This window comes from Pinus tabuliformis, chromosome J (genome assembly GCF_031772625.1).
Source record: "Pinus tabuliformis cultivar Carrire ecotype Pingquan chromosome J, CPIR1, whole genome shotgun sequence".
NCBI classification, from domain to species: domain Eukaryota; kingdom Viridiplantae; phylum Streptophyta; class Pinopsida; order Pinales; family Pinaceae; genus Pinus; species Pinus tabuliformis.
Genome location: NC_142295.1, coordinates 1,635,026,035 through 1,635,098,123, shown reverse-complemented (window position 1 = coordinate 1,635,098,123; position 72,089 = coordinate 1,635,026,035). Strand labels below are relative to the sequence as shown.

The following is a 72,089-nucleotide window of genomic DNA, read 5'->3' as shown; positions in this document are numbered from 1 at the left end:
ATGGTTTTTGCTCGTGGTATTGAGCAAGGCCTAAGGCTATATAAGGAGAAGAAGATCATTAGGCAAATGCATCTGAAATGTCTTGAATATCTGATGAAGTATTAGATCCAGTATGCAGGTTATTGGTTGATGGTGTATTGCTTGATCTGAGCTAAGGAGAGATCTCATCGGTTGATGGAGAACAAGATCTAAGGAGAGATCGAGATCAAATGGTTTGAAATGAACTATCTTTATATGGTTGATTATGCGAATTTCTAGATCTGCATACTGACGCAATGTTATGTTCTGGGTATAACTGAAATCTGGTACAGCTGCAAGTTATGAAAAATTATTTTTAGATCTGTACGCAAGTTGTCTTCGGTAAAACTGCGTGTATACGCGGGTTGCCTTCATAGTAGTAGCGTATATCTTTTGGAGCTTGATTTTTGGGTTGCAGCTGGATCTGACTGTTATTGCAGAGTTCTGTAGTCTGCTCTGTGTTCTGGTGACTGGGTTTGACAGGGTTTCAGTGGTTCAGTGATTCAAAGATTGATGATGCTAGTATTGGTTGTTTTATATGATTTGTGAATGAAACATGGTCTTCAGATTGTAATGTTGTGCTTCAGGAGTATCCAGTCTGAAAATTGATGAAAAGTGGTACCTGAAGGAAAGAAGATTGTAGGCCAGCACCTACATACTAGTATCTTAGCTAGTACAAGAGCAAAGGGGGTTGGAGCTCCCTTCCAAGGAAGTTTGGAGAACGAGAGAAGGTTGAAGCCTTCTGCAGGTTGTAGCCTGCGTACTGGTATAAGGCTGCACCAGTACAAAAGATTGTAAACTGAAATTCTTATTAAAGAAAGATAGAGACGACTTGCAGCAGGTGGTTTTCACCCACATTGGGTTTCCACCTTATATCATGGTGTTCATGTGTGTGGCTTTTGTGTGATGATCTGTTCTATTATACTGCATCTGTTTACTCTTAATATGGTGAATGATGACCTGATGCACTTAACTGAAGATAAACTAACTGAATTATAAGTTTTCTGGTTATACGCTGTTTTCCTTAGACACAGTAGCGTGTACACGCTGGTTCACTTAACTGAAGTAGCGTATATGTTTCTGAGCATTGAAAAAGTTTTATTGATCTGATAATACTGATTCACCCCCCCCCCCCCCCCCCTCTCAGTATTATTTCCAACATATCCACCACAGAATTCGTGAAATAGAACAGTATGCAAATCAACTAGAATGGGTGGTGAACACTTTAGTAGACCGAGATAGAAGAGAAGTTGCTATCAATAATGTGTTGATTGATCTAGAAATAAGACTTAATGAAGATTCCTTTGTACAGGTTCCAGGAGAATCCCAAACCCAAAGGGAAACACAGGAACACAGTGAGCAACTAGCAGAAGAAGGACCTCAAGAGAAAGAAGAATCAGAGAAACCAGACATATCAGAAGCACTGGCTCAGCTAGAACACATCATGAGTAATCCTCCCATTGTATAGACTCCTCTAAATGAGGATAAGAATCCCAAAATAGATAGAGAGGAGGCCACCCCTTCTAGCAGACCTGTTGCACAGACTTATGTCAAGAGGCAAAGGTTAAATCCTTTTTTAGAACAAGAGTTCACAAAGGAAACAGCTGGAACTACAGGTACAGAAAGAGCAGAAAGCAGGCAGACCACTCCCTCTGTAAGTACACAAGAACCTTCCACTTCACAAGCTCAAATGCTAGAGAGACAACAGAGCGTGGAAGTATCCTCATTCAAGGCTCCAAATGGCCAAAACCAGGACATTAGAGAGAAATACAAAGAAATAAAGGCCAGAAATGAAAGATTGAAAGTCCAAAGCTATGGACAATACCTTAAAGTGGCTCCCACTAATCAAACAAGGCTAATGTCAGCCTTTGATGTAAAAGAAGGTAAGATGCAAATGAATTTCATGAAGCCTACCACACAACAGCCCAGATCTATAGCAGATTACTTAAAGACAGATTTCGAGGTGTTGGCAAAGGATATACATCCTATCGACCAAATAGAATTACACAAGCAGACTGGGGAAATGGTTTATTCCACATTGACCAGCAAGGCCATTGCAGCACATCAACTTCAAAATTCGCTGAATAATATATCACTACAATTCCAATTAGAGAAGGCCTCTTCACAGGTCAAATACCAAGATAAAGTCCTTAGAAGACTTAATCATAGAGGTGGGGTATGATCCCAAGGATGTAAAGGCTACAAAAAAGCTAGTCAAAAAGAAAAATGATGACATAGTTGCATTGAAAAAGAAACTCAAAAGTCCTCCTCTGCATCATCCACAAACAGCTGAAGTATTGGAAACTCGGAAGGAAGAAGAGCTTATGGACTTAGTCCTTAAGTTGAATGATCAATTGAAAGAAATAGAGAAAGAGTTGAATAACTTGATACAATCTAGACAGAGTGAGTTGGCCACCACTCCACAGACTGTCATTCCTACAGTCTCTACAACAGTTCCCTCCACATTGGCTGCTTCCTTAGCACCAATTGTTCCACTAGCTACATCTCTGCTAGTCACAGGTACATCTACAAGCGTAGGTACATCCACAGAAAAGACAGCTAAATTAGTAAAATCCATGGAGGAAATGACCATCCAGGCTACTGAGCTCAAAAATCTTAGAGAAAAAGTGTCAAGTTTGGAAACTGATTGCAAACTTGCACAAATACAATAGAAGGAAGAAGCTCAGAAGAATCAAAGAATGGGAGAAAGGATAAAAGTCCTTGAAAAGGACTTTACATTGCAACAACCACTAGGAGATATAAATGAAATACTCTAGGCCAACACCATTGACTCTGTCAATGATGTTTGGCCATCTATTCAAGTAATTTTTGAGTAAACGGAACTGGTAAAAGTGGCCACAGAAGCAATTCACAAGACAATGGAAGAGTTGGGAGACAAGCCTGAAGAGGCCAACCAATTGATAGTACTCTTGAACAGCAAAAACAGGTATCAGCTGGATGAACTAGGCATAAAAGATAGGACAGGGACCATCATAGAAATCAAGAAGATTCTTACCAAAAGGAACCTTATGCTCAATCTTGATAAAAAATGCCAAAGCATCCAAGCTGATATTGATAGATTTATGAAAAAGTTTGGTATTTTAAGGGAAAAAGGACTCCCCGGTCCTATGGTAATCCATGACAAGCTTATGACCCAAGATGACTATGTTGAAAGACTAAACAAGTTGGCCAGAACTAAAGCTAGTACTTCAGGAGTAAAAGCTCTGCTCACAGGAAAGGTATTATATGATAATCTGGAAAATCTATTTTTTCTAGAGCATGAGGTAAAGCACCTGTTCGTCAACAAGCCAATTTTTCCAAGTACACGGAAGCTGATGAGATATATAGAAAGATGATAAAGATGAAATTACCTAAAGGTGAATGGTGGATGAAATTGACAGATTTACTATAAAGTTACTACAGTAAATCTATATGATAGCCAAGTAAAACAAATAAAATAGAGTCAAAGTGTAACAGGTAAAGAGTATCAATAGATTGAAGATATAAAGGGATTCCAGCACATAGGTATCAAGCAATTGAAAGAGCCAAATCCGAATTACAACAACCAACACAGTCACAATAAAAGGGACAGCAAGAAGACAATTCTCCATCTGTCTCTATCTTCATGATTGAAGATATTTTTGGTTTCCTAGAATAATTCTCATATTGTTATGAGATATTTTGTAACATTTTTTGTATAAATACTTCACAATTTTAAGTAATTAGAGTGGATTAAAATACATTTCTGTAGAAATTTTATATCAAGCTAAGGAGCTATTGTATTCAAGACTGGATTGGTTTTTCTGGGTCATGAAATAAAGCTAAATATATTTCATTGGATTCTTGTGCACAATTAGAACCAAATAAGTATTATCTCTTCATGTTTAATTATTGTTTTCTCGTCATGCAATAAATATTCTCATGTTTTCTCTATGAAATCTGAATAGTAAATAAGGAATGATATCTCAAAATTAGCTTTAATGCTCTCTGTTTTGACTGTTTACTTTCTCATTATTTTTTGCTAAACTATCTTGGTCTAGGAATTCTTAATTGCTCCCTTACTTCCGTAGTTTCCCCCATTAGGTCCACAATAAAGGATTCTTAGTTGCCCTTTGCTACTGATCTCCTTTTGTTCTTCATCTTGATCCCAGTTTAAGGATTCTTCATTGCCCTTTTACCCTATTTAGGACTACCTCATCCATTTGAACCTGCAGATTTGATTTTTGCAGTGCTAGCCTGCACTGTGAACTCTTCCTTTAGTAATTAATCTGATCCAGTTAAACTACTCTTTGATTGACTCCATAGCCCAATGGCCTGAATACTTGTTCTGCCCATTTGTTTTCTTAGGTCCACCACCCAGTCAAAACCAAAACATCATGAGCACTAAGAACTAGCTTGAAATCCTATTCAAAACAAAGTTAAATTATAAAGAGATAGCCCTCTTTGGACTTAGGTTGGCTAGAACCCAAGTCTAAAAGATTAGGTTTGTGGTTACCTTGGATTATTCCTTCTTTTATAACTTCTATGGAAGACTTCTGAGTGATAAAATAGTGGCGACCATACTGGGGAATCAAACCCCCAGTCTTAATAAACCTTTGAAAAATTCAAATTTTTATTCTCAAGCCTCTTAAAGGGTTTCTTAGAAGTTATTTCAAAAATTCATAAGAAAAAACAAAATAATTAGAAAAAACTTGAAATCTGGCTTCAAGGAGAACTCACTATACAAGTGCCAACCCTGATCCAAATCCTCCCCCTGTATTTGACAATCCTAACCTTATTTCAAGAATAATCAAAAGACAAGAAAGTTCAGTAAGCCCAAGACCTTTATTTAGATCCAATTCCTACCCTAATGAGTGGTTGTTCATAGAAGACCTCCCTTTTGACGAGTATTTTTACCTTTCCCTATTTAGAACCAAGTCTAAGAGTGCACTTGAGGACATAGTTCTAGATCCAGAATTTACAGCAGAACTTGAAGTCCAAAGGGAAAACTTGTCAATTGATCAGTACCTTCTGAATTCCCCTCAGTCATCCCTTACTACTGATAGAATCCCTGAACTTTCTAAAACAGCTTCAACTTCTTTTAGTTCACCATCATTTCCTCACACTTCTGAAGTTCATTCCTCATCTCCATTCATACCTTCGCTTCCCCATCAGCCTATCACTACCCATCAAATACCCATTACCCCTGTTACCCCAAATCCCCCTGTTGTCCCAAATCCTCCTATTACCCCAACTCTTGTTCTCAATCCTGTCCAACTTAGAGCTATGGCACTCAGATATGCCCCTCTTGTGATGCCTGCTCCTCAAGGTGTCTTACCACCAGACTATCAGAGTAAAATTGTCCTATTTGATGGCACTGGATCTTACACAGCACAACAGCACACAAGAAAAATGACAGATTATTTTGAATTGCATGAAATTGACATAGGAGATATTCAAATGAGAATTTTTGCCCAAACTCTACCTGGAGAAGTGAGAACATGGTTTAGATCTCTGCCTAATAATAGTATAGATAGTTTAGATGTTTTTTACCAGCAATTTTTTAATAGGTGGGAGAAGAAAAAGAACCCTCTTCAAATTATTTCTGAATATGAAAACCTAAAGAGGGGACCAAACGAAACCGTTCAAGACTATTGTACTAGATTTAACAATGTATATAATGCAATACCACTTGACCTTAATCCCCCACTAGCTTAGCCCTGATAAAGTTTCCAAACAGATTTGACACTGACATGGCTTTTCAATTTAGAGAAAGGAATCCCCCTACACTAGAAGATATGCAAAGTGTAGCAGTTAGCGTAGAAGCTAATCTGCTATCCAAGAGAGGTTAGAAATGAAAGGAGAGCACCCTTGAAAGATGAAACTTCACCCTTTGATCAAAAAATGGATGCTTTAGCTAAAGGAATGGAAAAATTGATGGATATGATAGAAATCATCGAAAGGAAACCTCACTGGGATAATCAACAGGCACATTCAGGAAGAAATCCAAACTTCAGGAAGAACCAGAACACAAATACTGGTAAAAATGGGCCTGATCAAAACATTAGACCTCCTTTCGAAGAAAACTATGCTGAAACTTCCCATCAAGAAGACCTTGAGCTAGACACTCAAATTAACTTAATGGGGTTAGATGATGAAGAAATGATCTTTTTGACTCAGGATGACCAAGAATTATACATGCTTCAGCAGTTACAGACCCAAACTGGAGAATCTTTCAACTACAAGCAAGGGTATGATTCTATTATCTTCAAAGTGCATAAACAGTACAATTTGAGGAGCAAAAAGAACTTTGATGTTTCGGACCAAAACAAGAAAGCAGTACCTAATCAGCCTAAGAAAGTGAAAGATGCTCTAGTTAAAAAAACTCTACAAATCCTTTCTAGATCAAATCAGAACCCTCCCAGTCCCACCATTGAAGATGTAACCAATGAACAACCTTCTAATGAGCAACCTTCCACTTCAGTCCCCCTCAAGGGAACAGTGGAACAGTCTCCAGAAATTATATTAGAAAATCCAATAAAAAAGACTCCAAACACTAAAAGGGACAAACAAACTACTCCTAACCCTATTGTTAAGGTTTCAAATGTTCAAACAGAAAAATCCCCTTTGCCTTTCAATTTGGGGGTGGAGGTGGCCAAACTTAAAATCTCAGTTCCTTTAACAGAACTGGTTAAACATGAAACTTACATATCTCAAATAAGCAAATCTTTAAACTTCGTTGAAAATGAAGACTCTGTTAACTTATTTGATGATCAGCTTGAGTTAATTTTCGGTCCTTATGTTAATGGAAAACGAATGGAAGGAGGGATACCACCCTTCTACATTAGCCTTAACATCCACGATAAAATTCTACATAATGCCATGCTAGACTTTGGGGCTTCACACAATCTTATCCCTAAATCTGTTATGGAGAAGCTAAACTTGGATATCACTAGGCCTTACAAGGACTTGTTTTCATTTGATTCAAGCCAAGTTAAGTTCCCAGGACTTATAAAAGACCTGTGTGTTTCCCTAGTGTAGTACCCTGCTAAGACCATCCTTATGGACATAGTTGTTGCTAATATACCACCTAAATATGGCATGCTATTGTCTAGATCGTGGGGTGCCAAAATCCAGGGATATCTACAACTTGACATTTCGTATGCTACCATATCAGTCTTTGTACATCCTAAAAAACTGTATAGACAGACTCTTATGAAGTATGTAGTGAGTACCCACGCGAGACCTCAAAACTTTCCTATATATTCAATGCATTCTAATATTGATTCTTTCATTATTTATAATGTTCAATCTAACCAAGAAAACACTTTAGATAGCATTATTGATGAACCAAAAGAAATTACAGTAGCAGAAGACAATCAAAGTATCCAAATTCAAGAGATTTCAAATAATAATTGTTGGTCAGGTAAATCACCTCTGCGGACAGAGGCGATCCCACTAGCCTATAACAGAACTAGCCACAAACAAACCACGCTGCTACGCAAGTTCCTAGTTATTCATCAAAGGTGAATCAAGAATACCAACCTGGAGTCCAACGCTATGATTGAAGCAGAGTTGATATCCCCGCTCCCTCGCTCCAACAGATCATAAACGAACACCTGCACATGCAAAAGGAAGAGAGAAATACCAACATAAAAACTACCAAGGCACAACTATATTTCAGTCAGAAAGGAAATAAATCAACACATCACCATGATAGATAATGAGATTGGAACTATAATAGCAGTCGCTCATCAATTAATAATAAACAGGAAAAGTTACAACCATTGTTCTGACGTTGACCCTTCTCCTGGCTGGGCGAATAACTATATGTGTCTTGCGATGCATCTCCTCTCCGGCAGCATAACCTCTCTAGCACTCACTAGCATTCCTCCAAGAGCTCAACATCTAACACTCCATGACTAACGATCATCACTACCAACACTCAATCACTAAATCACTAGCACTTCGGAACTAGCTTGTCTAATGCATAATGACAAGCTTATATAGATGAAGAAGGGAGGAGGATGCGATGAATCGGGACACCTTTCGAGGATTAGCAAAAAGCCTCAAAAGCCATAAAGATGGATAAAGCTCGACAAAAGACTGATTTTTTATCCTCAGAAAAGCTCCATGTAATGAAGGAAACAACAGTCGGACGTGCATTAAGGCAAAAAGCACGAATAAATTTGGTTGGCGCGACTGTTGCTCTAAGAAAGAGCGCCAATGGTCGTGCCCTCTTTTGAGGATCTCCATCATTGGCGCGGGTAGGATACTGTGGGCTTGCGCCAATGGAAAAAGAGCACTTTTCAGGGATGATCTGCAGAAGGTGTCTTCAGGGAACATTGAGTACATACTCAGGGGAACATAATGCAAGTGTTTTTAGACTTTGTCACTTCTTATAACTCCCGGGATGACTCCTCCAAGGTACGACAAGAGGAGTAACAGGGATGGTGACAAATTACTGTGTAACAATAATGATGACCTAGATACCTCAGTCAAAGAAGATTTTGTTCCCCCATACAATAATAATGAAGAACATGAAATTCTATGGCATTTTGAATTCGATGGGTCAATAAACAAACTAGGTGCAGGAGTAGGAGTATGGATTTACAACTTAAAAAATGGTCATTCAAAGGGCCATGCCTACATATTAAACTTTAAATGTACAAAAAACATGGCCGAGTACGAAACACTTCTGTTAGGTCTCAAATTGGTCAAAAGGTTAAGAGTCATAAGAGTTTCTATTATGGGAGATTCTGAGTTGGTAATAAAACAAATTAATGTTTTTTATATGACTAGGGATCCTAGGTTAGGATTTTATAGACGAACAGTTGTAGAAATACTAAATACATTTTTAGAAACCAAGCTTGTTGTTATTCCAAGAAAACACAATATGCAAGCTCACAGTTTAGCTATGTTTCCTAGTACTTGCAAGTTGCCATTTCAGCCCAACCATCAGTACACTGCTGAGGTTAGGCATAGACCTGCTATTCCTGACAACTTAAAGAATTGGAAAGTGTTCAATAATGGTCAAAAAATTAACAATTTTCTAGCTTTAGATGATGAATTTATAAATAGCAACATAGAAATAGACATAACATTAGATTTTGATGACACTCATAAAGTAGAAATTAACAAAGTAGAAGATGAAAGGATAGATAGATTCCATCCCACAAAGTTTACAAAATCAGATATTCGAAACCTAAAACAAATTGAAAATGATGAAGCAATTGACGAAGAATCTGAAGTCATCAATATTAAAGACAATTGTTTGCCCAAAGGGTTAACTCCTATGGAGGACTTGTTTGACTCAAACGATGTCCCTAAAAGGTTGAAAATAGAACCCTTAAAATCAGACATTGAGGAGTGTAACATAGGTTCTGAAGAAGATCCAAAAATGATAAAACTTTCAAAGTTTTTACCTCCCAACGAAAAAGTGAAATACATAGAATAGTTAAAGGAATTCCAAGACGTTTTTGCTTGGAATTATGAGGACCTCAAGTCCTGTGATACCAACATAATACAACACATCATTCCCTTAAAAGAAAACTAGAAACCTTTTAGACAGAATCTTAGAAGGATTAACCCCATTTTATTGCCTTCTATTGAGAAAGAGATCAAAAGAATGTACGAAGCTAAGATCATTGCACTAATTAGATTCTAAGATTGGGTTTCTAATTTGGTTCCTACAAGAAAGAAAACTGGCGAAATTATACTGTGTGTTGACCTTAGGAATCTAAATAAAGTTTCACTCAATGATAACTACCCTCTTCCTAAAATGAATCACATATTACAGAGGGTAGTAGGTTCAACCAGAATCTCAGTGCTAGATGGGTTTTCTGATTATAACCAGATTTTATTCCACCCAGTTGATTAGGCAAAAACTGCATTCACTACACCATGGGGCACTTTCATGTATGTGAAAATTCCTTTTGGGTTAAAAAACGTAGGGGTCACCTTCGAAAGAGCAATGGACATAGCCTTTGCTAAGGAAATCCATGACTTCTTGGTAATATACCTAGATGATATCACAGTATTCTCTAAATCAGATCAGCAACACCTGGATCATCTAAGGCAGGTCTTCACCAAGTGTAGGAAGTATGGAATTTCTCTGAATCCTAAAAAATCTTTATTGGGTTGGAAGAGGGAAAATAACTAGGCCACATAATTTCCAAAGATGGTATCCGGATCAACCCAACAAGAATTGAAGCCATTTTACAGTTACCACATCCTAGGAACATCAGAGAACTACAAGCATTTTTAGGTAAAATAAACTTTTTGAGAAGATTTATCTCTAACTTAGCTGAACTAATCAGATTATTAAAAAAAACGATAAAGAAAGATTCGACTATTAAATGCACACTAGAGGCTAAAACGTCTTTTGAAGATATAAATCTAGCCTTAACAAAAACATCAATTCTCATCAATCCAATGTTTGATAGAGATTTCATAATATTTTCTTTCGCCTCAGAACATACCATTGTTGTAGTCCTACTGCAGAAATATGATAATGGTTTTAAACAACCAATAGCCTTCTTTAGCAAAGCCCTGAGAGATGCACCTTTAAAGTATAATATAATGGAAAAGAAAGCTTTTGCTCTAGTCAAATCTATTAAAGATTTCAGAGTTTATATCTTGTATTCTCATATAGTAGCTTATGTTCCCAATGTTGTAGTCAAAGACATCCTAACACAAGATGGACCAAATGGAAAAAGAGGGAAGTGGATAGCTACCATTTTAGAATATGACTTAGAAATTAAGCCTACAAAATTGATCAAAGGCCAAGGTTTAGCCAAGCTCATGGATGAATCGAACTGTCAGGCCCTGGACATAAATTTCATTGCAGAATTGGATAATGAAGAGGAGATGGCGACTCCACAGATTAACCAGGCCTTTACTGACTCACCATGGTATGCTGGCATTATATACGTTCTACAAAATCTTCAAGCTCCTCTTGAGTTATCCAGGACTAAAAGTAGGTTCTTAAAAATGAAATCTTTGAAGTTTTGCATAATTGACCATGCTTTATGTTGGAAAAATCACGAAAGCATCACCCTAAATTGTTTGTTAAATGAAGAATCTGACAAAATATTATAGGAGTTTCATGCAGGTGACTGTGGGGGACATCTTTACTGGAAGACCGCAACTGATAAGATCTTAAGAGCTGGTTTTTACTGGCCCACTGTTTTTTCTGATGTAAATAAATTTCTAACCTCATGTCACAAATGTCAGATTTTTGAAGGAAAAAGAAAACTATTACCATTACCTTTGAAACCAATATCTACTGAAGCACCATTTCAATAGTGGGGTCTCAACTTCATTGGTGAAATTCATCCCCCTTCCTCTGCCCAGCATAGATGGATCTTGACTGCCACAGATTATTTTACAAAATGGATAGAAGCCATACCCTCAAGACAAGCTACTGATACTGTCATAATAGGTTTCCTTGAGGCCAACATTCTGTCCAGATTTGGTTTCCCAACCAAAATCATCACAGACAATGCATCAGATTTTAAATCAAAGAGGATGATTGATTTCTACAACAAATATCATATAATCCTGTGTCACTCCACAACCTACTATCCCCAAGGAAAAGGACTAGCAGCGTCTTCCGACAAGATCTTAGTGAATATCATCAAAAAATTGTTGGAAGATAATAAGAAAACCTGGAACAGGAAGCTAGTAAATGCCTTGTGGGTAGATAGGCTGACCACAAAGAAATCAATTGGTACCAGTCCTTATCAGCTAGTCTATGGAATGGAGGTTGTTTTCCCATCTTCCTCGGGAACACTAGTGATGAAATTACTCCAAGAAGCACAGGTTGAGCCAAATGATATTCAAAGGAGGATCAACCAGACAATTCACTTACAACAGACCAAGGAAGAAGTGTATATTAGATCCCAATTTGTGCAGGAGAGAATCAAGAAAGCTTTTGATAAAAGAACCAAGGCAGAAGATTTCTATCTAGGAGATAAAGTTTTGAAATGGGACTCAAGAAGGGAGGATAAAGGTAAACATGGAAAGTTTGACTTCCTATGGAAAAGCCCTTACATCATTTATGCTTTTAGGGGTAATAATGCTTTTTTCCTCAAAGAATTGGATGGTGCAGAAGTAGAAGGAGGACTAGTTAATGGTCGAATGCTTAAACACTATATAGATCCCAGTCACTGATTTCAGTAATCACTTGTACATATTTTATTCTTCAAAAAAGTTTAGTGTTGATTGGATGGTAATTTTGGAGTTGAAGCCCAAAGAGAAGGCCCTAAGCTTCAAAATTTCACTGTCATAAATATCAATAAAGCAACAAAGTAAAAGGGAAAAGTTGTAGAGTAAAATCACAGTAATTCAGAAGGCCATTGATCTACTAGTTCTTGACATTTCACCAGGAAATGCCATCCCCAAGTGGAGCCACTATTATGTTCCTATACCAATATGAGTCATAATTTTTGAATGACTGAGGTCAAATCTATAATATGTACATACCTTTGCTTTCTGCAAATGTTTTCCATATTCAAAAAATCAAAAAATTTAAAAAATATATAGAAGGTATGTCCTAAAAGAAAAATCAAAAGACAAAAAGAATAAAAAAGGTCAAAAAAGATGAAGAAATGAATGCCAAGAAAGAAAAATACCATGAAAGTGTGCAAGACAAAATGCCACTACTATTTACTTTTGATGCAGAATAAAAGATTGTGTGCAACTTGTTACCTTTGCCCCAATCTATGGATGGTCAAAATGTTTAAAATGGGTTGTTTCATGTTTTCCACTTTATGCTTAGATATAGAGAATAAAATCTGACCAAACTGTTTAATCTTGGCAGATAAGTAGATAGGTAGAGTAAATAAAAGGAGCTCAACTATTTAATCTAAGCCCTTGGATGTAATAAGGTTAGACTTAGATAGATTACTTTTGTAAAAGAAAAGAAAAAGTTTTGATAAAGGGTTTGCCAGCTTAAGTGCACCCTAATAAAAAGAAGTAAAAATGGTAGGATGAGTAGGTGGGTAAGTAGTTGAATGGTTGTAGAATTGTGATGATTGATTAGATAAGATCATATCATTTACCTTCATCATCAAATTTCTAAGTATGGATGAAAATTGAGCATTTACCAAAGTACACAAAGTAAATTGATTAACCTCCATCATTCATTACATTTTTAACTTAACTAATTTCCAAGGAAAGTCTTAAAGTACCTAAAATCTTAAGTTAAAGGGGCTCAAAGCATTTCTATGGCTTCTGGAGGGACCAGACGCTCGACCTAGTAACTTATAGGTCCTAAGTACTAAAAGTCCCCTCATAAGCATTCACCCCCTCCATAATTCACTCATATTCCCAAATAAACTCATTTTCCCTAATAAACCTCTTTCCCTAAGGATAAAACCTTAGAAAAGTGATCACCTCCCATGTAAAAACCCCTTTTTACAAAAACCCACAAATATACACTTAGCCTAAGTTTTTATGTTTTCTATGCGAAAAGCAAAAACAAATGCAAAGAACTCATTTTATACTTAGCGCTAAAACATTTTCCGCCTTCATTCATATTAACTTTTGACTTTATTTATATATTAAACTCCCGAGAAAGTAACCCTTTTCCCTATGTATTTATTAAAACCCCTAAATATTAATATCCTGTCCCAAAGTTTGAAATATAAACTTTATTAATATCATGAATGATTAATGGGTTAATTAGTCGATCAACGGCTAATTAGAAACCAAAACCATCCACCGAATAAAAGAGATTAATTAATCAATCAATGGTTAATTAATAATCAACCTCCACCAATGAAATCACCCCCGATGCTCTTAACCCACTATAATCCATGATTAATTAAAACCCGCCACTTTTTAAACCCCTTCGGGCCCCTCCATTAAACTTCATGTCAATTCCCCGCCCCGATCATCGTACGTTCAAGTCCCATTTGATGCAATGGTTGACGATCATATCAAGTAGCCTATGAAGGTTGACCTTTACCCGCCCGATATGGGTGGTTTCCCTGTTCACCCTGCTACTACATGGCGCCCGATGAGTGGCATCGTGCGGCCTTCCCCCGAAACCACTCCAGCCCAAAAGTTGTGTGAAATAAAACCGCTTACTGCCTCTCGCTAGATGACAAAACGTCTCATCCCCTGCTTAAATCTAAACGTACCTTTCCCCGTGTACCCGCCAAAATAGTTGACTTTGCAGATAAAACGAAAAAAACTCATTGTTTTTAGTTTTATCGTGAAAAATACCACTGAGACGTCCATGCAAGCACCAAAGCATGTGCAACCGTCAACCTACATCCAACTGCCAACCTGCTGAAGCTGCTGAACTTCCAGACCACTCTTCAGTCATGTACGCTTGCTGCAAACCGTGCACAGTCACCCATCAATCTGTTCAGAGCCGAAACCAGATATTTACCCAAAATCACTAAGAAACCCTATTTAGTTCCCAAACCTTTACTCAATTGCTTTAAGTTATTAAGTAATTAAGTAATTAAGTAAAACAATTGCCCAACAACTCAAAATCATTTTGAATTAAACCAATTTTCCCCCAATTTGACTAAAAACCTTTCGCCCCCATCCTTGAATCCACAAGAACCAAAGATGGCTACTCCAGTTGCATTGAATGTCCTACCAATTACTACTCCCCATAGCGACTTAGACCATCTCCCTTTGGTAGGTAAAGACTTTCAAATCAAAGACACCTCTGTCCATGAATCCCCACTGAAGTTATACTGCAGGTACAGAGACCAGTACTTAAACCACACAGACAAAATAGGTCTTTGGGAATCAAGTTTGCCGAAATACCAATTCCCCAAAGTTCATATCTTCCTTGAAATTGTCCACTATTGCCATATGAACTACAGTCCTAGCCAAAGAGAAGTGATGACTCCTGACCATAATGTATTATTTACCATCACTACTCAATCCATCAATGAAATGTTGAAGTTGCAACCAGGCCAAAACCTGACCGCCCTTTCTGTTGGAGACCTGCTTAATAGATTCCCTACACTCACCTCCATCAAACTTTCTCAGTTATTCCAGACCTTCATTAGGGAAGAGAAATACATTCCAAAGGACCCTCCCCCATACATGTGGACCATATTCTCTGATCTTGGCTAAGACATCATAGCAATGATATCCAGTGTGTTAGGCCAGACTACAAGTGAATTTATTGATGAGATTATTATAGCCTTCATGTCCATTTACACTCTTGGACAACCCCCTGCCATTATGTTTGAATATGCTAAGTTCATTGCAGATAAGATGCATGATCAATTCATGAGAATGGACAATGAAAGAGTATTCAAATATTCATCAGTTTTATATCATATTTTCATGTACTATCAAGCTGATAAATTCTCATTCACACTCCAAAATCTTGATACCAGAGGCAACCCCAGATTAGTAGTCTTCTGAATTTCATTAATCCACCAATATGACTCCCCATATACTTATACATATTTCATATATCTCTTTGTGCACCTAGAAGCAACTATGTTGTTAGGAATTCCTCCCCCTAGAATTAGTGTAGATATCAGGAGGGTCCTATAGTTGTCCAAACAATACAAAGTGAGATTGGTACTTGTACCAAAATCACACTGAAATCAGAATATACGATTGTGAGTTAGCACCCTACAAACTTCCAAGATACCTCCCCATGAGATTGTTTGCTCTAGAGTACTATAGGCAAATGATTAATTCAGATGAGGTACATTTTGTGAAGGCCAAGAAGAAAGCTCAACTCAGAATAAAAGACCAGCTTGGGCCCTTTATACGCAACAGTAGGGAAGCTGGAAAGGAAGCAGAAGAAATCCTTCAAAAGATGAAACTGGAACAAAGCTTCATATGGAAATATGACCCTTTAGATTTCATTTGCAACAGAAGACAAAAGAACAAATTATCTCCCTATATCTACCATAGAATTCCTAAAATAGAACAGTATGCAAATCAACTAGAATGGGTGGAGAACACTTTAGTAGACCAAGATAGCACAGAAGTTGATGTCAATAATGTGTTGATTGATCTAGAAAGAATACTTAATGAAGATTCCTTTGTACAGGTGCCAGGACAATCACAATCCAAAAGGGAAACAAAGGAACACAGTGAGCAACTAGCAGAAGAAGGACCTCAAGAGCAAGAAGAATTAGAGCAACCAGACATATCAGAAGAGCTGACTCAGCCAGAACACGTCATGAGTAATCCTCCTATTGTACAGACTCCTCTAAATGAGGAGAAGAATCAAAAAAGAGATAGAGAGGAGGCCACCCCTTCTAGTAGACCTGTTTCACAGACTTATGTCAAGAGGCAAAGGTTAAATCATTTTTCAGAACAAGAGTTCACAGAGGAAACAACTAGAACTATAGGTACAGAAAGAGCAAAAAGCAAGCAGACCACTCCCTCTGCAGGTACACAAGAACCTTCCACTTCACAAGCTCAAATGCTAGAGAGACAACAGAGTGTGGAAGTATCCCCATTCAGGGCTCCAACATGCCAAAACCAGGACATTAGAGAGAAATACAAAGAAATAAAGGCTAGAAATGAAAGATTGAAGGCCCAAAGCTATGCACAATACCTTAAAGTGGCTCCCACTAATCAAACAAGGCTAATGTCAGCCTTTGATGTAAAAGAAGGTAAGATGAAAATGACTTTCATGAAGCCTACCACACAATAGCCTAGATCTATAGCAGATTACTTGAAGACAAATTTTGAGGTGTTGGAAAAGGATATACATCCTATCGACCAAATAGAATTACACAAACAGATCAAGGAAATGGTTTATTCCACATTGACTAGCAAGGCCATTGCAGCACATCAACTTCAAAATTCGTTGAATAATATATCAGTGCAATTCTAGTTAGAGAAGGCCTCTTCACAGGCCAAGGATACCAAGATAAAGTCCTTAGAAGACTTAATCATAGAGGTGGGGTATGATCCCAAGGATGTAAAGGCTGCAAAAAAGCTAATCAAAAAGATAAATGATGATATAGCTGCATTGAAAAAGTAGCTCAAAATTCCTCCTCTGCATCATCCACAAACAGCTGAAGTATTGGCAACTTGGAAGGAAGAAGAGCTTATGGACTTAGTCCGTAAGTTCAATTGTCAATTGAAAGAAATAGAGAAAGAGCTGGAAAACTTGATACAATCTAGACAGAGTGAGTTGGCCACCACTCCACAAACTGTCATTCCTACAGTCTCTACAACAGTTCCCTTCACATTGGCTGCTTCCTTAGCACCAATAGTTCCACTAGCTACAGCTCTACCAGTCTCAGGTACATCTACAAGCGCAGGTACATCCATAGAAAAGACAACTGAATTAGTAAAAGCCATGGAGGAAATGACCATCCAAGCTACTGAGCTCAAAATTCTTAGAGAAAAAGTGTCAAGTTTGGAAACTGATTGCAAACTTGCACAAATACAATAGAAGGAAGAAGCTCAGAAGAATCAAAGAATGGGAGAAAGGATAAAAGTCCTTGAAAAGGACTTGACATTGCAACAGCCACTAGGAGATATAAATGAAATACTCTGGGCCAACATCATTGACTCTATCAATGATGTTTGGCCATCTATTCAAGTAATTTTTGAGCAAACTGAACTGGGAAAAGTGGCCACAGAAGCAATTCACAAGACAATGGAAGAGTTGGGAGACAAGCCTGAAGAGGCAAACCAATTGATAGCACTCTTGAATAGCAAGAACAGGTAGCAGCTGGATGAACTGAGCATAAAAGATAGGACAAGGACCATCATAGAAATCAAGAAGATTCTTACCAAAAGGAACCTTATGCTCAATCTTGAGAAAAAATGCCAAAGCATCCAAGCTGATATTGATAGATTTATGACAAAGTTTGGTATTTTAAGGGAAAAAGGACTCCCCAGTCCTATGGTAATCCATGACAATCTTATGACCCAAGATGACTACGTTGAAAGACTAAACAAGTTGGCCAGAACCAAAGCTAGTACTTCAGGGGTAAAAGCTCTGCCCACAAGAAAGGTATTATATGATAATCTGGAAATCTATTTTTTCTAGAGCATGAGGTAAAGCACTTGTTCGTCAAAAAGCCAAATTTTGCCAAGTACACCGAAGCTAATGAGATATATAGAAAGATGATAAAGATGAAATTACCTGAAGGTGAATGGTGGATGAAATTGACATATTTACTATAAAGTTACTGCAATAAATCTATGTGGCAGCCAGGTAAAACAGATAAATAGAATCAAAGTGTAGCAGGTAAAGAGTATCAATAGATTGAAGACATAAAGTGATTCCAGCACATAGGTATCAAGCAATTGAAAGAGCCAAATCTGAATTACAACAGCCAACACAATCACAATAAAAGGGACAGCAAGAAGACAGTTCTCCATCTGTCTCTATCTTCATGCTTGAAGATATTTTTAGTTTCCTAGAATAATTCTCATATTGTTATGAGATATTTTGTAACATTTTTTGTATAAATACTTCACAATTTGAAGTAATTAAGGTGGATTAAAATACATTTCTGTAGAAATTTTATATCAAGCTAAGGAGCTATTGTATTCAAGACTGGACTGGTTTTGCTGGGTCATGAAATAAAGCTAGAGACATTTCATTGGATTCTTGTGCACAGTTGGAACCAAATAAGTATTATCTCTTCATGTTTAATTATTGTTTTTTCATCATGTTATAAATATTCACATGTTTTCTCTATGAAATCAGAATAGTAAACAAAGAGTGATATCTTAGAATTTGCTTTAAAGCTCTTTGTTTTGATTGTTTACTTTCTCATTGTTTTCTGCCAAACTATCTTGGTATGGGAATTCTTAATTGCTCCCTTACTTCCGTAGTTTCCCCCCTTAGGTCCATAGTAAAGGATTCTTAGTTTCCATTTTCTACTAATCTCCTTTTGTTCTTCATCTTGATCTCGGTTTAAGGATTCTTCATTGCCCTTTTACCCTAGTTAGGACTACCTCATCTATTTGAACCTGCAGATTTGCTTTTTGCTGTGCTAGCCTACCCTATGAACTCTTTCTTTAGTATTTTATTTGATCCAGTTAAACCACTCTTTGGTTGACTCCATAGCCCAATGGCCTGAATACTTGTTCTTCCCATCTATTTTCTTAAGTCCACCACCCAATCAAAACCAAAACATCATGAGCACTAAGAACTAGCTTGGAATCCTATTCAAGAAAAAGTTAAATTATAAAGAGAGAGCCCTCCCTGGACTTAGGTTGGCTAGAACCCGAGTCTAAAAGATTAGGTTTATGGTTACCTCAGATTATTCCTTCTTTTATAACTTCTAGGGAAGACTTCTGAGTGATAACAGGACCCAGGGGCTGGTTACCTGAGAGGTTGGATTGGTTCCTAGGAGTCTTGTTGCTGATGTGGAAGGTCTGTATGGTGTGTTTTCGTCGATTCCACTTCCTTAAGGTCAGCTAGGAGTTTGAATCCCATCATAGTAGCCCCTCGTCACATGTTTACCCTGGTTGGTCGATTAATTTGGTATATTTGGGAGGAGGGTGTTACAGAGAGTCTATTTAGAGTCATGTAGAGTGGTTCCTAAATTTTAGGGGGTTAGGTTGAGTTATTTTGAGTTGTAATTATTTAATTCAGTTTAACAAAGTTAAATTAAATTAAATTAAACTAGTTCCAACTAATGGAGGAATTAGTGGAGAGATTCAATAGTGGGGTGTAACCTGCAGTAGTGGGTTGTAATAAAAAATGCTCAACTAGTAAACTAATATTTACTCGTAGATAACTCATGCATGTCAGATCAGAGAAAGACCTAGTTCAGATTGGAGTTTAGGGACAATGTACTATCAGTTGTATAATCATTTGAATTATATAGGTAGAGTGGGCAATCAGAGGAAGGCCTATGATGGATTTCACAGTGATGGATGAGGAATATCCCAAATAAATATGGGATAATTCCTTAGGAAAGTGCACAACAAAATAGGAGCTTGGCAGGCAATAGATTTGGCTAAGTATTGGATGGAGCTTGTTTGTGAAGCAGTGGGATAGAATGAGATTGTGTAGAGGTTCCTCATGCTTGAGAAAATAATTATAATCTTCTCATGTTTTTTTTATTAATGCAATATACAGATAACATCGGTTTTTAGCTGTGGCTTCCCTAGAAAATTATTGTGTTATGTGTGATTGAATTCTTTCTCTTTTATGCGTCGTGATTTCATTGATTGTTTATTATTTCCGCTCATTAGTAGAGCAGAATCAAGTCAATTGTTTTAGCATATTACAATTTGCAGTTTGAATCTACAAGGAATTTTTATATGGTAACAGAGTTGAAATCACTATAGAAGAGGAGAATATGATTTTGTCTTTTGTAGGAGAAATCGAATTTGCAGCATCATACTTCAAAGCCAACAGGATTTCGTTCTACAGATTGAGACTCGAATATGCCCTTGAGGGTAGTTTGAACTATATTTCTTGGAAGGACAAGATGGAGGTAGTGTTGTAAGACAACAGGTTGAAGGAATTCATATAGCATGATATCCTGAATCCTCCAACACCTTATGCTAAGGATCTGGCAGAATGGAGAAAGTGTGGGGAAAAGGTGAGAAGGATTATCCTAGAAGGAGTTTGAGATCATATTCTCTCGAACCTCCATGGTAAGGAAACTCCATTTGCTATGTGGAAGGCCTTGACAAACCTGTTTCACAACAACAGTGACCATAGCAATATGGCACTGAAGGACAAGCTTAGAAAGATCAAGATGGAGAAGGGCAACTCAATACTGAAGTACTTGACCAAGTTCACCCAAACTCAGGATGAGCTTGGAAGTGTTTGTGTTACTATTGTTGAAGAATATCTAGTGATCCTAACACTTCTGGGAAATCCCAAAAGATTTCACAACTACTAGGACTCAATTAATGGGAGGGAGAAGCTACCAGAGTGGGAGCAATTATGGTTTGACTTGGTAGAAGAAGAGATTTAACGGAGCACTAGATATGGATCCTCATCTAAGCATGATTATGAGGAGAATTGTGCCTTAGCTGGAAAGGCAAAGAAAGGGAAGGGCAATTCATCCCATTCCAAATCAAATTCCAGTGAGGGCGACAAGAAGAAGTACATGTCGAAGATTAAAAAATTTCACTGTCATGAGCTACAACATGTTGGGTGTGTGCTATATTCTTTCCACAACTAGCCCCAAACGCGAAACTGGGGGGTTAGAGGTGGGGCAACCAGTCTCCCCTTTGTTGTGTTAGGTGATGCAAGGACACCGGGGGAAAAAAAAATGGACCTTATATTAGGTTGTCGAACCTACCTATGGTTTTGTGCATGGATTTCGCACATGGTTTTGGGCATGATGGTTTTCTGACCATGGTATTTTGTAGATCCATTCAAGGGAACTATGGTTATGTTATAATCCATGGTTAATAAATTAGGATTTATGGATGCTTCATCATGTATATATATGTATTGTAACATTGAAAGGAATATAATGAAAAATCAATCTGGTAGTCCCAGTTTTGGGATCCAGGGGAAAATATCTGTGTATATTTGTTTTATGTTTTATCCTCTTGCCATCGTTTATTTTATGATTTTAAGAATTCGTTTGCAGGTAGTTTTTGTACAGGTTTAAAACCTACATTTGGTATCAGAGTTTTTTCAGCTTCAAGGGGACGCCTTTGGTGCTGAGGGGTTTTTCTCTGGGGCCTGTGATAGACCTTGTTCTATGGGAGATCTGCAGGATCAATTCTTGCGGTGAAAGAAGATGGCGAGCAATGGAAATATATAGATCAATATATTTAATGGTCATAGTTTTGAGTTGTGGAAACTTACGATGGAGGATATTCTAGTGGATAAATATCAATGGATCATGGTAGATCCAGGTACTAAACCAACGTCAATGTCTGATGAAAACTGGAAGAAGTTAGATCGAAAAGAAAAGAGAACAATACAGTTATGTATCTCAGATTCAGTATTGTTGAATCTATCAAGGGAAGCTTTGGCGAAGGCTTTCCGGGACAAGTTAGGGACTTTGTACCAATCTAAGTCTTCGGTGAATAAATTGTTCCTACAAAAAAAGTTGTATAACCTAAGAATGAAGGATGGAGACTTCGTGACAGAGTATCTGAACACCTTTAATACTAGGGTAAGCCAATTGTTATCTGTTGATATTAAAATATGAGATGCAGATAAGTCAATTAGTTTGATGTGTTCTCTACCAGATTTGTAGGATAGTCTGGTTGCTGCAATAGGTAACAATACAACTACCTTGCAATTTGATGAAATAGTGTCATCCTTGTTGTCAAAGGAGATGAAACAGAAAAATATGGACAGCTAGAATGGTGATGCCTTGTTTGTATGAGGTCAGTCCCGGAACAAAAATAAAAATAATTCCTCAAGTGGGAGATCTAAATCTCTAGGAAAGGAAGGGCACTTCAAAAAGGATTTTAGATCTAAATCTCCTGAGAAAGGAAAGGGATCTGATGATTCTCCTTCTATAGAGGAAAAAACAACCTCAGATGGAGGTGGGGATGTGTACTTGGCTTCTTCTTCAAGTACACATGTAGACCATGAGGCATGCTTGATTGAATGAGGTGCATCCTTTCACTTCACTCCCCATAGGGAGTGGTTCTGCGAATATGAAAAATATGATGGTGGTGATGTCTTCTTAGGAAATGACAGGAAGGCTAGAATTTTCAGACGCAAAAAAGTAAAGTTAAAGTTGTAAGGTGGAAGGATTAGAACACTTCTAAGTGTTCTACATATTCCTTCATTGGCCAGAAATCTGATTTTTGTAAGAAAGATGGATGATGAGGTGTAAAAACAGTGTTCAAGAAAGATACCTGCAAGATGGTTCAAGGAGCACTAGTATTGATGCAAGGAGTTTGGATTGGAACTCTGTACAAGCTTATGGGTAGCACTGTTATTGACGGGTGCAAAATTTTTGTGGTTCTTGAAAGTGGAGCAAAAAATCTAGTGGTCTCTACAAAAAATACCATGCTATGGCATCAAACGCTTGGACATATTGGAGAGAAGGGCCTTCAAATACTTCATGGTAATGGTATGGTAGAAATTATTTCTAATTTCTCATGGATTTCAATTTCTATGAACATTGTGTATATGGAAAGCAGAATCGGGTGAGTTTCCCCTTTGTTGCTAAGAGGGCGAAAGGGATATTAGAGCTTGTGCACAATGATGTGTTTGGACCTATGTTGGTTCCATCGCTAGGTAAATCTATGTACTATGTATCATTCATAGATGACTTCTTAAGGAATACATGGATATATTTCCTCATGAAGATATCTAAAGTCTTTGACAGGTTTAAAGAATTTAAGGCTCTAGTGGAAACCCATATAGAGAAGAAGATAAAGGTGTTGAGGACAAATAACAGTGGAGAGTTATGCAAGAATAAATTTGAAGAGTTTTGTAAGAAGTGTTGTAGATCACGGCAAAAGACTATTCCATACACACCTCGGCAAAATGGAGTTGCAGAAAGAATGAATAGGATGTTGATGGAAAAGGCAAGAAGCATGCTCAGTGGTGTCGGGTTAGGACAGGAATTATAGGTGGAGGTGGTCGAGACTGCATGTTACCTGGTTAATAGATCACCTTCATCAGCGTTGGATGATAAGACTCCACATCATGTATGGACTGGTAAAAAACCCTCTATTTCACATCTGAGGATATTTGGCTATGATTCATATGTAGATGTTCCAAATGAGAAAAGAACCAAGTTAGATAGTAAATATGAAAGGTGTGTCTTTATTAGGTATAAGGATGGTTTAAAAGGTTATAATCTTTAGAACCCAAAAACGAGGAAGGAAGGTTGTGTACAGCCAAAATGTGGTATTTGGAGAGGTGAAAGATGTTATTAAACATGAAGTCCTACCCAAGGAATCTAAGAAGATAGAGTTTGAGCTAAAGGAGGAAGAATCAGACTCTACAATAGAAGAGGAATCAGAAGATGAAGAGCCACAAACTCCAGTTGTGAAAAGATCAATTCAAGAAAGAAGGCAGCCAGAAAAGTATAGTCCATCTGCTTTTTGTTCAAGTTTTCTTTATCTATTACTGATGACGATCCCATAACTGTTAAGGAGGTAGTAGTTTCAGAGGATGGAAAACTCTAGAAAGTGGCCATGGTTGATGAAATGGCATCTTTGGACAAAAATGAGGCTTGGGATCTGGTAGAGTTTTTGGCTAGAAGGAAACCCATTGGTAGCAAACGGGTGTTTAAGAAGAAGATGAATGCAGAAGGCCAGGTGGAGAAATACAAAGCTTGGTTGGTAGCAAAAGGTTATTTTCTGGTGTCGAGAATTGATTTTGGTGATATTTTTTCTCATTTTTCCAACATAGCTTCTATTAGATTATTTTTATCTCTTGTTGCTTTTGATTTTGAGGTATAACAGATGGATGTGAACACAACATTTATTCACGCGGATCTAGAAGAAGAGATCTACATTAAGAAACATGAAGGATTTGCGGTGAAGGGTAAGAAAGCACTGGTATGCAAGCTATAAAAAGTCTTTGTGTGGGTTAAAATAGTCACCAAGGATGTGGTATCAAAAATTTGATACATATATACTTGGACTTGGCTTCACCAGAGTCAAAGCAGATCAGTGTGTGTATTTTAAATTAATTGGTGGCCATGTTATTTATTTGGTCTTTTATGTGGATAATATGTTTTTGGCTGGAAATAACAAAAAAAATTATCCAGGAATTGAAGACTCAATTGTCCTCCACATTTGACATGAAAGATCTCAGTGCTGTAAACTATATTTTGGGCATGGAAATTAAATGATATTGGGAAAAGAGGAAGCTCTGGTTAAACCAGAGGAAGTATGTCAAGACAATATTTCAGAGGTTTAATATGCATGATTGTAAACTAGTGAAGGTTCCTATTCTTGTAGGTGTAAAGTTATCTGTTGAACAATGTCCCAAGACACAAGAAGATGAGGAGGACATGCCCCATGTTCCATACACAAGTGCAGTCAGTAGCCTGATGTATGCAATGGTCTATACTACACCAGACATGGCACATGCAGTGGGAGTATTGAGCATGTTTATGTAAAAACCAAGGAAGGAGCATTAGATAGCAGTGAAGCGGGTTTTCAAGTATTTGCGTGGCACTAGTGATTATGGTTTGTGCTACCAAGAAATACCGGGATTGGACAGAGTTTGGGACATCTATGGCTTTGTTGATAAAAAATGGGTTAGATATCTGGATCAGAGAAGATCTACAAGTGGGTATGTGTTTAACCTAGTTGGAGGTGCAGTCAGTTGGATGAGCAAGAGACAGTCTGTAGTGGCACTTTCAACTATAGGGGCATAATACATGGCAGCCACTCATGCAAGAAAGGAAGCAGTTTGGTTGCAGAGATTTTGTTCAAGTATGGGGTTAGTACAGTGAGCCATAGGGATAGAATGTGACATCGAAAGTGCAATTTTCTTAGCAAAGAACTCTTCTTATCATTCAAAGACAAATCACATTGATGTTCAGTATCACTTTGTGAGGGATATGGTTGAGGACAAAAAGGTGTTGTTGATAAAGGTGGACACTTTGAAGAATAATGCAGATGCATTGATGAAGTCTGTGAGCAACAGAAAGTACCATATGAAAATCATGTCAATTCAGTGAGCAAACCAAGGTGCAGTTTAATGCCAAAGAAGGTACTTCAAGTAAGCCACTTGAACTTATTCATATTGATTTGTGTGGTCCTATGAGAAATAAGTCTCCTTTGGGGGAGAAATACTTCATATTATTCATTGATGATTTTACTCACATGTGTTGGATTGGCTTATTAAAACATAAATATGAAGCATTTGATAAATTTAAAGTCTTCAAAGCTCTAGTAGAAAATCAGTTAGATTTGAAAATCAAATGTCTTAGATCTTATAGAGGAGGAGAATTTATATCAGATTAGTTTTTTGACTTTTGTGAACAAAATGGCATCAAGAGGAATTTTTCTATAGCTAAAACTCCTTTAAAAAATGGAGTGGCAGAAAGAATGAATAGAGCAATCCAACAAATGGCACGTTCCATGCTTGATTAGTATGGAACACCTCATTCCTTCTAGGGGAGAGCAACACATACAACAATAAATATCCTCAACAAAGCTCATGTTCAGGTAAACAGTGACAAAACCCTTCATGAACTATGGTTTAGTAAATCTCCAACCATTAAGAATTTTAGATTTTTTGGAAGCAAATGTTGCATAAAGAATAATTATGATAAACTTGGAAAGTTTGAAGCTAGAGCTAATGACGGAATTCTCCTTGGATACTCTTCAAGAAGAAAAGGATATACATGCTACAATAAATGACTTCAAAATATTTTTAAATGCATTGATGTTGTTATTGATGAAGCATCCACATGTACCAAAGAGGAAGCACCAAAAGATGACGAATATACTCCTACAAGAAGCCAAAAGAATGTTGAATAAAGAATCAATGAAGCATCAGAAGAAGGAAGTAACAATACAAAAGCATTAGAAAAGATGCCATCGAGGTATGTTCAAGGTTTATGGTATACCAAAGATGAAAATGTTACTCTTCATGCTTACACAGATGGAGATTGGTCACAAAATGTTGATGACCAAAAAAGAACTAGTGGAGGATCATTTTACATGGGACCCTGCTTGGTATCATGGTTTCGCAAGAAAGAAAGCTCCATTTCTTTATCTACTACACAAGATGAATATGTTGTTGATGCATCTTGTTGCACACAACTTCTATAAATGATGCAAAAATTGTAGGATATTCAAATCAATTGCTCTCCACCTATTCCCATTCTATGTGATAATACCAGTGCCATAAGTATTTCTAAAAATTTTGTCAAGCACTCAAAAACCAAGAATATTCAAATCAAATATCACTTTCTGAGAGAACATGTGATTGAACAAAAGGTCAAACTAGAGTATGGTCCCTCAAAAGAACAAGTTACAGATATATTTGCAAATCCTCTTCCACATGATTCCTTTGAGTATCTCATACAGAAATTAGGAGTGGTCTTTGTTTCATCACTATGTTAATAATTTTGACCAATCCTTCAAGTGTAGGGGGAGCTGAAAGTGAAATTTATTGTAGTTTATTGTCCGTACACGGATTTGATGAAGCACAGTTGTGTATATACGTGTATTTTGATCTGTACAGTAGTGTATGTTTCCTTGTGATGAAGTATCAGTAGATATAACTCAAAGAAAAGTTATGATATGCTTCTAACAAGTGTTGTTTGCTAATTCTAATATTAGTTAGATACAGTCTATTGGTTTATGAGTTGCTCCAATATGGCATTGATTCTTTGATGAATAAAATTTCTTTGATGACTTGATTGGTGAATAAGTTGATATAATCAGATCTAACAATGAATAGTTGGTAGAAGTTTAAGGGAATCATTTTTCCTTGCTTCTTATCGTAAATTGTTGGGATTATGATTTCTTGATGATGCTACTGAAGAAACACATGTTCTTGACTTACTTTTTGATGAGGTTCATGGTGTTGTTGTCCAATGCTTATAGTACAAAACCTATATGGTATATAGTATTGACGATTATCATGATCTTGCTACCTCCCTATTGAGGTCTTTGGTCTTGGTTATAAATATCATATCTATGATTTGATGTAAAGTTCATGTAAATACTTATGATGTAATAATTGTAATATTCAGTCATGAATGGACTATTGGGGTCAACTCAATTATATATGTCATCCCATGTTGGCGATTTGATGTAATATGTAACCCCATTACATTGGGAGAATGGTCAATATTAGTTATTCGTGATAGGAAAAGTCATGTCTAGTTACTTCTTTATATATCTTCAATTCAACATGTGCTCAGGGGGAGCAAGGTCCACATTCAGTGATCAGTATTCAACAACACTTAATTCCATGATCTACAACACTTCATTCAACATTGTTCAGCTTCTCTTGATGTCAAAGGGGAGGGGCGTAGCTTGGTGTTTGGAGAAAGCTTGGTTGGAAAGCAACTTGGTATATCTACATGTATCTATAGATGGTTGGTAACCAAACACCACAATGGTTGTCATCAACTCCAAAGGGGGATATTGTTGGCATTATGATAAATGTGTTGTATTTGATGGCAACCTTCTTGATGAAGATTGTTCAACATGATGCTAACATGATGATTTTACAAGATAGTACATATGTGACAGAGAGTTTGGACAAAGGCATAGTAGTCTAGAGATAGAAGAATGATAAAGGTGATGTTTTGATAAATACACGTGGGTTTTGTGAAGAAAAATTGCGTACATACGTGGGTATGGAGAAGACAAAGCATGTATAGTTTTTGCACCATGGTATCCTAAATGCTAGGGATCTTTACCATGGTATTGGCCCATAGTAATGAACGCAACAATAGATATTTGATCCCGTCTAAGAATACCATCGGCATTAATAAGGATTTGACCCATGGTATTGGATAAGGCCTAAGCTATATAAGGAGTTGAAGATCAAAGTGTTTCGTGTGTGAGTAATGAAATATTGATGAATGTTTTAATTTGAAATAAGGTTGCATAAGGAATGTGATGTGGGATCAGGTCTTGTAGATCTGAAATGACTACATTATTTGCTTATGGGTTGATTTGTGATAACAATTTTCTAACATATGTTTGTCACTGGGTTTTTTGATATTTGGGTTTGATTGAAGTTCTATTGTGCAACGAAGGAATGAGTCAATAATTACAAATCTATACGCAAGTTTGTCTTAGAAAAGGAAAGTACATACGCGGGTCTACCTCTATATAGTCGTGTATCGATTCTACAGGATGAGCAGATTTGTACGTGGATATTCTTCGTGAAATGCGTGTACACATGTGAATGTATTTTGTAAGGGTCACGTACCTATGCTACGGTTTCTGAAGTATGTGCAGTTAATGATGTCTTATCAGTCTTGTTATGATTGTTGTTGTCCGTTGATGAGGTATTATTCATAATAATCTGTATGTGATAGTTTTGATGAAGTTGAATGGTTTGTGAACGAAATATTGAATTGGTATGAATGATCTGTAAGTAGCTCATAAATCTATGATGAATGATATATGTGATTGTGATTTATTTCAGTGATGCAATGATTCAGTCTGAGGGTTCATGTTTTGATATCTGTACACATGTATGTTTCATTAAAAGTGTGTATATATGTGGATATTCTTAAGAACAATAGCATATATATTTTGACATATTGTTGATCAGGGTTTGTAGTGGCAGCAGTTGGTTTCAGTAACAATGTATGGGTTGATGATTGACAGTACATTCACATGATTTGTATTGGTTTGGATTGATTGGTTGCAATGAGATTCACTGATTGATCTATTTTAGTTGATTCAATGATTTGATGATGGTAGTGGGTCCTATATGAAAATTTGATGAAAGGTGGCCTACAAGTTGTTCAGGTGGATATAGTTTGATACATTTTGAAAAGTGATCCACAAGGAATTGAAGTTAAGGGGGTTTTAGCTCCCTTCCAATAGGTGCTAGAGAATGAGATAAGGTTGTAGCCTTCTACAGGTGGGTGACTATGTGCTGGAATAAGTCTGCGTCAGTAAAAGATTGTATAATATATATATATATATATATATATATATATATATATATATATATATATATATATATATATATGTTAAGAAGAAGAAAGAGACGACAACAGTGGTGGTTTTTTCCCACATTGGGTTTTCACCTAAAAATCCCAGTGTTCATATGTGTTGACTATGTGTGATGCTTTATTTTTTTCTTACTGCACTTGTTTACTATTTAATTAATGCCTAATGAAGGATTGATACATTGGTTCAAGTTAAACTGATGAAGAATTAATTGAAAAGATAGTTAACTAGATATATGATGGTTGTCTGCATAACAATAACGCACATATGTAGGTTCACTTCATTAAAGTCACGTACATAAATATGACTAGAAAATCAGAAGGTCAAGTAAGTTTTAAAATACGGATTCACACCCCCCCCCCGCCCCCAAATATTTTTCCTAACATACATTCCTACAGAGGAGCAGGATACAGATATTTTGACAAAGGCATTGTCAAGATGCAAAATCGAGTTTCATAGAGGCAGGATGAGGGTAGAAGATAATCCCTTTCTTGTTGAAAGGGAGTATTGAAAAATGCAACAAGAAAATCCTAATTTAAATTTTTCCTTGAATTAAATTAGGAATAAATTGTAATTCTAATTCTCATAATAGCTTGTAATAGTTAACTTAGTTAATTTGACTTAGATGACTCTGTTAATTCAAGTTGGGAGTCTATCTAGAGTCATATAGAGTGGTTCCTAAATTTTAGGGGGGCCAGGTTGAGTTCTTTTGAGTTGTAATTATTTAATTCGGTTCAACTGAGTTAAATTCAGTTAAACTAGTTCCAACTGATTGAGGAATTAGTGGGAGATCCAATAGTGAGGTGTAACCTGCAATAGTGGGGTGTAATGAGCACTACTCAACCAATAAATTGAAGATTCACTCATAATTAACTCATGCATGTCAGATCAGAGAAAGACCCAATCGAGATTAAAGTTCAAGGACAATGTATTATCAGTTGTATAATCATCTGAATTGTACATGTGGTGCATGCAATAAGAGGAAGGCCTATGATAGATTGCGCAGTTATGGATGAGGAATTTCCCAATTAAATATGGGCTAATTCCCTAGGAAACTGCACAAGGAAATAGGATCTTGGCAGGCAGCATCTTTGGATAAGTATTGGCCGAAGCTTGTTTGTGAAGCAGTGAAATAGATTGAGATTGTGTAGAGGTTTCTCAATCTTGAGCAAAGAATTTTAATCTTCTCATATTTTCTGATTAATGAAATATATAGATAGCAGGGGTTTTTATTTGTGGCTTTCCCCAGAAAATTATTTTGTTATGTGTGATTGAATTCTTTCTCTTTTATGCTTCGTGATTTCATTGATTTTTTATTATTTATACTGATGAATAGAGTAGATTCAAGTCAAATATTTTAGCATATTACAATCTACAGTTTGAATCTACAAGGAATTTCTACAAACCTTGGTCTTGATTCTGGCTTGGGCCTTGACTTGAATTTTGATTTTTGCCCCTTCCACTTGAGCTTGAGGGGTTGCCTCTTCCACCTATGTTTGGGATTCTTCCTCTTCCTCTAGCATTTGATCTTCCGCTGCCTCTACCTTGATAAAATGAAACTTGTGTCTTTAAGGCATGCTCCAATGAGGATTTTATTGTTTCGTTCATTCTATGTTCATGAGAAATCAATGATGCATGAATCTCATCCATTGAAAACTGTGAGAGATCCTTTGTTTCTTGTATGGCCACAACATTGGCATCAAATCTTACTAGAAGACTTCTCAAAATTTTCTCAACTATTCTCCTTTCCTCAAGTGTCTCACTATGAGACCTGATTTGAGTAACCTATCCAATTACTTATGTAAAAAATGAGTCTACATTCTCAGACCCTTTCATATAAAGTTTCTCAAAATCTCTCCTTAACATTTGTATGTTTTTATTTTTACTTTTGCCATGCCTTGGTAGGTTGTTTGGAGGGTATCCCATGCTTGTATGCACTTTGTTGCTGCTGCAATCCTTGGGAAAATACTTTCATGAACTGGTTGAAAAATGTATAAGAGGGCTTTTGAATACTTCTTCCCGTTGTCCCTCAACAAATCATTTTTTGCTTGTGTCAAAGTTATTAGACGTTGATGCATCTGTTGGTTCCTGGAACCCATTCTCCACCAAATCCCAAATATCTTGAGAAGAAAAAGAGCCTTCATTTTTATAGCCCAATAGTCATAATTTTTTCCATAAAATGGGGTATTTGAGGATTAGTCAAGCTTGTGCTTGATGCTGCCATTTTAATCGTTAAGAAAAAAATTCTCCCTACTGGTAAATATGCTCCAAAAATAATGTCGCGAGACCAATTTTTAACTCCTAGTAAAAACACTTGCACTTACACTAATAAAATTTTACACCTACTCAATTTTTAACTCCCATAAAAACACATGCACCTACACTAATAAAAGTTTACACGTGCTTTGATACCACGTGAAATTTTAGGCAGAGGAGTCTTCCTCAATATAGCAGTTGTGGAGATTAATTCACACATTTGACTTCTGCAACAAAATGATGCAGGAGCATCTTGTCAACAGGGTGAAGACCGAGAGAGGGCGAACAAAGTTTCTGAAGAAGATTGGGAATGAGAAACAGTTCACTGAACGGACAGCAAGTCTGTCAAGTTCCTATGTTTTTTCTTTCTTTCTTTCATGGTCAGCTACATTATTAACTGCTGTTATTTTAATTTCTATTCATTATATTTGAAATATTGTAATAGGTCCTAGTTAGAAACGATAATAGTAGGTTAGGGTCAATAGGTGATTAACAACGAATCCCTATGGTAAAAAGGCAGACAAAGTAAACTAGTTGATAATCAAGAAAGTCATGCCTATAGTAACTGCAAAAACTGTAATCGAATAACTACCAGCAGTTATCAAACTGCCTGTAAACATTGTATAAAAAGGCAAACAAGAAAACCCAGAGGGGTTCAGCAACGGAGCATATACAAGAGAATAATAAATACACATTTTCCTTCATCTTATTTCAGTGCACAAGCAAACAAATTGTTCATATATATGTCCTCAGTAACAAAAGACTGTATGTACAGTGCTGTGTAACTATTTCATTTTTATTTAAATATATCAACAGTGTTTTACAATATTCAAAGAGCTACGAACTGGCAGAGAAGAAAGCGAACAAGAGGCGGAAAGAACCAGCACCCACGAAGGGTCAAACCAGACAACCACACTAACCGGGTAAGCAACCAGAACTGGTAGCGAATGAGTTTATCTACCACTTAATATTACAATGTATCTTTCTGTATAAAAATTACATAGAACTGTGCATCGAGGTGTAACCGAACAGCGTTGCAACTGACCCACAAACCCTCCTACGTTACGGCCAAGGGTTTGACAAATCCAGAAAGTCTAGACCCAACAAATAAACAGACATTTCACATAACAAGCGACTACAACCGTGACCAGGACCAAGAATCATTACAGGGAAGTAAAATAAGAGCAAGACTACCCGGAAGGAGTCGACAGAAGCCATTGCGAAGATACGGGAGCCGGCCACACCTGCAAACGACATAGAAGGTGGAAGGTCAGGGTTTCTTTCCAACAAAACCCTTGCACGAGAAATTGATGCCATAACGCTGAAAATGAAAACCCTGAGTATGGAGATAAGTGAGTAATCATACCTGACAGTGTGCCGGAACAGTAAGCCCACAGAACCCCAAAACAGAGACCCCTTTCCACAGAGGGGCCGCAGAGCGTTAGTCTCGGTGCAAACAGAGAAAAAGAAATTCTAGCACGGAACTGTGACATACCTTGTCCAAAGAGCCGAGTGCCAGAGAGGAACGAAACTGGAATTCCGTCGCCCTGTGCAACTGTCGAACTGAGCGGACCGAGCATTATTACACCATAGTCATTAACTACAGATTTGTCAAGAAGGCCAGACCAGACAGTACCCACGAAATCAAACAACGGACAGTTCTTACAGCCATGAAAACGAAATGAACATGCGATGGAACCATAGCAACTTACCAACAAAACCTGGAGCCGAATAGACAAACCCACACAGTAGCAACAAGGTATAGCTGAGCATAATCATATCACCACAGAACCGGCGGAAACCCAAAGGGTTTCATCACAGAAAAAAAAAACCAGAGGCGGAGCCAAAACAATACAGAGACCATTAAGACCAAGCGTCGAAGGCAAGAATGACCGCAAAGGCGCGAACCAGGTAACAAAAAGCGAGGTAGGGTTTGCCAAGTTCGAGGAGAACAGGTGTCCAACGGAGGATCAACACAAAGTACAGTTGAGTTGATTGTTAATTAAACCTTAATCAATTTTCAATTACCATATATCCCAACCAGTTCAATAGCGTAAGTCCACGTAAGCTGAGGCAAGGCGGGACCACGTGGGCTAGACCCATCACAAAACAAAGTTAAAAACCCAAGCAAGACAATAATTGTGGAGATTAATTCACATAGTTGACTTCCGTAGAAAAACATAGCTAAAAACTCAAGAAAATTTACGCACAATAAAGAAAAATAGAGTAAATTGGAGCAACAAAATAAAGTTTTGGATTATAATTTTGAATACATGAAATACTTTTATATGGAAGTTGTGGCTCCTTCACTAAGTAAAAAAAGTAGTTCTTACGAATATTTACACTCCACTAGTCAAATTGTAAAACCTAGTAACCGTTTGTTTTCACGGACCCACCAAAAATTGCTCCACAATTTTTTCACCTTGACCTTGACCTCTCAGACTTACATCTGCCAAAAAACAAAAGACTTTGTACTTGTATATTCAAACATACATTTTAACACATTAATTCATGAATAGTAAAAGTATTAAAGCATAGAATCGGCACTTGTATAAAAAATAGTTTTTTGAGGTGCACATGTTGAGGAATACATGTTGCAGAATACAAATAACAGACCAAAAATTGCTCCACAATTTTGTCACCTTGACCTTGACCTCTCAGACTTACATCCACCAAAAAAACAAAACACTTTGTACTTGTATATTCAAACATACATTTTAACACATTAATTCATGAATAATCAAAGTATTAAAACATAGAATGGGCACTCATATAAAAAATAGTTTTTTGAGCTGCACATGTTGATGAATAAAAATCTGGCCACACATTTTTACGAACCATGCATTAAATGTTCATTTTTTCTTAGTCTGACCACACATTTTTACCAACCATGCATTAAGTGTTCATTTTTTCTTAGTCTGACCAAACATTTTTACCAACCTGACATTAAATGGTCACTTGATGTGTTGTGGAATGGAAAGTTTGTACTTCCGCTCAGAATTTCATTTAATTTATCTCCTTGAGTCTACAAGCAAAATATTCTTCGTGCAAAGAAAAATGGTCTTCGATTTGTTGTTGTAATTTCAGAGGATGGTTGTTGTGAGTATCATGACCACTGTGGTTTGGATTAATTTTCCAATAGGTTAAAAAGTCATCCAGGTGAAGTTAAAATAGGAAGCCTTTAGATACAGAATATTCATTCAAAATTTTTTATTTATTAATTTGTATATGAATTTTGTACAATAATTTTGAGTGTGTATCGCTATGTAGAAAAGCGAAATTACAAGATGTGTCATGAAGACACCTCAAATTTCACAAAAGATAATATCGAGGTTTTAGGGGGAGGTTTTATGATAAATAGTTTTTTCATCTTATTATTATTGTATAAAAATTATCAAAACTTTCAGTTTATATATATGTGAAAATGACGTAGAAAGAGAGTTTCATTTATATCTCATAGGGAAGCATACGATTAGATTAATTTTAGGTTAATTTTTAAAAGAACAAGGTAGGATGCAGGGAAGCAAGTCCCTGTCTTAAGTAGTTGATCGCATCTTATTTTATGCTTATTTGTCCTGTCTTAAGTAGTTGATGGCATCTTATCTTATGCTTATTTGTCCTTAAGCAATTGATTCTCTTATTTTTCCTTAAGCAATTGATTCAATTGACTAAGTAATTGATCCAGTATTCCCAGCAAAGGAAAATACTTATTTTTCCTTAAGCAATTGATTCAGTTGACTAAGTAATTGATCCAGTAGTAGCATAGTTCCCAGCAAAGGCAAATAAAAGTATAATTAAGAAAATGCCAAAGGAAAATACAAGTATAACTAAGAAAATGCCAAGAGAATTTATTGTGGACCTGTGCGGGATGTAAATTTAATTACTATGGTCGCAAAACAAATAGGGCAGGACCAGCTGAAAAACAAGACTAGAGCTTGTTGTTCAAGGAGATATCTAAGGTCTTTAACATCATGGCATATGATAGGCTAAGAGTACCCCATCTAAATAATATTTATATGGGTAGAATATGTACCAAGTAACCACCACAAATTCCATTATGTGCCTCTTGTAAGATGGTGTCCACTTCAATTTAGTCTTCATAATGCAATAAAATGAAATCAAAACAATGCTTGTAGAGTACATGACATACCACAACAAATCAATTGCAATTTTTAATGAAGGCTCACTTGTCTTGGGATGAATCAAATTTTATTGGTTGCAAAGTAGATTGAGAGATCTTAGTCCCATAAAAAGGCGGTTTCAAATCCTAATCTCTAGATACTGAGCTACATCCTTAAGGATAAGGTCCTCAAGAATTCCCATACACTTTTGAAAAGATCCAATAGTAGTTTATTATGTCAGGAAATAAACTTAGAGATTCTTGTTTATATATTCAACATATGTTATATTATGAGTATGGAATTGGGAAAGAAACCATATTACCATCATGCAGTACTTAACAAGTGATACATTTTTTACAGTAGACTCATAAAGCATCACCCTCGCCCATTAGATCAGATTGAAGTGCATAAACAAGTTGGTTAGTAATTGGTTGGCTTTTATGGATTTTTTAGCTATTAATTAAAGATAAATTTCTTAAAACAAAAGGATCCACTTGGCTACTCAACTAGAGAGTGGCCTAGTTTTTATATTGAATAGTGTGAAGGCTCATATTTACAAATGATCTTCTAGTAAAGCGTGTGGTGTCTAAATTATTGGGTGGGTAAAAAGAATGGTGAGGTCATCGTGGTTGTTTTATATACACTGAAGCTTACTCTTGTGCTTTCTCATTTCCTCTTGTTGCTCGTACCTTTTGCTCCATGGATCATACCAGATAAGCCTTCTATCTTTACATTAACCAAGCAATACCACTGCAGTAGCTACCCAGTCCGCCCAACACATATCTCTGTCAAGCAAGTAGGTGTAACCAATCTGTAGCTACTCTTCCACCAAACATGGGCCTGCACCAAAAAGAATTGTATATGAGGCACTATCGACAAGCAAAGTTGATCTTCTAGTCTCAGATTCTATTGAGAAAATTGAACTTATGTCCATTGCAGATCTTCCTCTCTTGTTGTCCCATATTATATTGATGAAACCAAACTTATGTCCATTGCAGATATTCCTCTCTTGTTGTGTGCAAATTTGATCTTCCAATCCCAGGTTTTATTGAGCAAACGAAGCTTATGTCCATTGCAAATTCCAAAATGTAACAGAGAGACATCGGTGAGGTCAAGTGGACAATTGAACTGAGAAGGGACCTTTCATTGTGAAGACTAGGTCTGCACCATCATATGTGGAAGGAATCCTAGGATAGTGGACTTGAGCAAAGCACCCAACCTAAGGTATGATCCTAATGGTATATTGTCAAGAATGAGGTCGAACATGAGGTTGTCTGCATATAACCATGAAAAAGATGAGATTCTAGAGAAAGCATCCAACCTAGAAACATGGGAGCAAGTGAGGCAAGCCCTCCCTAAATGATATTCTCAACAATTGGCCCTTACAACTATAATTGCAGCACAATCAGACAAGAAGACGACAACCAGTGAGGCAGGTTCATCAACAGAGCAGCCCTCCAGCAAAAAAGAAAAGTTAGTTGGTGCCCAGAGATTCCCTTTGATGAAGGTTTAGAACTTATCCACTATTGATCTGAAATCACTCGTGAATGATCTCAGTTAATTAATGAAGGTATTACAGGCTTATGTGTTGGGGTGTGCCTATGTTATCTTATGCAATGGATCGATAAGATTGCGAAATACACAGAAACTAAAGCAGTAAGAGAAACATAATAAGCAAACACATAAACACAAAAAGTTTAATAAGGAGTTCACCCAATCCTCCTGGGCTACATCTCCTGGTCCAGCCTTCAGTGGTGGCCTTTCTACTATGTCTTAAAAAGAATATTTTTTACAACAGTGAGCTCAATTTGAGTCTCACTCAACAGATGATGATCAGTAGGATTGTACTTGGATTCCCCAAGTCTCTAGAGTACACAGACTCTCCTTACTGAATCTTGACCTCAACTGGTCACAATGGTATGAGTCCAATCTGAGACTCAATACCTGACAGGTTTACTCAGAGGAGTTTGCTTGAACCTCTCAAGCCTTCTCCAGAGTTCATAGACTCTCGGACTCTCTCTGTCTCTGTCTGGATCGATGTTGCCTTTGCTCTGCAGGTCAGCTCGGATTTTCTCTGTTCTTTGCAATTCACTTCTCCTAGCCTCTCGAATCTCGACTTCTTGTCTTCCTTCTGCTTATCTTTCTCTCTGTTAGTTCGTGGTTTAAAGCTAATCCGCTTCCTCACAGTTCGTTTCCGTTTCCCGGCTGTCTAGATCTCCTACTTCTATCCATTGGAATTTCCCCTTCTCTGCACCATCATCACTATATAACGCTTCACAGAGAGGTGGCCACCTGTTTCCTCATGAATTGAATGTTAGTTCTCTTTGAACGGTCGTTATTTATGTTGCTTCAAGATTTCCCGTGAAATTGATTCCTCTGCCAACTCATCGGTCATGCCGGATCTCAAATCTTATCCACCTCAGCCTATTTCCCCGTCAAATCTAGTCATCCATCAAATTGTTTCTCTGTCGTTGATCTGGAGCCTCTAGATCCTACGGTCTCCATACATATCAGGCAGGTAAGTAGCATGCCTTTTACTCGTCTGATGTGAGCGGTTTTCTCTCTCATCCGCCAGACGCGTGTCACCTGTTGTATGGCATCGGGTGAGACTCAGTCAAACTCGCTTACCACTTGAAGCCCTTTCAATTTGCTGCCGATTTTAGCATGGGGCCTACCTCTAACAGAATAGACGAATTCCGTACGGTTTTATGCTGTCCTCGAGACCGAGCGCTTAGGGGCTTTCCTTCACTGATGGGGATGCCTTGCAATATGTGATTAGCGCTTAAGGCTAATCGTGTATCAAAAACTACCTCTGTTTTCGGATTTGACCTCCCGTTTGTCAATTTGCGCCAACGCGCAGTTACCATGGGCCAACGGTTTGCGCGCTTTGACCGAGGGTCCTCGTTACTCTGTGCTGATCACAAATTGCCATTGTTTAGAGGTTATTTCTGATAAGCTCGCCATCCATAAGACTTTGAAACTTCGGCATGGGTTTTATAGAGTTCATGAAACTTTTAATAGTATTTAAGGATCTGATTCGGATCACAGCCTTCCCACTGAAAAGGCTTTTGAACCACCAAAAGTTGGTTTTCAAGCATTGACTAAGTGAGGGTATAGTTGTCTCACTTGCCCAATCTCTATCCATTTTGCACTGCTTGGCTTTGAACTCTTGAGTCTAATCCTAAGGTACTCAACATCTCCCCTGCACGTCATCCTCACCTTCCTGTCCAGAACTATGTCTTCCTTCAATTCATTAAGATATTCAGGTAACAGATCATCAATAGAAGGCAATTGACTCTGTTCTTTGGGATATTCGATTAATGAAGGTTCAAATAGTCTCAAGCTGTCTACATTAACGACTGAGTAGATGTGCATGTAAGATAGTAAATCAAGGTGAAAAGCATTCTCACCAATTTTCTCAAGTATCTTGAAGGGTCCATACCTTATTGGCTTCAACTTCTTACCTTCACCTTGCAATCTGTCTTTGCTAATATACAGCCAGACTTGATCACCAACTTGAAAATTGTGCTCCATCCGATGCTTGTCATGCCTTGCCTCGTACTTGGCTTGGCTCTTTTCCAGCTGTTCCTATACTGTCTAGTGGATCTCTTGGATTTGTTCAATGAACCTGGTTGCCTTGTCCACATCACTGTGTCCATCAACCGTTATGTCTTTACCAAAGTCAAAGTCCAAGGGAGACCTTGGTGTGAAGCCAAAACATGTCTCAAAAGGAGATCTTTGTGTAGAAGAATGTTTGGCACGGTTGTAAGCATGTTGCACATAACATAAATGTTCATCCCAAAGTTTGGGATGCTTGCTGCAATATCCTCTGAGCAACTGGATCACTGTCCTGTTGACCACTTCTATTTGGCCATCTATTTGTGGATGAAAGGTTGTGCTCTTCTTCAGTTTGGTGTCCATCAGTTCCCACAGACTCGACCAAAACTTCCCAACAAATCGGGAATCTCGATCCAATACAATGGAAATGGGTAATCCAAAATGAACCCATACATGTTAGAAGAACAACTTTGTTTTTTTTTCAGATATAATCTGTTTGTTACATGGTATTAGAATACACATTTTACTAAACTGATCCACAACAACATATAAATAGTCATGACCTTTTCTAGATTTAGGCAGTCCTCCAACAAAGTCCATGGAAACACTTTCCCAAGGATGAGAAGGTACTGGTAGTGGAGTGTACAAGCATAGTTTTATGTTTTTGGGCTTGCTTTTAGCACACATAATACACCCTCTTACATATCTAGAAACTGTCTCATTCATTTTAGGCCAATAACAAAATCTTTGTAGCTGTGCAACTGTTTTACTTACACCAAAGTGACCTGATATTAGAGAAGTGTGTGCTTCTCGAATTATCTTTACTCTTTCAGTTTGTGGAATGCATAACTTTCCCAAATGATACAAGATTCGGTCCTTAATATGATAATCCAATTCTTTTATTTGTTTGCCATGACTTAAAGTTGCATATACATCTTTAAAATCTATATCTTGAGCATACTGTTCAATGTAGCTTTCATGCAATACTGAATTATGCTTAAGTATAGTAGATGCATTGATGATTGGTCTGGACAACATATCTGCAACTTTATTGTGTATGCCCTTTTTATATTTGATGACTAAATGAAACTGTTGTAGGAAACCCATCCACCTATAGTGTCTTGATTGCTGCAACTTAGTTTGGGAGTGTAAATATTGGAGTGGTTGATGATCAGTATGTATAACTGTCTCTTTGCCCATTAAATAATGTTTCCACTTTTTCACACTCTATACTAATGCATACAATTCTTTATCATATTGTTACAGGGAAAAGTGTCTACACAGAACTGCTTATCCCACTAAGGTGTGATAGCTACCTTAGAAACAAACAAAGTAAAGCTACTTTCGTTTTTCCTTTATGAAATATAGATGAGAGAAGAACAAAGAAGACCAACCTCTGTCTTGCGCTAATCTCCTAGTTCGATTCCTCTCTCTCTTGATAATCTTTCGCTACTTGTTCCCTTGCACGCCCAGCTTCACAGAGTACCTGTAAGATCACAGTAGCATAGCACTATACAAGAACATGGATCTATAATCATAAGCAATCTAGGATCAGATGTAAATTGACCATACAAATGCAGAAAACATAAATGACACAAGAGTATGGAGGAAAAACTTGAATAGCTTTTATTAATAAACAAGAAAGAGCCAAGGGAGTTACAACCAGTTGTTCTGACCCAGCATCATCCTCTTAGCAAGGAAGCCCCTCTTCACCTCATACAAAGCTTAGATCACCCAACAATCTGATGCTGTCTCAAGAAACCAACATCAATTCCTTACAATATGCAAAATTCCAGCCTCTGGATCTATGGGATGAGGGATCCATATATAGATATCTGTAAGGGAGATGAGTCAGCTTGTGATTTGATTAGTGTCTTCCCTCTGATAGTTCTTGCTCTCACTTGGAGATTGATGATATCTTACTCATCCTTGGTCGAATTCAGAGAGGCAAGTGTCACAGGAGAAGTTTCTGGAAGATTCCATGCCTCTCCACCTCGCGGAATGACACTGCCATTTGTCACTTCTCGCCCATCGCACCCCATAGAAGGGCTTTTTGAAATGAAACACACCCACACAGTGTATTTAGGTGAGATGCAACGCACTTTGCCTATGGAGCAGCTGAAATGATCCTGTTTTGACGAGTTCTGAGCAGTTTTTCATGGAGAACTTCTGGGAGAAGCTGTAATCAGTTAACCTTGTTCCTTTAGGGGTTAGAACAACACTTTTAGGGACTTAGGAGCCCTTGGTTTATGGACATTTCATGCTTGGGGTTGTAGTGCCCAAAAATGTCTATAACAGTTGCCCCCTAAAGCATGAGGTCGTTAATCTTTTGATGTCGGGTGAAATGCTTTATTATGAGGATCTGAAGTTCTTTCAAGCTGGGAGGAGACCTGTAATAAGATACAATACAATACATTATCTTCATAATATTTTCATGATCTAGCTGAGGCGAGAATTCCCATGCTCAGCTTTATAAATTCATTTTCATGTACATAGGATAGACAATCGTCTGAGTGTAGACTGATGATTCTGGTAGAGCCATCATCCCTTTGATTGGATGATTATCTGTGTAGCAATGATGTACATTTGATGTCTTTATTTCCCTGAATATATATCGCAGCCCAGATGGATGAAACTAGATCCGGGGTCTTCAATCTCGTTCGATCTTCACTCGAAGTACAAGTCTATCCATGTGAGAGATGTTCTGGAGTCGAACATGGAAAGACATCGCCTGATTAATAGCCAATGATGTAAGCTGTTAACAGGCGCGAGAGGAATCACCGATAATGATAATGACCCTCAAGGTACTGCAGTACAATTCACGTGGTGTGAATAAAGGACTTGGCGTCGAACACCACGCAAAATCTCTCAGTCGAAGGTCATTGATGTAAACCTGTCGCCAGAAGTGAGAAACTTGCCATTGAAGCATGCAAGCTTCAAAGTACTGAACGGGGTGTTCCTAGATCGACTTCTTGGATGATGAGCTGATGTCGAAAAGAAGCGATCCGTCACAGGAGGGCCTTAATGAATCCCACATCAATGACACGGAACAAAGAAAATGATTTTAATGGAGGTGAAAACAATCTGATGACATACAGTTCAGGGTGGCGGTCATGAAAGAATGGAGTGTAAATGTATTGTAGCGGGTGAGACACAGGTGAATTCACTGAATGAATTCTCTTGAACATATCGGCGACACTGACATGATGGACTGGTAGCATTAACCCCAAATGTGGATGGTGTGATGGGACCATGGTGATGTGGCCGGTGAATGAAACAACCCAACCTGACTTGGATGCGGAGTGAAAGTGTCATGTTCAAGAGCGACTTGCTACCAATAAAGTTTCTTCAAGTTTTCTTCCCAATTTTCCCCAGTCATTGCTGACCAGTACCTCTTTATTTTTGTCAAGCTTGAGGAGGATAACATATGCTTGTTCTATAATTTGCCCTTCGGGCAAACCTATCGCTATGTTTTAACAAGCCTAGCGATAGTGAAACTCGTTCTTGTCTGCTATGGACAAGTTTGTCGCTATTAAGTTTTAACGAGTTTAATGACAAAGATAACTCGGTCCTTTTCAATTTTAGAGAGTCTGAAAAGGAACGTAAAGGAAACTCCAAAATTCCTTTTTCGTCATCTAATCCCTTAAGTCCGAAAAAGTATAAAACAATACAGAAGGGATGAATTTTCGATACTTTTAACGAGCCGAACAAAACAAGCGCTCGATCTTTTTGTGTAATAATCCCTCAAGTCCAAAAAGATTAAAATTTAGAGGAGGGATAGCACTTTCGGTCCCTTTAACGAGCTGGAAAGGCCAATGGCTCGGCAAACTTTTCATATTTTACGAGTCAGTTGAAAAGAGCTTAAAGGAGACTCGTCTTTTGAGGAACGAGTGATAAAATTGGGTAGCAGCTGATTCCAGGTAAGGTTTGGAATTTTTCAATCACGGCAGTGTTACAAGGATGGCTAGTGAGATCACTCTTTGCAGCTATTCCTCAAAAGGGGTAAACAATCAAATGGAGGTGAATGATCGGCCAATACAGAGTGGAGGTGATGATGAGAACACGACCAAGGCTTTTAAAGGCTGAAGTACTACATTCACGATGGTTATTTACCGGGAAATAGTTCATTTTTTAATGAGCTTAAACGCGGGGGGAAACATTTGCTCATGGCTTATGTTTATTTTTTAATGAGCTTGAACTATGCACTAAAACTGCTCGATTAATCCAGTCGTATAATAAGAATGTCTCATATATGAAAACGGCAATTTTTAGAGTTTTTCCCCACATCCTTTCTTTATGCAAGTTAGGAAACGACCAATCCTATGAGTTTAAAGGGTTAGAGGACCTACAAATTTAAAAAAATAAATAGTCGCTCTTCGCTTGCATGCCAAAAGGTTTGCATGCCCCCAGGTATAAAATAGAGTTTCAAGGTCACCTTTCAAATCTCCAACAAAACATTTGTTTTATCAGGAAAGGTCTACCTCTTTGAGGTTACCAAAGATTGTTCTATTCACAGCGTAAACAAAAAACTTCTTCGGCGATGTCTACCGAAATAGACAAAGGTGAGACAATCCACTCACATAACTTTGACAAGAGAATCTTGTTCCAGTCTAACCCCCTCTTCCAATCACGGATGGGAGTACAGTCTGGTCATATATCTCTCGCGGAAACCTACCCTATACCCGAAGTTTTCCTGCCGAAGCAGACCAGGGTGCATGCCCCCTGGGTTTCAGCCATGTTCCCCGAATCACTCGCGCTCATCGGGCGGACGGACTGGAGATTGATGAGACATTCCTTGTGTGAAAAGACCATTTAGGGATGGCATGTGACTATTTGCTCTGTGTGATCCGGGAAATGAAAGCTGGTCTACAAGCTTGACCACTCTTCCTTCGTGTGGAAAACACATTACTCTAAAGAGTGAGGAGACAATCGCTCCCATGCAATAAATATAGTCTCGTCTGAGGAGTAGATTATAATCCAGGGGTCCTTGAACTACCATTACGTTCATGTGAACGGTTTTCCCTCTCAATGTTATGGGCACATTGGGAAGGATCCCTAACGGTCGACTGGTTCCTTTGTCAAAGCCTGTTAGATTTCTCATCTCAGCAAAAGCGATGGCGAACCAAGCGCTTTCCAAGCAGTCGAGGAAAGGATACTCACAGAAGCCCCTTCATCTATGATGGTACCAGCCATAACCATTCTATATACTTGAGCAATAATTCGGAATGGTATACTAGCCGGTAAACGGGGTCTGCCTAGTTGATTCCAGTCGAAGGAGACAACTAGGTTGCTTGGAGGTGGGACCGAATAGACGGCCGGGTACGACTCTGACGAAATTCCTTCCTGCGGTAAAGGAATGGGTAAATTGCCCCCATGTTCATCTGAGTCTGTGCTTACGAAAAGAATTTGGACGGTGTCATCCTTATTCTTTTCTGTGACTGTATCATCTGAAGATGGAACCTCTGAAGGCAAGACCGGGTCAACTGCCGCCTCGACCTTTTGACTTTCGTCTGGTATGGGTTTAGATGGTTTGTCTTCAATGATAGATGCTTCAGCCGACCATCTGGGCGGGTCAGCTGGATTTTCAACTAGTGACGGACTCGGCAAGAGTTTTTTATATCCAGGAGGAAGTCGTAACGGTGAAACTGGACGATCGCCCAAAACTCTTTTAGCCTCGTCTAAGAAGGGACAATGGTGGATGGCATGATCGCCTTCGCACAGTTTACAAGGAAATCTATATTTTCCTTTTTGTCCTGGGGCTTCACTTTCACTAGTCGACGGTGTGTTTTCAACATGATCATCAGAGGTTGACGACACCGGGTTGTGGAAACGAGGAGACCAGTGCCTTAAAATCTGAGGGATGCATGGACAATCTCTATGATAGTGGTCTCCTCTGCAATTGACACATGGCGATTTAGGCCTGGTCGGTGCAGTGTGTGGATTTTCGCTAGACGATGCTTGGTTGCCCCCTTTCGCTTTTGGCTCCTTCTTCTTCTTCTCTTTCTTCTTCATTTCCTTCTTCTTCTCAGGTACTTGATTTTTGGCTTTACCAACCCCATCAAGCGAAGAAGAAGGAGGAGAGGAAGAATTGGAGGAAGTAGAAGGTTGGTGGGTAACTTTGGATTCGTCTAGTTGCTAACTCGATTGTTCAGGAATTGCGGTGTTCTGAACGACAGAGGTTGAGAAGAGCCATACGGGCAAGCCAATTGTCAATCCTGGAAGCGACAATGTGGCCATATGGGGTGCACCAACATCTCCCCAAGAGGAGAAGGGACTAGGATTTCCTCCAAGGGGAATTCCTTGGTTGGTGGGTTCCATTTTCTCAATCTAAGATCAACATAGGAAAGGGTGATGATTATTCCATTTAAAATAAATTTTAGATGCTTTGACACAACTTGTTTTTTCAATTTTTAAGAGTCGAGAAAAAACAAAAGATGACTCTAGTCACCTTTGATTTTTAATGAGCCTGAAGTGACAAGTGCTCAGATAGACCTTTTCCGTTAAGGAGTCTGAAAACGAACGAAAGGGACTGCTCTGGAAATCTAGGTAGAGGGATTACCAAACCAATCGCAAAACTGCATAATACTTTTTACGGTACGGCAGTCAATCTTCCTGAATGCTGTGTTCAGTGCATTGCGATCGATAGGGCGGCAGACACGGCGTCCTATGGATAAAGGATTAAGCCTATTGTGGTCTCCCAAAATATACTTGACGGTACGTGGGAGCACAAGTCCGTACTGGCACTTATCGTCTCAAAGTGGAGCCATCAGTGAGAACAACAGTTACCAGGCTTTACGACACCGGAATACGTCTCTAGTCTAGACTTCTAAATGTTGTGCGTTAGGTTCCAAAGCGTTGTTAGATTCATTGAATTTATTTTATAGTTGATCTTGTTTATGAAATTTGCCTTTCAGGTTCACCGCGAGATGTAGATTTATAATTCCTAAAATGCAATCTAAGATGATAAACAGTCTTTTATCTTCTTTGTGCAATGAAAATCCTAGCTACTAAGGAAAGAGAGACAATATTCTTTCACAAAGAGCAAAGAGCACACTCTAAATGCACTGTCCTAAATCAAACCAATCAAACAGTATAAATGCAAATTCACTTGCATGTATTTGTTTTCGGCTTTCTTAGTATGTGAATGGAAAAAAGAAAGCTAATGCACAAATCTGAATTACTTTTCAAGCGACAATTACCAACAAGTTTCTTTTCAAAATCAAAAATGGAGACAATCACAACACTTTATGATTTGGAAATGAATACTTGTTTTCGACACTAGAAAAATTACAAATTCAGACCAAATACAATAGTAACAAGATAATCGACTATCTACAGCAACCAAACTCTTTCCTATGACTGAAAACGACACTTGCGACACTTTCAAATCAAAGGACGACAGTACGATTACGTTACTTTTTGCAAAGGAGAACTGAAAATGACTCAACAAATACACAAAAACATTTACATTTCTTTTGTACAAAGGAGGCAGAATAACAGCAAGGAAAAGGGGTTTCAAACAGAGATATACTGATCACAGGCAGCAAAATTCATGAATAGAACTAGAAAGAATGAATCACAGAAACCAAAACTGAACAATGCCTAGTCTAATCAACGCACCTGTAACACAGGGAATTTGAAATGCAGCACACCTACTACACTCGGGAAGTGTGCTGAATTTCAGATTCACAGAATAGTACCTGTGCTGGGCCAGAGACGAGACTTTGCTTGGGTTCCGGGTCACAGTTTGTAGTTCAGTTCATGGGTTTTGGCCGAGCAAATGGTAATCAGTAATGCAACAATTAGGGGTAGATCTAAGGAGGTTATAAGAGCTACCACAAGGGGAAATCAGAGAGTTTGAAATCAGTTGTTTAATTTATAAACAAATCCTAGAGATTGACTGAAGCGGCATTTATCTACTTTGCATTTGCATAGAAAATGCAATTCGAAAGCTACCTGGCTCGACTTCAGGCTCCGTTTGTAAGTTTATAAAATAGACAACAAGGAAGATAAACAAACAAACTAATTCGTCCCCAGTGGAGTCGCCATTTTGTTACAGGGAAAAGTGTCTACACAGAACTGCTTATCCCACTAAGGTGTGATAGCTACCTTAGAAACAAACAAAGTAAAGCTACTTTCGTTTTTCCTTTATGAAATATAGATGAGAGAAGAACAAAGAAGACCAACCTCTGTCTTGCGCTAATCTCCTAGTTTGATTCCTCTCTCTCTTGATAATCTTTCGCTACTTGTTCCCTTGCACGCCCAGCTTCACAGAGTACCTGTAAGATCACAGTAGCATAGCACTATACAAGAACATGGATCTATAATCATAAACAATCTAGGATCAGATGTAAATTGACCATACAAATGTAGAAAACATAAATGACACAAGAGTATGGAGGAAAAACTTGAATAGATTTTATTGATAAACAAGAAAGAGCCAAGGGAGTTACAACCAGTTGTTCTGACCCAACATCATCCTCTCAGCAAGGGAGCCCCTCTTCACCTCATACAAAGCTTAGATCACCCAACAATCTGATGTTGTCTCAAGAAACCAACAACAATTCCTTACAATATGCAAAATTCTAGCCTCTGAATCTCTGGGATGAGGGATCCATATATAGATATCTGTAAGGGAGATGAGTCAGCTTGTGATTTGATTAGTGTATTCCCTCTGATAGTTCTTGCTTCCACTTGGAGATTGATGATCTCTTACTCATCCTTGGTCGAATTCAGAGAGGCAAGTGTCACAGGAGAAGTTTTTGGAAGATTCCATGCCTCTCCACCTCGCGGAATGACACTGCCATTTGTCACTTCTCGCCCATCGCACCCAATAGAAGGGATTTTTGAAATGAAACGCACCCACACAGTGTATTTAGGTGAGATGCAACGCACATTGCCTATGGAGCAGCTGAAATGATCATGTTTTGACCAGTTCTGAGCAGTTTTTCATGGAGAACTTCTGGGAGAAGCTGTAATCAGTTAACCTTGTTCCTTTAGGGGTTAGAACAACACTTTTAGGGACTTAGGAGCCCTTGGTTTATGGACATTTCATGCTTGGGGTTGTAGTGCCCAAAAATGTCTATAACACATATGTGGGATAATTAACTACTGCAGAATTAAATGTCTCAGAATGATAGCATATGGGTTTACCGTATTGTGTCAACACTGCTCCCATGGCATAGTCACTGGCATCTGTTTCAATATCAAATGTTCTAGTACTAGTGCTCTACTAATCTTTTCTTTCAAGGTGTCGAAGGCTTTCTGATGTTTTCCTCCCCACTGAAACACCTTGTTTAATCCTGTCAAAGCATGTAAATGTGTTGCAATGAAGAAAAAGTTAGCAATAAACTTTCTCCAATATTGTGCTGCCCCCAGGAAGCTTCTAACTTCAATAATAGATTTTGGGTTTAGGCCAGTTTACAATGACTGCAACCTTAGAGGGATCTATCTTCAATTCACCACCCCCTACTATATGACCCAAATAATTCAAAGATGTTTTACCAAATTCACATTTTGAGAGTTTAACATAAAGTTTTTCTCCTTTTAAAACATCTAGAGTCTGCTTGACATGCTTTAAATGTTCCTCCCATGTTTTACTAAATATAAGAATGTCATCCAAATATACAATTACAAAATCATCAATGAATGGTCTAAGTACATCATTCATTACTCTCATGAAAGTAGTAGGAGCATTAGTTAAGCCAAAAGGCATAACCAACCACTCATAAAATCCCTGCTTTGTTTTGAAAGCAGTCTTCCATGCATCTTGCTCTACAACTCTGACCTGATGATGGCCACTATGTAAGTCCAACTTGGAAAAATAAACAACTTCTTTCAATTGATCCAGTAGATCATCTATGTGAGGAAGGAGATAACGATTTTTTATCGTTATCTTATTTCGTGCTCGGTAATCAATGCACATTCTCCATGAGCCATCTTTATTTCTCACCAAGACAATTGGAGACCCACATGGTGATGTGCTAGGTCTTATAAACCCTTTCTCGAGTAGCTCCTGTACCTGCTTCTTGATTTATGCATTCTCTAAAGCGGACAACTTGTACATTCCGATGTTAAGCAATGGAGCATCTTGCTGCAAATTAATATCATGTACTATTTCCTTTTGGGGTGGCAGACTTTTAGGTTCTTGGAATAGTATATCATATTCTAAAACAACTTTTTCTAAATCAGCCTGTTGTTTAGCATTACAACCCTCAAATATTTTGGTTTTATCAGGTTTCTTTTCCTTTACAACCATCAGTAAAAATTGCTTGCATGAATTTACAATTCTTTTCATCTTCCCTGAGTTTATGAGAGTATAATTATTTTTGAGTTTGTGAGCTCTTATAGTATATTCGATTCCATCTTTAACTAGTTGATACTTGTTTTCTGCTCTATAGAAAATTTCTTTCCTATCATACAAGTAAGGACTTCCTAAAACAATTCCACATATATCCAAAGGAACTATATCTAACTCAACCTCATCTACAAATGCTGACCCAAACGAAAACTTAAGTTTGCATTGTCTAGTCACTTGTAGTTGTGCTTTATCACATAACCAACCTAATGGATATGGCTTCTTGTGAGGTGTAGTTAGTAATCCCAACTTCTTTACAATTGCTTCAATTTACTTGTGAGCCACTATCAAACAAAGTATCAATCTTTTGATGCTTGGAAATAACTTGAATATGAAAAAGCTCATGTCTTTTCCTCTCATTTTCTTCATTATCAATAGATTGTGCAGAATTACTAGTAGATTCTTCAGAATTTTTACCTTTTATACCGATGGTTGCAATGGTTGTTTCAGCTCCTGAGTCTGACCCCGAATCTCTTTGAATAGCTACAGCATTATTCTTCTTCTTGCCCTCGAACTTCTTAGGTCTCAGCTCCGGATGCAAAATCCAGCAGTGTTCATCATCATTCCCATCCTTTTTACAGTGAATGCATGAAGACTTTGTATTTTGTACAGCATTGGCCTTCCTCTCTTTCCATTTCTGTTTTCTTTTCTCCTTGTTCTTGCTTGCTGTGGGTTTGGATGATCCCCCAACTTCTGGGACCACATTCTTACCTCTAGCCTCTAAATGAGTAGCTTGAACAGAGACTTCATTTATGCTAGTAGGGTTAAACATGAGAATGGTATGTCTTAAATAACTTTGTAGACCACCTATATACTTCAACAGAGTTTCAGGTGAGTCTAAAGAAATGCCTAGAATCAATCCTCTTTTTCTAAATTCTTGAGTATACCCTTGTACACTTTGCCCTTTTAATTATCGAAGAGTTTTCCAGCTCATCATGGCTTGTTTCATATAAGCTAGTGGATAGAATTGTTTTTTAATTGCAGAAACAAACTCACTCCAGACAGATAGAATTTTACCATGTTTCTTCATGTCAGCTTGTGTTCGACCTTCCCACCATACCAAAGCAGTTCCTCCAAGGCGTAGGTTGGCCAACTGAATCTTACTTTTGTCTAAGTCAATATTCTGCACCCTACAATACATATCAATCTGTCTAATCTAATCATCTAGATTCTCTGCATTCAACTCTCCATCATAGATAGGCAAATCAAATTTAACATCTAATTTAATCAAAGATGTCCTCTTCTTATTTTCAGGACTATTAGGAGGTGTGAGAAAGTTTTCCTCTTTCCCTTTTCCTTTAGAGTGGTCATGGAGGACATATTCTTCTTCTCCTTTATCTTTGGAGTGTGATGAATTTGCATCTCTACCTTTCTTAAACTCCCTATACATATCCTCTACCATGGACCTCATGGCCAGGAAACTATCTATGAACTAGGGATCTGATTCCAAGGGACTTCTTCTGACATTTTCTTCTTAGAATAGACTCTTCCACTTCCAATTTCAAGGTTAGCTTCAACCAGTTCTTCGTCTCCTAATTTAAGCTTTGACCTAGTTAGCATTCAACAATAAAATCCAACACAAGCTTGTCTAACCTTAACAACCTAGAGCTCTGATACCACTTGATCTAAAATCACTCGTGAATGATCTTAGTTAATTAATGAAGTTATTACAAACTTATGTGTTGAGGTGTGCCTATGTTATTGTTGGGTTTTGTTATATTCTTTCCACGACTAGCCCACGTAATTAACCCGGGGTTAGAGGGGCGGAGGTCTTAGGGGGTTTAAGGGGTACCTATAACCCCAATTTATGGGTTCCGGGGTAGCACCCTGGAAAATTTTGGTTTTGGACCCTATGTTAGGTTAGGTAGACCCACCTATGGTTTTGTGCATGATTTTCGCACATGTTTTTTTGGATGCGATGGTTTTTGGTCCATGGTTTTGGACATGATGGTTTTCGGTCCATGGTATTAGATGCTTCGGCATGTATAAATATGTATTATAACATTGAATGGAACATGATTGAAAATCAAGCTAGTAGTCCTGGTTTTGGAATCCAGTGGAAAATCTCTGTGTATATGTGTTTTATGTGTTATGCTCTCGCATTGTTTATTTTCTGTGTTTTAGAATTTGTATGCAGGTCATTTTTGCATGGGGTTAAAACCTACATTTGGTATCAGAGCAATTTTGGCTTCAAGGGAACGCCTTTGTTGCTGAGGGGTTTCGCTCGGGCCTGTGGTAGACCCTGTTCAGGGGAGATCTATGAGATTGATTCTGGTGGTGAAAGAAGATGGTGAGGAGTGGAAAGATAAAGATCGAGAAATTTAATGGTCAAAGTTTTGAGTTGTGGAAACTCAAGATGGAGGATTTGTTGGTGGATAAAGATCAGTGGATCGAAGTAGATTCGGGTACTAAACCAACGAGAGTGTAAGATGAAGAATGGAAGAAGTTGGATCGGAAGGCAAAGAGCATAATACAATTGTGTGTCTCAGATTCAGTATTGTTGAATGTATCAGGGGAAGCTACAGTGAAGGCTTTATGGGACAAGTTAGGGACTTTGTACCATTCTAAGTCTCTAGTGAATAAACTGTTCCTGTGGAAAAAGCTGTATAACCTGAGGATGAAATATGAAGACTTGGTGACAGAGCATCTAAACGCATTTAATACTATGGTAAGTCAGTTAGCATCTGTTGATATTAAAATTTCAGATGAAGATAAGTGCATCAGTTTGTTGTGTTCTCTACCAGATTTGTGGGATAGTCTGGTTATTGCAATAGGTAGCAATGCAACTACCTTGCAGTTTGATGAAATAGTCTCATCCTTGTTGATAGAGGAGACGAGACAGAAAAATATGGAGAGCCAGAATTGTGATGCCTTGTCTGTACGAGGACAATCCCATAATAGAAACAAAAATAATTCATCGAGTGGAAGATCTAAATCTAGAGGGAGATATAAATCTCCAGGAAAACCTGTAAAGGTGGTGTGCTGGAAATGCGGAAAGGAAGGGCACTACAAAAGGGACTATAAATCTAAACCTCCTCATAAAGGAAAGGGATCTGATGATGCTCCTTCTACAGAGGCGAAAACCACCTCAGATGAAGGTGGGGATGTGTACTTGGCTTCTTCAAGTACACATGTAGATCATGAGGCATGGTTGATTGACTCAGGTGCATCCTTTCACTTCACTCCCCATAGAGAGTGGTTCAGTGAGTATGAGAAATACGATCGTGGTGATGTCTTCTTAGGGGATGTTAGGAAGGCTAGAATCATTGGTCGTGGCAAAGTAAAGTTGAAGTTGCAAGGTGGAAGGGTTAGAACACTTCCAGGTGTTCTACATATTCCTGCATTGACCAGAAATCTGATTTCTGTAAGCAATCTGGATGATGCAGGTGTAAAAACAGTGTTCAAGAAGGATACCTGCAAAATGGTTCAGGGAGCATTGGTATTGATGCGAGGAGTTCGAATTGAAACTCTTTACAAGCAGCAAGGTAGCACTATTATTAATGGGTGCAACAGTTCTGTGATTCCAGAAAGTGGAGCAGAAAATCTAGTGGTCTCTGGAGAGAAGACCATGTTGTGGCATCAAAGGCTTGGACATATTGGAGAGAAGGGCCTTCGAATACTTCATGGTAAAGGTATGGTAGAAGGTATGAGTAATAACTCTCTTGATTTTGATTTCTGTGAAAATTGTGTATATGGGAAGCAGAATCGAGTGAGTTTCCCCTTTGGTAGTAAGAGGGAGAAATAGATATTAGAACTTCTGCACAGTGATGTATGTGGACCTGTGAAGGTTCCATCACTGGGTAAGTTTGTGTACTATGTATCATTTATAGATGACTTCTCAAGGAATCAAAAGGTAATGGTGGAGAGTTTTGCAGCAAGGAATTTGAATAATTCTGTAAGAAGTGTGGTATAGCACGATAGAAGACTACTCCATATACACTTAAACAAAATGGAGTTGCAGAAAGAATGAATAAGACGTTGATGGAAAGGGCAAGAAGCATGCTCAGTGGTGCTGGGTTGGGACAGGAATTCTGGTCAGAGGCGGTGGATACTGCATGTTACCTGGTCAACAGGTCACCTTCATCAGCGTTGGAGGATAAGACTCCACAAGAGGTATGGACTGGTAAGAAACCCTCTCTTTCACATCTAAGGGTATTTGGATGTGATGCATATGTACATGTTCCAAAGGAGAAACGAACCAAGTTGGATAGTAAATGTGAAAAGTGCTTCTTTAATGGGTATAAGGATGGTTTAAAGGGTTATAAGCTTTGGAACCCAGTTACAAGGAAGGTTGTGTACAACCAAGATGTGGTGTTTATGGAGGTAAAATATGTTATTAAACATGAATTCCAATCAAAGGAACCTGAGAAGATAGAGTTTGAGCTTAAGGAGGAAGAATCAGACTCTACAGTAGAAGAGGAATCAGAAGATGAAGAGCCACAAACTCCGAGTGTGAGAAGATCAGTTCGAGAAAGAAGGAAACCAGAAAGGTATAGTCCATCTGCTTTTTGTTCAAATTTTGCTTTATCTATTACTGACGATGATCCCAGAACTGTGAAGGAAGCAGTAGATTCAGAGGATGGAAAACTCTGGAAAGAGGCCATGGTTGAAGAAATGGCATCTTTACACAAAAATGAGGCTTGGGATCTGGTGGAATTGTCGGCTGGAAGGAAACCCATTGCAGGAAATGAGTGTTTAAGAAGAAGACAAATGCAGAAGGAAAGGTGGAGAAATACAAAGCTCGGTTGGTAGCAAAAGGTTATTCCCAGGTGCCGGGAATTGATTTTGGTGATATTTTTTCTCCTGTTGCCAAGGAAACTTCTATTAGATTACTTTTATATGTTGTTGCTGCTTTTGATTTTGACATAGAATAGATGGATGTAAAGACAACATTTCTTCATGGGGATCTGGAAGAGGAAATATACATGAAGCAACCTGAAGGCTTTGCGGTGAAGGGTAAGAAAGAACTAGTATGCAAGTTAAAGAAGTCTTTGTATGGGTTAAAACAATCACCAAGGATGTGGTAACAGAAATTTGATACATTTATACGAGGACTTGGCTTAACCAGAAGCAAAGCAGATCATTGTGTGTATTTTAAATTAATTGGTGACCATGTTATTTATCTGGCCTTGTATGTGGATGAAATGTTTCTGGTTGGAGATGACAAAGAAATTATCCAGGATTTGAAGACCCAATTGTCGTCCAAATTTGACATGAAAGATCTTGGTGCTACAAACTATATTTTGGGCATGGAAATTAAAAGAGATCAGGCAAAGAGGAAGCTCTGGTTAAACCAGAGGAAATATGTTGAGACAATACTGTAGAGGTTTAATATTGAGGATAGTAAACCGGTGAAGGTTCCTATTCTTGTAGGTGTGAGGTTATCTGCTAAATAGTGTCCCAAGACACAAGAAGAGGAAGAGGACATGTCTTGTGTTCCATATGCAAGTGCATTCGGTAGCCTAATGTATGCAATGGTCTGTACTAGACCAGACATTGCACAAGCAGTGGGAGTATTGAGCAGGTTTATGTCAAAACCAGGAAAGGAGCATTGGACAACAGTGAAGAGGGTTTTCAGGTATTTGTGTGGCACTAGTGATTATGGTTTGTGCTACCAAGGAAGACCAGGATTGGACAGAGTGTTGGATATTCGTGGCTTTGTTGATGCAGACTAGGCTGGAGATCTAGATCAGAGAAGATCTACAAGTGGGTATGTGTTTAACCTATTTGGATGTGCAGTCAGTTGGATGAGTAAGAAACAATCTGTAGTGGCTATATCAACTACAAAAGCATAATACATGGCAGCCACTCATGCAAGCAAGGAAGCAATTTGGTTGTAGAGATTGTGTTCAAGTATGGGGTTAGTACAAGGAGCTATAAGGATAGACTGTGACAGCCAAAGTGCAATTTTCTTGGCAAAGAACCCCGCATATCATTCAAAGACAAAGCACATTGATGTTTAGTATCACTTTGTGAGGGATATGATAGAAGACAAAAAGGTGTTGTTGGTAAATGTGGACACGTTGAAGAATACTGCAGATGCATTGATAAAATTTGTGAGCTTTGAGAAGTTCTCTTGGTGTAGAGAGACAATGGGCATTTCAGGGATGGAAAAATGACTAAGCTCTCTTGTGGCCCCCCTCTGGAAAGAAAAAAACAAGTGGGAGAATGTTGGATTGTGTTATATTCTTTCCACGACTAGCCCACATAGTTAACCGGGGGTTAGAGGGAGGGAGGTCTCAGGGGGTTTGAGGAGTACCCGTAACCACACTTTATAGGGCAGACCCACCTATGGTTTTGTGCATGATTTTCACACATGTTTTTTGGACACGATGGTTTTCGGTCCATGGTATTGGATGCTTCGACATGTATAAATATGTATTATAACATTGAAAGGAACCTAATGAAAAATCAAGCTGGTAGTCCCAGTTTTGGGATCCAGTGGAAAATCTCTATGTATATGTGTTTTATGTGTTATGCTCTCGCATTGTTTATTTTCTGTGTTTTAGAATTCATATGCAAGTAATTTCTGTACGGGGTTAAAACCTACAGTTATCTTATACAATGGATCGATAAGATTGTGAAATACACAGACATTGAAGCAGTAAGAGAAACGAAATAAGAAAACACATAAACACAACAAGTTTAATAAGGAGTTCACCCAATCCTCTCAGGCTACGTCTCCTGGTCCAGCCTTTAGTGGTGGCCTTTCTATTGTGTCTTAAAAAGCAGATTTTTTACAACAGTGAGCTCAATTTGAGTCTCACTCAACAGATGATGATTAGTAGGATTGTACTTGGATTCCCCAAGTCTCTAGAGTAAACAAACTCTCCTTACTAAATCTCGACCTCAACTGGTCACAATGGTATGAGTCTAATGTGAGACTCAATACCTGACAGGGTTACTCAGAGGAGTTTGCTTGAACCTCTCAAGCCTTCTCTGGAGTTCACAGACTCTCGGACTCTCTTTGTCTCTGTCTGGCTCAATGTTGCCTTTGCTCTACAGGTCATCTCGGCTTTTCTCTGTTATTTGCAATTCACTTCTCCTAGCCTCTCAGATCTCGGCTTCTTCTCTGCCTTTTGCTTATCTTTCTCTCTATTAGTTCATGGCTTAAAGCTAATCCACTTCCTGACAGTTCGTTTCTGCTTCCCGGCTGTCTGGATCTCCTGCCTCTGTCTGTTGGAATTTCCCCTTCTCTACGTCATCATCACTGTATAACGCTTCACAGAGAGGTGGCCACTTGTTTCCTCATGAACTGAGTGTCAATTCTCTTTGAACAATTGTTATTTCCGTTGCTCCAAGATTGCCTGTGAAACTGATTCCTCTGCCAACTCATCGGTCATGCCAGATCTCAAATCTTATCTGCCTCAGCCTATTTCCCCGTCGAATCCGGTCATCCATCGGATTGTTTCTCTGTCGTTTATCTGGAGCCTCCAGATCCTACGATCTCCATACATATTGGGTGGGTAAGTAGCATGCCTTTTACCCATACGATGTGAGTGGTTTTCTCTCTCATCCGTCGGACGCATGTCACCCATTGTATGGCATCGGGCGAGACTCAGTCAAACCCACTTACCACTTGAAGCCCTTTCAATATCCTGTTGGTTTTAGCGCGGGGCCTACCTCTGATGGAATCAGCGAATTTCGTACGGTTTTATGCTTTCCTCAGGACCGAGCACTTAGGGGCTTTCCTTCACTGAGGGGAATGCCCTGCGATACACCATTAGCGCGCCCTTTCGATATCCTGTCGGTTTTAGCACGAGGCCCGCCTCTGACGGAATCAGCGAATTCCATACAGTTTAATGCTTTCCTTGGGACCGAGAGCTTAGGGGCTTTCCTTCACTGAGGGGGACACCCTGTGATACGCGATTAGCACTTTAGCGCTAATTGCATATCAGAAACTACCTCTGTTTTTGGATTTGACCTCCCATTTGTCAATTTGTGCTAGCGTGCGGTTACCATGGGCCAACGGTCTGCACGCTTTGACTGAGGGTCCTCGTTGCTCCGTGCTGATCACAAGTTTCCATTGTTTACAGGTTATTTCTGATAAGCTCACCATCCATAAGACTTTGAAACTTTGGCATGGGTTTTACAGAGTTCATGAAACTTTTAAGAGTATTTAAGGATCCGATTTGGATCAACTATTCCTGCTCATCTTAGTGCATCACAAGGTCAGCCTGACCCACCCTTGGAGGGTAGTAATTTATGGGAGGAATATGCACAGATGAGAAGGGAAACCTTATGAAAATAAAAATGAACTCATTTTGCAGGTTATGCAACAAGGTAGAGACATTTTAATACCACCACAATGAGTGTCAATCTCAAGGCGGTGGGCACTGATGACAAACTACAACTGCTTAAACAATCAGGGGAGAGGTTGGCCATAAGGAAAGATAGACCAAGATAGAAAACTTAGATCATAAGTGAATAAAGATGAATACTAATCCCACAGATCTTTAGCCCATCCAAGAACTTCTCATCGTTAAGGATAATGAGATCTAGGTTCTCAAGAATAAGTTGAATATCCCTACAATATAACCTGTGCAGATAGTTATGAGAATTCACAATCAATATAAATTGGGGTCCATTACGGGGCCCCTCACTGTAACGGAAGTTTGGTTGCATTGTAAATGCATTTGTTTTTATAATCCTAAACAAAGGCTGAAACAAGCTTCCTAGAGTGGGGCTTTGGCCAACAACAATCCTAAACAAAGGCTGAGACAAGCTTCCTAGAGTGGGCCTTTGGCCAACAAATTTATGTATGTTTTGTTCATTTTTGTTTTCGTGGGAGTAGTTTTGACAGTACGAAAGGTGAGGAGTTTTCCAAAAAACTAGTAACGAAATATTAAGATAGGGATTCTAAATATAGACACTGTACTTTTGTTCATACAAAAAATAGTGATTTGTTGTTGGAGATAGAGTGTTAACCCTAAAGCCGAAGAAACAAAAAAACACCTATACGAAGCCATGTGAAATTGGTTGTTGTTAGTGAGATTCAATACCTGATCGATATGTTACAGAAATGGCATAAGGGGTAGGGGAAGGGGAAGGGTTCCATGTCATATCGACATCTAGTCCACTATTACACAGCCATACAACAAGCCTAATGGCAGATATATTGGAGCAAATAATTGCACTATTAATAGAGTAAGAGTGAATAAAAAAAAGGAAACGCAAGCAAGAAGAAAAGCATGAGAAACTGAACCTAGTATAAATAAATACTTGGTGCCTTTAAGAGCACTCCAGTCATTTTGAAAGTCATCATTATCATTGAAGCAATAATGAATGACTTACACTTGGAATGCGTTGTGCACAAAATGCTATTTGTGTGCCCACACTAGTAACTTGTCATTTTTTTTAGTTGTTTATATGATATGAAATTATAGACGAATTTATGCATTCAAGTTAGTTTTTAATCTAAACTTACAATTTACATGTCACAGGCATGATCCAGGATTGTGATATCTGAAACTTTGTATGATAACCAAAGAGGATATCAAGGGCAATGGAATCTAACAAAAACTAGCCTAGTTTCAATTATCTTCCACCAACAATCTTAGTATCAATAAGGAACTTGGAGGTGTAGTAGTAGGTTAGTTAAACTTTCCAATTGATTACTAGTCCTTTTCCATAAGCAAGCATGATGCTGATTGACACAAGTCATTTTTGCAATCTTAAACGAAAATTATCCAACAAAGCTTACATAAATATTAAATACAAGTGAGTTAGATATCATACAAGCATGGAGCTTGTATGAATCCCAAGGACTTATTAATCTATGTAGTGAAACAACAACCTTTAAACCAAAAGATCATGTGCATCAAACTCTATATGCAATTGCAAACTTTGTACCAGGAATGTTACTATTGTATAAAATGCACGTAGTTTGGTTTCCTGCAACTAACAACTATTTATATCTCGTAAGTTGAAATTTCATCAACATCCCAGGGGAATTTACAATTGCTAAATTTGCAATTGCTTTTCAATAAACAAACATTACATGCTAGAATTCACAATTCATTTTTGTATTCCCTCGTACCTCTTTCAACAAACTAACTAGTGTGCCATGAACCACAACAGAAAAAAATCCAACTTACAATTCTGAAGACATTATGAGTATCATGACATTCTGAGTATCATTCCATCATGCTTAGATTTTGTACATCTATTCGACATGAAGTTGTGTTGAACTACAAGATCCCACCTCACTCCTTGATCCCAAAGTTCAAATTGAGGATGCATACACCAAAAGGCTTCCAAGTTTGCTCCAGATTCCTAAAGTTGCACTCTCAATATACCATATGAAAACAAGGCTATGAACAATAGGAAAGCCTCATCACCATTTCTACCTAGATAGGTCACTGGTGTATGCATCATGCTTTATGAAAGAAAACACTAAAACATCGAGAATGATGTTATTGAGCAAACTGGTCTGCCTCTTTCCTCCAAGATAACGTTGTTATCCTGACTCTGCCTTGTAATTTAATGTCACACAATTTCAACAAATTTCATGAAAAGGCACCAAAAAAAAGCGAGTACCATGGCAGGAAGACGCCCCACCATAAGTCATATGAACACAATGATCAACAGAACTGATATTGTAACATAACTGAATTCAGAACATTCAACTTCAATCATGTATGAACTGCACCCATCCAAGTATGTCCGACCAGGAAAGGGAAGGGAGTGCCGAGATTTCAATGCTTGATCTTTCTTTCCCTTTGATTATTTTTGCATATTAGATTCAGAACCGGTCAACTCTCTTCCAACAATAAGGGATGTAGAACAAGACTTGGATGAAGAATAGGCCGGGCTACTCAACGCTTTACCTATAGGGACTTCATTTATTGGATGGGGACTAGTCATCTTATAGATTTCTGGAAAACTAATTTTTTAAATAATTTGGATCTAGACATCTTGCTCATTCGAGAAGGTTGTTTGACTATAATGGTAGATGTGTCGATCCTGTGAGTAACCAAAAATTCAGCAAAGCTCTCAAGGGTTGCTTAGGTTGTACTGGTATAAGGTTCCAAGGAATTATTTGGTAAAATGGCCTTATTTGTGACCTTATCTCTGTAGTCCAACTTTAGGTCATCACATGGAAAAGGCTCTTCTTGGCTTGGATTGCTATATTTTTTTACAGCAATAGATAGATGGAAAAATGGATGCGATAAAATTGGTTGATGGAAAAAAGAGGGATGCTATAGAAATGGACATAATTATCATCAAAATGGCGGCAAAAAGTTGTCTGGACAAAGGGTATAATCTGTCAGTATTTTGAGAAGCAGGATTGGCAGCCAATTGTCCTACAACATCCACTTGTTCCACAATCTGATCCTTCAAATTCTGTTCTAAAATCACATCTACATATTGCGGTTCACTACTTAGCTGACCTAAATATTGAGAATCGTCGCCAAATTGATCTACAAATTGTGGGTCATTACCAAGCTGAACTAAAGATTGTGGATATTTGGCAAACGACAAATTTTCATAATACATGGAATAGTAACAGTAAGGAGTCGATAGTGATTTAGCCTAGGTACATAGCGCCATGCTACCAACAACTCAACATCCTCTTTAAGACATGTGTAATACATGAAGAAATGAACTGTTGGATGGATTATCCCTGTGGGCCCATGATCTTAGCACTTGTCCATCTTGCCATAACCCAACACCATAATCCGACATGTACAATGGAAAAAAGAAAACAGTCTATTACTATGGCACGTCTAGTTACTTTGCAAAAGCACAGATTGAGAAATTGGTGTTCAACAAGGAAGGCTCGAAGTTGGTGTTTGATGAGGAAGACACCCTAAAGTGATTATAAGCAGTTCCTCCTCATCTTTGAATCAGTAAAACTATCTGATGGAGGGTAACTTGTTTCCGGATAACCTTAAAAGTGAGGGCTGAGTCATACTTTTCCTCTTTCGAGAATAGGGGAAGACATCCATATAGAATGAAAAAGAATACAATAAGAATACCTTATTTAAGCAAGCAAGGGAAACAATTTTGAGGGGCCAAACTCTAGAACTATGGGGACGACCTGCTGTTGAAATCTTAAAATGTTTCTAGTTCTTGCAACCAATGAGACAAAAGTAGATGTCCACCTGTGAAGATTTTGGAGGAATTGCAGAAAGTGAAGGTCAAGGAAAATGTGCTTAGAATGTCGAGTAATGGAGATGTTCCCTTTACACATGCCAATCTCAATGTCACCCTTGCAGACATGGAGTTTCACAAGCCCACCAAATAACTTCATGGAATGGTAATTGAACTATTACAATGTACCTGACAGGATCCCACAAACCGAATAGAAGGTAAGCTAACTTCTTCATATAGTTTACATATTTATATGACACAGTGGCAATACCTACTGGAATTTGTTACGTTCAACGAGATTCATGCAAACTACCGGATCTGGAATTCAATATTTGATCCTATTTTGTATTATATGCTTGAAGAAAGAAAATGCCTGGAATTCAATATTTGATCCTATTTTGTATTATATGCTTAATGAAAGAAAATGCCATTAAAAGGGGAGCAATCACTTTTTTGTATTGTATACTAATTTCTGTTGTGAATTAATTTCACTTATGTTTTGTGCCTTTTTGAGCAAGTCCTTGAGGCGTTGTAAACTGATCCCTTTAGGCTCCGGTGACGCCTATGGTAAAGAGTGGCCTCTGTATTGGGTTGGTCTACAGCCAAAGCAGAACATTTGAGAAAGAGGAAAGAAAGGGCGTTGAGAAAAACAATAACGCATAAGAACAAAGGTAACATACCATCTGCCCAATGAGATAGAACGGGTTCGACATTCAGATCAAAAGGGGTTGCGTAATTGATTGATCGACATCACATCAGAAAACACCAATCGTCATACGTGAAGTTTTATCTGTAATCCTCCCCATCTGCGTATTCATCCCAGTTTGTTTGTTATCGATGTGGAGATTCAGGGGAGTATTTTGGCAGCTAAGTGAGTGGTTCGATGTCTGGAGGGTTCTCTCATTAACTTTAAAACAACCACGCAAAACAATGACACATAAGAACAAAGGTAATAGGTAAGAACAATGTAACAGAAGTAAGAACAACACTAACAACAACTAAGAACAATGCTAATAACAACGCTGATAGATTCAGTGGCTTACCTTGATGTTGGAGAAGTTACCAAGGTAACTTTGACCTCGTAGAGGAACCGAGGTAAGAGTCGAGAGGTAAGAGCGTAGAGCTCATATGTCCCCTCCAGTGATGTCATAGATTGCCAATGTCATAAATGGCCAGATGTCACAAATGGCCAGATGTCACAGGTGGTAATAGATTGCCAATATCGGAAATGGCCAGATGTCACATGTGGTAAACCATGGCAAGATGATTTATGTCGGTCTAACACTGTGCTTACTTTACCTTATAATTTAAAGACCAGATAACATTTAGTATCGTGAATTAATGCTAGCATTAGTTTGCAGTTTTCGAAATGTTTAGAAATATGAATCGTACATTCATTCGACATAATAACCATGGTTATGGCCTCCCCACCTCGGAAAGAGGCCAAATAAGATGGCCAAAAATTCTATTGCTCTTCGGAAATAAGTCGATAGAAAAAACTGTGAAAAAACCTAGATAAAACATTCGAAAACTTAGATATCATTTTTGGGATTCAACTGCGTTAAGTAAGTCATTCACGTATGACCATTTCCATGAGAGGTAGTCGTAACTGACTAATTTCTCATGATTTTTGAATAGTTCACTTAGCACTCATTGCATCGGGTGATGCTCACAGTTCATGAGGCACAATACTTGCTAAGGTTTTGCAAATGGGGTAGCAAGCTAAGTGGGCTTGATTGTGGGAAAAAACTCCACAGTTAAGCGCGCTTGAGCCAGAGGAGTTATGGGATGGGTGACCTCCTGGGAAGTCCTGGTTACCGGGTGCAAGCCTCGAAAGTGATGATTGATGCTATGTGATTCATTTCACTAGTTTCAATCCCACTTCTTCACCCCTGTGAGCATCACCCGATGCAATGAGTGCTAAGTGAACTATTCAAAAATCATGAGAAATTAGTCAGTTACGACTACCTCTCATGGAAATGGTCATACGTGAATGACTTACTTAACGCAGTTGAATCCAAAAATGATATATAATATAATGCATTGCGTAAACCCCCATACTTAAAATTCAAAAAGAGTGAAGGGATCTCTAAATGAATGGTTCATGAGGCACAATACTTGCTAAGGTTTTGCAAATGGGGTAGCAAGCTAAGTGGGCTTGATTGTGGAAAAAACTCCACAGTTAAGCGCGCTTGAGCCAGAGGCGATCTGGGATGGGTGACCTCCCGGGAAGTCCTGGTTACCGGGTACAAGCCCCGGAAGTGATGATTGACGCTATGTGATTCATTTCACTAGTTTCAATCCCACTTCTTCAAGCCCCGGAAGTGATGATTGACGCTATGTGATTCATTTCACTAGTTTCAATCCCACTTCTTCACCCTGTTTGCACTAAGTGAACTATTCCACTTGAACCGTGCGTATGTACTTGCCACCCCGATTACTATAAAACTCCAATATATAATTATATAATAAACAATTTCATCCAATAATGAAGAGAGGCCATCTTCATTCAAATTTCTTTATTTAATTTGTATATGAATTTTGTACAATAATTTTGGATGCGTAATGCGATGTAGAAAAAGGGAAATTACAGGATCTGCCATGAAGACACCTCAAATTTCACAAAAGATTATGTAGAGGTTCTGTAAAAAATATTATCGAGGTTCTAAAGTGGAGTGGACGGACTAGCAGTGTCGTTGCGTACACATGGAGTATCCCAGAAGAAAACGACTGGACCGTCATCATAGGTATCGAGAGAGTGGGGAATTGGGGGAAGAGAGGGTACGTTTACAATGCCTTCCAATATCTGCAGCACTTCACTCATTGACGGCCTCGCTTCTTCGTCGTCCTGAATGCACCATCCTGCCACTGTGGCAGCCCTCTCCACTTGTTCCGCGTCTGCATCGTTCAACAATTCCTTGTCCAATACCTCCATGCCGTTTCCGTTGCTGATGTGAGTTGCAGCCCAAGCCGGAAAGAACAGTTCGGACGATTCAGAGACCTTGTCCATGTTTCTTTGCCCCGCAATTATTTCAAGCAACGTTATTCCGAACCTGTAGACGTCGGCCTTCACAGTGATCGGCAGACCTGAGAGCCACTCGGGGGCCAAGTACCCTCTCGTTCCTCTCATGGTCGTCAGAACCTTACTATACTCTCTGCCGAGGAGCTTCGCCATTCCAAAATCGGCCACCTTCGGGCAGAAATTGGAATCGAGGAGGATATTTTCGGGCTTGATGTCGCAGTGAATAATGCGGTCCTTGCACTTCTCGTGCAGGTAAACAATTCCCCGGGCAGTTCCCACTGCGATGCTGAAACGCGTTTTCCAGTTCAACAACTTGTGCTGTTCATTATTTCTCTGGGATTTCTTGAATAGGAAGGAGCTGAGGCTGCCATTAGGCATGTATTCGTACACCAACAGTCTTTGGGAGCCCTCTGTACAAAACCCAAGAAGCCTAACCAAATTCACATGCTGGGCTACTCCGATGGTACTCACCTCCATGCAAAATTGCTTTTCTCCTTGGCTCACGCTCTCCAACTTCTTAACTGCCACCGGAGAGCCATCTGCTAAAGTCCCTTTGAAGACGGAGCCGAAACCCCCACCTCCCAGACGCTCAGAAAATTTCTTCGTTGCATTCTGCAACGCTCTGTAAGTGAATAAAGTTAGCCCGACGGTGACATATTCTGTGGAAAGCAAAATGGAACGCTTCCAAAACCAGATAAACAACAACACAAACGCCAAAATAGCAAGCAGGCCACCTACGACACCGCCCACCACGCCTGCGAGTTTGGTCTTCTTGTTGGAATTGACGGAATGAGGCACATCAGCGGCATCTAACCGCAGAAACAGAGAGATCCCGTTGGAAGTATCGTACAGATTTAGTAATTCACTGAACCACATTACACACCTCTGCGAAGTGCCGTTAATGTAAGCGTATGCGGTGCAGGAGCAATTGCTGAGACAGGCTTCCTGGCACCGGTTTTGGCCTTTGTATTCAACCCCGTGAGAGGGCACAGATGTGCCACTTATTTCTACAAACCCGTCGGTGCTGCTCTGGTTTCTCGCATGACTGCATCGCAACGGCGTCTTCCGAACGCAGCCGCTTGACCACTGCTGAGATTTCCATTCTTGGCTGTCTCTGGGGATAAAACCCGGCACGCAGTTGCAGGACTGAACATTGTTATTATTGCACGATCCGTAAGGTCCGCATATGGCATAAACCTCGCATTGAGTGAGGGGCCGTTGCCAGCCTATTATCCATTCTTTATTTTCCAGCAACACCTCCGTTCGAACTTGTCCTGACTTATCCATAAAGATACGGTATTCCGTCGGTAGAGTTGAAGTAAAATACATGGACGAACCGTTTCTAAAATATGTGAAATATGTGAAATACATGGAGTCGGGAACATGTGCTGAAAGTGGTGTCATTATTCCAAAGACCGCTGTGCCAATATGTGGTGTCATTATTCCACATAAGCACGAACTGGACGGCTCCATTTGGATCCATCCGCACGGTGAAGGGTCCAGGACTCGGGTCCCAAGAGCTCCTCCACGCAGACAGCCTCTGGCTATTGCTAAACTTCATGCCTCCCAACCATGTATTTTGCGGATAGTCAAAGCTCTGCCAAATGATTTGAGTGTTATTCTTGGCACTCACAACAACCAAGTTACCAGAATCCGTTATCACAGCAGAAGAAGGCTTATTCCCGTTCCCCTTGGAAGACCAAATGGTGGATCTTCCATAAGACAAAAGGAGACTCCCTTCGTCTGTGAGATTAAGAACGCTGGACGAGTTCTCCAGCGGTTGCTGCACGTTGGCCACCCAAACGACTGTCTGCTGTGAAGCCTGGGCATACCAAATTCCTACATACCATTTTTCAACATTGTTGTGGTTGAGATTGAAAAATCCAAAATTAAAGATACCGCCTTTAGAAATCCTGGTCTGATTACCAGTGAGAGAAGAGCCCAACACTATTCTGTCGGAAGCTGCATTTTTCGCATTGGCAGGTTTTATATGAAGAAGCAGCAACACAAGCAGGAGAAAAAAACAAGACAGAATCTGTGGAAATTGCTCTCTCATATTTTTTTCACTGATCCCCATTCTAAAATCAATAATCACTGAGCTACCCTGCTGCCACACCATAGTCTCAACCCCATTATAACGTGTTCATGAGTCCGGTCTGTTCAACTTGAACGAGTCCATACGGTATATCCCATTATAACGTTTTCAATGATTGCGAGTTGGCTTTTGAATTTTGAAGGTCATTCTAACGTGTGTGATACTTTATCATAATAATGGGGTATACCATTACAATGTGACGTTCATGATTGCGGTTTGGCTTTTCAATTGTCAAGCCTCCATGACTATGGTTCGGTCTTTCTTCAACTTGAACGACTGGATATGGTGTACTCAATTATAATTTGTTCACGATTGCTATTCGGAATTATGATAAAAAAAACTAAATCGTTCGGTCTTTTTTGAAGTTGAACGACTGGAATATGGTGTCAAAACAGCAATTATAATTGCAAGTTGACGTTTCTGCTATTCGGTTTTCATGATCCAAAAAAAAAACCATTTTAACTGCAACAAATCGATTTAATCAAGGAGGGTCTTCGCATTTAGACAACTCCTTTTAGGAAGGTATTGCATTAATTTAAAAATAATAATAATAATAATAATAATAAAAATAAAATAATAGAAATTAATAAATGAATCAAAAGAGGAACAAAAGAACTAAGAAGAGAGGGCGGGGATCCAACAACTGCTAAATGTTAACTTAAATTTGTTTAGTTTTTAAAATATTTTACTCATTTATTTTGAAGGTCATTCTAACGTGTTTGATACTTTATCATAATAATGGGGTATACCATTACAATGTGACGTTCATGATTGCGGTTTGGCTTTTCAATTGTCAAGACTCCATGACTATGGTTCGGTCTTTCTTCAACTTGAACGACTGGATATGGTGTACTCAATTATAACTTGTTCACGATTGCTATTCGGTGTTTGAATTTGTGTATTAAAATTCAACAGGGCTATACTAATCTATACTAATCTTGAGTACTGACTATGGGTTGATATTAAGTTTATGACGTACCTCTCAAAGTTTGTTTAAGATTTAAATTATACATTTGTTTTTTTAAATCAATGATCAATGAGCAACCTTTGATACAGTATAAACTTGACCGGTATACCACCATTATAGGTACGTGTTCGTGATTGCAATTTGGCTTTTGAAACCTTTGAATGTCTCATCGACTTGAAAGAATCTATACGGTATACCTACACCAATGGTGGACTGACTGCCGTCCGGCCTTTCATTGTATACCTACACCAGTTCTTTGAATGTTGGGTGTTGCGTTTGAACGAGTCAATACGGTATAGCTACACCAATGGCGGACCGACTTGTGTCCAGACTTTGAATGCTATCTATCCCGCTTGAACGACTCGATATAGTATACCTAGACTAATGACGGACTGAGGGAAGACTATTTCAAACATTTAATATTTCAAAAGTTATTCCAGGTTGACAAAATATTCACATTAAAGTCCAATTGGTCAAGGATTAATTAAAAACTATTTTAATTAAGAAATATATATTTTATGACAGCTGTATAACTGTGTACCTCTCCATCATTGTTAAATCAAAATCTTCTAGGCTACTAACTCTATCAAGTTGTCTCACAAGCCTCGTAAACGTGTAATTGGCAAGCTGGATTCCAGGGTTCCACTCTTAAACTCTCAAATCGCGGATCTCCCGAATCCAATTACTGGACAACATTCCAAGTTCTGGCATAACTTCACCAGAAAACCACTCTCATGAAAATGAGGGATCCTTCCTGTTAAAAATGGAAGATGAAACTTATATTCTGAAACTAACAGCTCATAGGTGAGCAAGATGCACCTAGAGACTGCTCAAACAAAACGCTCTATACAATTAACCATAAATCATAGATCCCTAAAACAAGGGATTTTTCTTTTCCATCAATGTGATATATGCATTCTGAGGCTTCAAATTCATCCACCTCTCTTCTTCCTACATCAATATCCCTGTCATCTCTTCAAAGGTGGGATATTTCTCCCTCGCTATCATCCCTGTAATGAACATTTTATAATGATTAGTAATACCATTTAAGGTAATTGTGACAAGATCAACATGGGACACTTTCTCTCCTATATCACTAAACTTGTCTCTCAGTTCTTTGATCCGAGAGATGAATGCAGCAACTGATTCATTCTACTCCATTCTTATAGAGAGAATCTTACTCTTCAGAAACAACAGGTGATTTGTATTATTTATCTCATACAGATCCTTGAGAGTCACCTAAATATCATTGGCAGTTTTGCACTCTCTTATGTGAGGGATGATGCAGTGTTTCACTAAAATTTTCAACAACACCCTCGCTTTGTTCTCCCTCTTCTCCCAATCCTAAATTGCTACAACTGCTCCAGCTCTGACTGTAGTCGGTTTCACTTCATCCCCATTTGCAATTGCCCACGCACTCGAACCCTCAAGCAGTGTCTGCAATTTGAACTTCCAATTTGTGTAGTTCGACCCATCAAGATTATTTCTCTCATTCAGGTACGCTTCTGTAATATGGTTATTCATCGTGATAGGATCGATCTATGGATCCACCATAGAATCCACAATCTCCAGTAATCGATAGAGATGCTTTCAATGATAAAAAAAAAACACACAGGAGAAATCTTACTACGATCTTGGCCAACAACAAAATTGGATACACTAAGATCAGATCAAGTGACTAAGATATGTGGTTGGATGAAAGTCCATAACAGAAAACATATCAAAACATCTAAGTATCTCGACATCTTCACATCTAAAACAAACTCCATCGAAGCTTAAAAAAAACAATATCCATGACAGCAATGCCAGGAACAACACCTCTTTGTGGTCCCAATCTCGATTTCACCCCACCAACATTCAGTGTTACCCAATCTACGCAATCTGAACTTTAATGATTTCAAGCCGGAAGATAAATCAATTGAACCAATGTAATACGATGCCGAGCGATTTCAATATCAAAGGATATTTGCCAATGATGTTGGGAAAGACAACAAACTATGCCAACGACTGCATGAACAAACTCTGGAATGACCTTGGGACCTATGTGATCAACGATCTCTGGAACCTGGGGTGATCAACAATCCTTGGAATGGTATGACTATCGAGAAAGAAATCATCGAGGTTACAACAACGTGAGACCGGAAGAACAACACACCGATTGAGGATCAAAAATGCACCAGTGCGCAATTCAGAGGTCAAGTTCGTAATGATAGCTCATGCTGACTGGAATGCGTGTAAGGAAAGGCCAATCAGTGCATGAATGAGCCCTCAAACCCGTGATGACCCCAGACCAATTCTCTGTTGACCAACGCATAAATGAGGGAAAAATTATGCACTTCTCCAACTCTGCATGCGAGAAAAAATACGCCTCTCTCCAGCCACCAAGGCTCCACGCTTGAACCACCAAGGATCTTCAATTTTCCATCCACCATGGCTCATGAAACAATCAGCTGCCAGGGCTCTCAAATTAACCAGCCACCAAGACTCCACGCTTCAACCACCAAGGATCTTCAAATGTCCATCCACCATGGATCATGACACAATTATCCACCAGGGCTCTCAAATTAACCAGCCACCAAGGCTCCACTGTTGCCACTAAGGCTCTCCAACCACCAAGGCTTCACTGCTTCCACAAAGGCTCTCCAACCACCAAGGCTCTCAATTCTGCCACTAAGGCACTCTAGCCACCAAGGCTATCAATTTTTCCACTAAGGCACTCAATTCTGCCACCAAGTCTCACTTGCTCCGATACCATGTTAAAAATGGAAGATGAAACTTATATTTTGAAACTAGCAGCCCACAGGTGAGCAAGCTACACCTGGAGACTGCTCAAGCAGAACTCTCTATACAATTAATCATAAAAATCAGAAATATATAAGTTTACATCATTTTAGGGAGATTAGAACTTACTCCTAGAAAATAGGAACTAATCGTAATCTAGGACACACGCACAACTGTGAAACAAACTCTCTCCAATAATACATATTGGGATTCTATGGGGCACAATAATAACAATATAGGGACTACATGGGCACAACAATAACAATAAGGGGGTTACACTAACAATAAAAGTAAGGGGATACACTAGTATTATAGGGACCTAACAACACACCCTTTCCAGCAATTGCGCTTAGCCTGCATAGTTGTGACCATCCTAACTGATGTAGGCTTCTTCTTTCCCTGCAAGATTCTCTTTTCTCCATTATCATCCAGGCACTCTATAGCCTTTTCATAAAAATCTACCTTCGTTCTATGAAGATACAAGCAATCCATACCCAAAAGCATATTATACGATCCCAATGGCAGTACTTTCAAATGTGTTGTTGCAGGCATACCATTAAGCTCAAATGCACAAGATCTTACCCAGTGATGGACTCTCTTCTTAATACCTGTAGCCAACTGCACCAACCAAAACTCTGCATGCACTTCTTTTCTCAAGCCACACTTATCCACTAGGTCAGGATTTACATAACTATAATGAGATCTAGGATCAATCAAAATAGAAACAACTCGACCACTGAGATTACCTTCCATCTCAATAATGGATGCCTAGAGATCTTCCCGTTTGTTTTCCATAGCTGCATAAATCTGATGAATGCTATGATCAACATCCCCAACTGTCTGTGCCTCCTAAGCACTATAGATGTGAGGCCTGCTACCCTGGCACAATGGACAATCCTTCTTGCGATGATCTTTGCCACATATCCAACACTGCAATGGTCCCCTACCATCAACTTTGTTATGTTGTTCTCTAGGCTATGACCCATATCCCTTCTCAATTGTATGGAACTTCTTGTAAGGAGCAATATTTTCTTTCTCACCTACATCATAAGGTTTTCGTGGTCATTCCATTTTAACTTTCTCATTCCCCTTCAAATCATGCTTAGGCTCAGCTTTGTGCTTTTAATACTCATAACAATTCTTCAACTTCTGGATGACCTCTTCCAATGATATAGGCTCATCAAACTCAATCCAGTCTCTATATGCTATTGGAAAACCAATGATTAATCTCTAAATCTTAGCCCTCTCATCCTTGAGGTAAGGCACATACCTCAATAACTCCACGAAACTTCTAGTATACTCAG

General features: G+C 38.6%; 1 protein-coding gene and 1 pseudogene across 1 annotated transcript; both read right to left on the bottom strand.

The window, feature by feature from the left end:
• Positions 1 to 64,444: 64,444 nt before the first annotated feature.
• On the bottom strand, positions 64,445 to 66,319 carry LOC149233775 (G-type lectin S-receptor-like serine/threonine-protein kinase At2g19130 pseudogene; annotated as a pseudogene).
• A 7-nt stretch (positions 66,320 to 66,326) lies between these two features.
• Positions 66,327 to 67,124, bottom strand: LOC149233774 (S-locus-specific glycoprotein S6-like; the record flags this gene model as incomplete). The annotated part of the gene is made up of 1 exon (XM_089382291.1): positions 66,327 to 67,124. A coding segment is annotated over exon 1 (735 nt), but the record flags the coding sequence as incomplete, so codon positions are not given.
• Between the last annotated feature and the right edge of the window lie 4,965 nt (positions 67,125 to 72,089).